This window comes from Cajanus cajan, chromosome 1, assembly GCF_000230855.2.
Source record: "Cajanus cajan strain Asha chromosome 1, NIPB_CcT2T_4, whole genome shotgun sequence".
NCBI classification, from domain to species: Eukaryota; Viridiplantae; Streptophyta; class Magnoliopsida; order Fabales; family Fabaceae; genus Cajanus; species Cajanus cajan.
In genome coordinates this window covers 78,581,031-78,649,284 of record NC_138517.1, presented here as the reverse complement: position 1 = coordinate 78,649,284, position 68,254 = coordinate 78,581,031, and the positions used below count along the sequence as shown (strand labels likewise).

Below are 68,254 nucleotides of genomic sequence, written 5' to 3'. Positions count from 1 at the left end.
TAATGTCATTGTCCTATATTTAATATCTACACTAGTGGCTACAACATTTTATTCTTTTACTTCTCTAAGAACTAAATTTCTTCAAACAAATGTATAATAGTCACATCTTGACTTTCAAATAGTAATGGATCTAGTTCAATATGCAATTGTGAACAATTCAACTTCTTATTGCCTAATTTTCTTAAAAAATAGTCATCTTTCCGAAGCACTTTTTGAATACCTAAAAATCTTATATATTGTCTCAAGGTGTTTTATGTGACACCCTCTACCCCAATATCATTAATAAACATAAACTATATTTATAAAAGATTTTCATAGAATGATATAAAACAATAAGTATCATAAGGTAGAAGATGCACATTCATAATACATACACATAAATATTACACTCAAGAAGTTATTATAAAACAAAGATTATAAATAAATCCCAGTAAAGGTGGCAGTGCCTCCTAGTTAGGAATCAATTTATAATTTATTAAATTACACAAGAAAAGAAAATATTTTTAGAACAATAAAGACATAAGAGAAATCCTAGCTAAACCCGATGTCACATCCTATCAGAGCATGCCCCAAGAAGCCTTTAGGCCTCATCACCAACATCCTCATGATGATGATCACCTGCAACATAAATTTAAACATATACAAAAAAAAAAATAACAAGGGAGTGAGAAACATCTCACTCAGTTGTAGATGAAGAAATAAAAGTTAAATAGCACACACACACAATCATTATCATATATAATAATTATTTATCATGCAATGATGTCATAGACTCAACTCATAAATATATGCATGTGGCGCCATACGGAAGTTCACATATCATCATTGGTGACCCTAAGGCACACCTAGTTAGCATATCGTGGGTGACCCAAAGGAACACCTGGTTACATCATTGGTGACCCAAAGGCACACCTTGTTAGTCGTGGGTATGCGGCCTCAGCGGCACACCTGGAGTATATATGCATATGATGCATGTCATACAATCATAAACTTAACATTTCACATATTACAGAATTTCCTATAATATACCATATCATAAGCATAATTCATACTTATATTATATTTTATTAATCCAATAGTCCAAAGGTCCAATAATTCAATAGTCCCATAGTCCAAAGGTTCAATAGTCCAATAGTCCATTGTCCAACAGTCCAACAGTTCAATAGTCCAAGGTCATTAAGTCAAGGGTCCAATAGTTCAAAGGTCTTTAGGGATCATATAATTTATATTTCCTGGTATAATTATATCCTTAAGTAAAATAGGAAGCTTAATGAAAATAAGGAGGCTCAGCCTTCCATTTAGATAATAAAGTCTAAATTTATAAGTTAATAGGAGACTTAGTCTTCCATTCAATGAATATTTTAGAATAGTAAAAGTGAAGTTATCCATTAATTATAATTATTAATTACCGCAACAAGAAAATCAAGTAGTACAAACAAAACACAGTAATAATATATATTCAAATAATCAAACAACAGACAAGGGATCGGGAGCCAATCCAACAAACAGACTATTTAACAATTATTTCTACACCCCCAAGCAAGGTTTCCCACTCCCCCCTTACCTGGATAAATAGGAATTTGGGCAGAATCTCCTCTCTTTCTCCTTAAACCGGAACCGGAACTAGAGCAGAACCTTCTCTATTCTCCTCCTCTTTTCACAACCTAGGCAGAACCTTCTCTCTTATTTTCTCTTTCTATCTCTCTAGAATTCCTTCTCTCTAAACTTTTCTTCTCTCTAGTTATGAATTTTCAAAATCCTTAGGTCCCTATTTATAGAAATTTTGAAGTTACTATGCACTATGCACTATTCATTAAAATAATATTATAAATTACTATGCACTATGCACTATTCATTAAAATAATAAAATTTATTAAAATTTATAAACTTCAGATCCGCAGCCCCCTCTGTAGCCGCCAGTTACTGTGCACATGCACAGTAAAATACTATTTACAAATACGTAAATACGTATTTATGAATAGTGAAAAATGTATACGTGAATAGTAAAATACATGAATAGTAAAATACGTAAATAGTAAAATACTTAAATAAAAATATGACAAACCTTCTAATAATCTCAATAAATATTTAAAATCAAAATAACTTGTTTTATTTATTAAAATTTGGGATATTACATTTCTCCCCTCCTTTTAGAAATTTCGTCCTCGAAATTTACCTGAAAATAGGAATGGATATGCTTCACGCATCTTGCTTTCTAATTCCCAAGTAGCACTTTCTTCAAAATGTCCTCCCCAAACGACCTTAACCAAAGGAATTTTCTTTCCTCTTAGTTGTTTCACCCTCGTATCATCAATTCTTAAAGGATCTGTTTCATAGGTGAGATTATCTTTCAATTGAACATTGTCAGACTCGATGATATGGGAAGGATCATGGATATATTTTCTGAGTTGGGAAACATGAAAGACATTGTGAAGATTTGAAAGAGATGGGGGTAAGGCAATTTGATAGGCTACTTCACCAATTCTTTTAAGGATTTGATAAGGACCAATGAAACGTGGAGTAAGCTTACGCGATTTTAGTGCTCTGCCTACTCCTGTCCAAGGAGTAACTTTAAGGAATACATGATCACCTTCATTAAACTCAAGGTCCTTTCTCCTCTTATCACTGTTGTAACAGCCCAAGCAACCCGCATGAGGATATTGTCCGCTTTGGCCCACGGCCGCACGGTTTTGCTCTTGGCGATGACACGCATGCCACCCCAAAAGGCCTCCTCACAAGGAAGGTATCCACACCCATATATATGGCATGCTTCGTTCGCCTTCCTAACCGATGTGGGACTATATCCACCCCCCCTCAAGGGAGTCCAGCGCCCTCGCTGGCACACCGATCCGGGCCCCGGCTCTGATACCAATGTAACAGCCCAAGCAACCCGCATGAGGATATTGTCCGCTTTGGCCCACGGCCGCACGGTTTTGCTCTTGGCGATGACACGCATGCCACCCCAAAAGGCCTCCTCACAAGGAAGGTATCCACACCCATATATATGGCATGCTTCGTTCCCCTTCCTAACCGATGTGGGACTATATCCACCCCCCCTCAAGGGAGTCCAGCGCCCTCGCTGGCACACCGATCCGGAACCTGGCTCTGATACCAATGTAACAGCCCAAGCAACCCGCATGAGGATATTGTCCGCTTTGGCCCACGGCCGCACGGTTTTGCTCTTGGCGATGACACGCATGCCACCCCAAAAGGCCTCCTCACAAGGAAGGTATCCACACCCATATATATGGCATGCTTCGTTCGCCTTCCTAACCGATGTGGGACTATATATCCCTAGACGCGTCCTCCAAGGTGTGGATACCTTCCTTGTGAGGAGGCCTTTTGGGGTGGCATGCGTGTCATCGCCAAGAGCAAAACCGTGCGGCCGTGGGCCAAAGCGGACAATATCCTCATGCGGGTTGCTTGGGCTGTTACATTGGTATCAGAGCCAGGTTCCGGATCGGTGTGCCAGCGAGGGCGCTGGACTCCCTTGAGGGGGGGTGGATATAGTCCCACATCGGTTAGGAAGGGGAACGAAGCATGCCATATATATGGGTGTGGATACCTTCCTTGTGAGGAGGCCTTTTGGGGTGGCATGCGTGTCATCGCCAAGAGCAAAACCGTGCGGCCGTGGGCCAAAGCGGACAATATCCTCATGCGGGTTGCTTGGGCTGTTACAACTGTAACTCTTCTGCCTACTCTGAGCTGCTTTCATTCTCTCCTGGATCATCTTAACTTGTTCAGTAGTTTGTTGAACTATCTCAGGTCCTAAGATAGCATTCTCTCCAGGTTCTACCCAACACAAAGGTGTTCTACATCTCCTACCATATAGAGCTTCATAAGGTGCCATCCCAATACTGGAATGGTAGCTATTGTTGTAGGTAAATTCTATCAAAGGTAGGAAACTATCCCAACTACCCCCATGTTCTAAGATGCAAGCTCTCAACAAGTCTTCCAAAGATTGAATAGTTCTTTCGGTTTGGCCATCTGTTTGGGGATGGTAGGCTGAACTCAATCTAAGTTTAGTGCCTAAAGCCTCATGCAAACTCTCCCAAAATCTAGAGGTAAACCTAGGATCTCTATCAGACACTATACTAGTAGGAACCCCATGTAATCTCACAATCTCACTTATGTACAACTTGGTTAATCTCTCCAAAGAGTATCTAATGTTAATGGGAATAAAATGGGCAGACTTAGTCAATCTATCTACTATAACCCATATAGCATCTAAGTTTTTCGTAGTTTTAGGTAATCCAACTATGAAATCCATAGAGATGCTATCCCATTTCCATACAGGCACATCCAAAGGTTGCATCAAACCTGAAGGTTTTTGGTGTTCTACCTTAGCTTTTTGACATACTAGGCAGGCATACACAAATTCCTCCACTTCCTTCTTCATCTTAGGCCACCAAAACATCTTCTTAAGGTCTTGGTACATCTTAGTGGATCCAGGATGAATACTAAGGCTACTCCTATGTCCTTCTTCAAGAATTGCTCTCTTAAGTTCAGGCACACTAGGAATACACAACCTATCTCTAAACCTCAATACTCCATCTATTCCAATTTTAAATTCACTTTCCACACCTTGATTTAACTTCTCAACTTGACTCAATAGGAAAGGATCTACCTTCTGACCTTTTCTAATTTCATCTATCAAGTTATTAGTCACCTTCAAGGTTCCCAACCTAATACTCTTAGAGGTTAGTTCACACCCTAAACTCATATCCCTAAATTCCTCAATCATGTGCAATTCCCTCATCATTAAAGAAGAAATTCTCAAGGATTTCCTACTCAAAGCGTCAGCTACCACATTAGCTTTGCCTGGGTGATAGTTCAACTGAAAGTCATAATCCTTAAGAAACTCTAACCATCTTCTCTGTCTCATATTTAATTCCTTTTGGTCAAACAAATACTTAAGGCTTTTATGATCACTAAACACCTCAAATCTAGATCCAAACAAGTAGTGTCTCCACAACTTAAGCACAAATACTATTGCAGCTAACTCAAGATCATGGGTAGGATAGTTTTGCTCATGGGTTTTAAGTTGTCTAGACGCATAGGCTACTACCCTTCTCTCCTGCATAAGTACTCCACCTAAACCTGATTTGGAAGCATCACAAAATACCTCAAAAGTCTTGCTAGGGTCAGGTAATACTAACACAGGGGCACTAGTTAGTCTTTTCTTAAGTTCTTGAAAACTCTCCTCACACTTAGAGTCCCACACAAAAGGTTGGTTTTTCCTAGTCAATTTGGTCAAAGGTAAAGCTAATTTAGAAAAACCCTCTATAAATCTCCTATAATACCCAGCTAGTCCTAGAAAACTCCTAATCTCAAAAACTGACTTAGGTGTTTTCCATTCAAGAACCGCCTCTACCTTAGAAGGATCTACAGCTATCCCATCCTTGGATATCACATGTCCTAAAAAATTTACACTCTCCAACCAAAATTCACATTTTGCCAATTTAGCATACAACTGTTTCTCCTTAAGGGTTTGAAGAACGATCCTAAGGTGCTCAGCATGCTCCTCCCTATCTTTAGAATACACTAGGATATCATCTATGAAGACCACTACAAATCTATCCAAGTAAGGGTGAAAGATCCTATTCATGTAGTCCATGAAAACACTAGGTGCATTAGTCACACCAAAAGGCATCACTAAATACTCATAGTGCCCATAGCGGGTCCTAAAAGCAGTCTTTGGGATATCCTCGGATTTCACTCGGATTTGGTGATAACCTGATCTCAAATCTATCTTACTAAACACACAAGCCCCAACTAGCTGGTCCATAAGGTCATCTATTCTAGGCAATGGATACTTATTCTTAATGGTTACCTTATTCAATTGTCTATAATCTATGCACAATCTCATGTTCCCATCTTTCTTCTTGACCAATAGAACAGGCGCTCCCCAAGGTGAAACACTAGGCCTAATGAATTGTTTCTCTTGTAGTTCCTCTATCTGTTTCTTAAGCTCAACTAACTCTTTAGGAGACATCCTATAGGGTGCTATAGATATGGGTGCGGTACCTGGCACTAAGTCTATACTGAACTCAATCTCTCTCTCAGGTGGTAAACTAGACACATCCTTAGGAAATACTTCTGGAAATTCTCTCACTAAGGGAATCTCATCTAGCTTATTCTCAGTCTCAACTGTTAATGAAGATAAGATCATGTATACCCTTTCATTTTCCTTTAAACAAGTTTTAATGTTAGAAGCACTAAGAAATTCCGTACTCTTACATTCACCAAATGAAATGGATTTATCAAAGCAATTTAAAAGAACATGGTGAGAAGATAGCCAATCCATACCAAGGATTACATCTAATTGACTAAGAGGCAGACAAATTAAGTCAACTAGAAACTGTTTATCAGAAATTGTCAAAGGGCATTTTAAACACACTAGGGATGTAGTTACTGAACCATTAGTAGGGGTTTCAACAACTAAATCAAAATTTAACAAAGACACAGGCAATTTCAGTTTTTGGACACAAGAGATGGAAATAAAGGAATGAGTTGCACCAGAATCAAATAGTACAACAAAAGGAGTCTCAGCTATGAAACAAGTACCTTGTATCAAATTTTCTGACTGAGCAGCTTCAACACCACTAAGAGCAAATACTCTTCCTACAGTCTTTGGTCGTTCGGTTTGCGATCCTGATCCAACGACACGTGTTCTTGGTGGTTCAGAACATTGAGTGCTAATATGTCCTTTACCACTACAGTTGAAACAGGTAATCTCCTTGTCACGACATTCTGACTTGTTATGACCAACACGTCCACACCTCCCACATCTCCCTGAAAAAGTAGATCCTCTAACACTTCCAGTAGTATTTACAGTGGTTCCTCTAGTAAAGGAATTACTTCTATTATTAGTAGTCATATTCCCTTGAAATCTTGTAGGGTTGGAATAAGGCTTACTTCTACCAGAAGTATTAGAATTCACTGAACGAGTAGGGCCTCCAGCTCCTTTATAGAAAGCAGCACGAGCACGGTTGTCACGATCATAAATACTGCACTTATTAACCAGAGTGGGAAAATGATATATCTCCTGATAGTTGATTGCTGTTTTCACTTCAGGACGCAGACCATTTACAAACTTTATGCATTTGGCCCTTTCCCCACCTTCACCATGATAGTGTGTACAGTAGCGGACCAAAGCATCAAACTTTGCAGCATATACCTCTACTGTATCGTTTCCTTGTTTTAGTTCAAGAAATTCCATTTCCTTCCTACTCCTTACATCATCTGGAAAATATTTTTCAAGAAAGACCCTCTTGAAGTTCTCCCAATTCAAATGTACGCCTCCATCAATTATCCTCCGAAGTGCTCCTTCCCACCAAAAGTAAGCATCAGCTGTCAGCATGAAGGTGGCTAGCTTCACTCTCTCTGTAAGGGGACAATCCATAACATTAAAGATTTTCTCGATCTCTGATAACCAATTCATGGCGGCATCTGGGTCATAACCTCCTTTGAAAGTGGGTGGATTATTCCTCTGAAATTGCTCCAACCAGTTAGGAGCAACTCCATTCATATTATTGTTGTTCATAGCTTGGGCTAATGCTTGGAGAGCATCAGCAATCGCACGATCATTTCTACCAGCCATATTCTAAAGAAATAATACAATTAATAGACATAGGCAAGCATCATATCAACATAATAGATCTCACAATCAATTCATTTATCAATAAATATAGTAGACACATAACTCACGGCCGATAAAATCGACCTGCTCTGATACCACTAAATGTGACACCCTCTACCCCAATATCATTAATAAACATAAACTATATTTATAAAAGATTTTCATAGAATGATATAAAACAATAAGTATCATAAGGTAGAAGATGCACATTCATAATACATACACATAAATATTACACTCAAGAAGTTATTATAAAACAAAGATTATAAATAAATCCCAGTAAAGGTGGCAGTGCCTCCTAGTTAGGAATCAATTTATAATTTATTAAATTACACAAGAAAAGAAAATATTTTTAGAACAATAAAGACATAAGAGAAATCCTAGCTAAACCCGATGTCACATCCTATCAGAGCATGCCCCAAGAAGCCTTTAGGCCTCATCACCAACATCCTCATGATGATGATCACCTGCAACATAAATTTAAACATATACAAAAAAAAAAAAATAACAAGGGAGTGAGAAACATCTCACTCAGTTGTAGATGAAGAAATAAAAGTTAAATAGCACACACACACAATCATTATCATATATAATAATTATTTATCATGCAATGATGTCATAGACTCAACTCATAAATATATGCATGTGGCGCCATACGGAAGTTCACATATCATCATTGGTGACCCTAAGGCACACCTAGTTAGCATATCGTGGGTGACCCAAAGGAACACCTGGTTACATCATTGGTGACCCAAAGGCACACCTTGTTAGTCGTGGGTATGCGGCCTCAGCGGCACACCTGGAGTATATATGCATATGATGCATGTCATACAATCATAAACTTAACATTTCACATATTACAGAATTTCCTATAATATACCATATCATAAGCATAATTCATACTTATATTATATTTTATTAATCCAATAGTCCAAAGGTCCAATAATTCAATAGTCCCATAGTCCAAAGGTTCAATAGTCCAATAGTCCATTGTCCAACAGTCCAACAGTTCAATAGTCCAAGGTCATTAAGTCAAGGGTCCAATAGTTCAAAGGTCTTTAGGGATCATATAATTTATATTTCCTGGTATAATTATATCCTTAAGTAAAATAGGAAGCTTAATGAAAATAAGGAGGCTCAGCCTTCCATTTAGATAATAAAGTCTAAATTTATAAGTTAATAGGAGACTTAGTCTTCCATTCAATGAATATTTTAGAATAGTAAAAGTGAAGTTATCCATTAATTATAATTATTAATTACCGCAACAAGAAAATCAAGTAGTACAAACAAAACACAGTAATAATATATATTCAAATAATCAAACAACAGACAAGGGATCGGGAGCCAATCCAACAAACAGACTATTTAACAATTATTTCTACACCCCCAAGCAAGGTTTCCCACTCCCCCCTTACCTGGATAAATAGGAATTTGGGCAGAATCTCCTCTCTTTCTCCTTAAACCGGAACCGGAACTAGAGCAGAACCTTCTCTATTCTCCTCCTCTTTTCACAACCTAGGCAGAACCTTCTCTCTTATTTTCTCTTTCTATCTCTCTAGAATTCCTTCTCTCTAAACTTTTCTTCTCTCTAGTTATGAATTTTCAAAATCCTTAGGTCCCTATTTATAGAAATTTTGAAGTTACTATGCACTATGCACTATTCATTAAAATAATATTATAAATTACTATGCACTATGCACTATTCATTAAAATAATAAAATTTATTAAAATTTATAAACTTCAGATCCGCAGCCCCCTCTGTAGCCGCCAGTTACTGTGCACATGCACAGTAAAATACTATTTACAAATACGTAAATACGTATTTATGAATAGTGAAAAACGTATACGTGAATAGTAAAATACATGAATAGTAAAATACGTAAATAGTAAAATACTTAAATAAAAATATGACAAACCTTCTAATAATCTCAATAAATATTTAAAATCAAAATAACTTGTTTTATTTATTAAAATTTGGGATATTACATTTTACATGTGATAAGTGCATGAATTGACTCACCAAATTTATTGCAAAGGCCATGTCTGACAAGGTATGAGATAAATAAACCAATCTTCTCACAAATCTTTAATACTTAGCTATATCTATCGGATTTCCTTTGATACTCAACTATCCTACAAACCACCATCCCAATATCTTTAAGAAGATTTATAATATATTATGCTGGAGGTCAACACATATAAATTAGAATTGTCCAATTCTAATTTATACATCCCATGATAGAATTTAATGTAAATAGGATCAACTTTGATTTCTTATTTACCCCTTATTTAGGTACACATTTATAGGAAGAATTTTGTCTGAATGTTAGGACTAGATTAACTTTTATTCCATTATATTCTCTTTACCTTTTTTGCACCTTTTTTCAAACAAGAGAAATATACAACATATCTCTACATACTATTATTAAGACACAACAATTTCTTTCTTTGATCTTGCTACCTCCTTCCCCATAAAAACATTTTAAGGATTTGAAGGCTTTAATTTCAAACTCAATTATAAAAGAAGCTTTCAACTTATTTTTCATTGAAATCATCTCCAGTAATCACAATGTCATCCATATAAACAATTAAAACAACCATTTTTCCTAGAAAAATATTTTACAAACATTGTATGGTTACTTTGATATTTAACATATCTTTTCTTCTTAACCAATTGGGAAAATCTATCAATGTAAATTTATTCCTCTAAATACTCATTTTAAAAGGCATTATTAATATCTAACTATTGCAACAACCAATATAAATTTGCAACTAATGATAAAAAACTTTGATGGTATTTAACTTTGTAACGATAACAATGACTATTGAGTAATCATTATCATAAGTTTGAGTAAATTTTTTAGCAACTTATTTAAATTTATATCTCTCAATAGATCAATCTAGCTTATACTTGATGGTAAATACTAGGACTGTCAAACTAGGTTAATCCAACCCGTTTGCCTTAACTCACCTCAATCCATTTTCTAAGTGAGTTGGCTCAATCTAACCCACCTGATGAAATGTTTAAACTTTTCAGTCTGACTCGACTCATCAAAAGTTGATGGACTAAACAAGTTGGTCTACCAACTCACCTATTTTTTTTTTAAACTTCAATTTAAAATAAAACCTTAATCCAAAATAAATAAATAAATTTGTCAAATTAAGTATCATGTATATGACATTAAATTTTGTTAAAAAAGCATATAATTTTAAATAATGAAAATAAAAAAGATAAAAAAATTCTTGTTATTAGAATGGTTGTCCATCAATGTTAAACTTCATTGGAAGTTTGAACAAATAAATCTATAGCAATTTCATATTGTTTAACATCAATTTTATTTTTACCTACAAAAAAATAATACTTTATTAAAATAATACAAATATAACAACAAATGGTTTAGTGGGTCGTTAGTGAGTTAGGCCGATGGGGGTGTAAGTAAGTTATGTGGACAATCTGACTCACCACAAGTTTAGTTCAGGTGAGTCATGTCAAAAGTGGGTTGGGTTGAGTTTTATGACCCATTATGAATTTCTTTATTTTTTTTTGCTGGCTCGTCCGTTTTCAAGGTAAGTCGGGTTGACTCATGAGTTGTAACCCACTTTGACAACTCTAATAAATACTTAACAATTGTCCTTTAGATAGGTCCATTTTTCAAGTTTTGATTCTTCTCTAGGAATTTCATCTCATATGGAATAATTCCCTTCCACTTTAGAACCTTAAAATAGTCTATAAATCTTTTGGAATTTTTATTTGTATTTGTAGTGAAGTAAAAACCTAAAATAAAGGAGATAAGTTTTCATATGACATAAATTTGAGATAAGCTGATTTGTGCATGATATAATCCCCTTTATAATAGCAAATAAGAAGGTTAGAATCATTAGTGATAAATTCAATTATAGTTCAAACAAGTTCAACCTAATTAGATTTTTTTTTACTCAATGAGTCTTTAGATTCATGTTAGTCTTGAGGAACATTTGGTTCTATTATGATTTTTTTTTTTTAATTTTAGGGGTCGATAAGATCAAAGATTTTATACTATGTTACTCATTGTAGTTGTCTCATTTTATTCAATTTCAAAAATTTTAGAACCTGACACAATTTGAAATTTCAGTTTCTAAAAAAGGTTTTAAAACTAAATCAAGGCTTATGTTTTTAGTCTTTTAAATTTAAAGTAAATTTGTTTTTAGTCCTTTAAACTTAAAATTGATATTTTTAGTCCTATAATTTCAAAAAAATATTATTTTAATTCTTATACTCAAATTTTGTTAAGAAATTTATATAATAGTGTGACATAAAATTTACTTACTAGTATCTTTATTAATGAAAATATCACATTAAACACAATTAATATTGTATAATTATTTCAATCTTTCATTTTTAGATGTTATTCGTGATCTGACAGATTAAAACGATATTTTTAAAAATTATAAGAATTAAAAATAATAGTTTAAATTTAAGAGACATAAATAAATTTATTCTAAATTTAAAAGACTAAAAACATATTTAAATCTTAATTCAATTTAAGTACGATGTCTTTATTATGTTGACTTGCTTCGGTGGCTAAAATTTCTTCTTTATGCATGAAATAAAAAGTTAATAAATTTAAATTTTTGTAAAATATGTAAGGCTAAAAAATGTTGAAGTTGGATATATTGGAAAACATCTTCCTTTCGTCTCCCCAGTGAAGACAATTTTTTAAAAAATGAGTCTTTACGAACAACGTAACATCTAAAAATTTGCATTTAGAAGACTTAAAAGTAACCAAATAATTTAGATCATGAGAAACGGAAATAATGGTTCGTTGAAATCATCTCTTGTCATCTACATAAATAATTAAACAACCATTTTTTTTTTTTGAAAAATGTTTTACAGACATTGTGCGGTTAATTTGGCACTGGACGTATTTTTTTTCTTCTTAACAAGCTAAGAAAATTTATAAAACTATGCTCTAACTGATTGTTTTGGTCCACAGAGAAACTTTTAAGACCTACATACTTTTTAATTAAATAAAAAATTTACCAATTGATTAATAGAGTAATTCCTCTTTGTGTTAACTCTCTTAATTTCAAATGTTCCTAAAAAGGTGTTTTTTTAGCCATGATGTTTGTAAAAAATAGGCTTCATAATAAAATGTAAGATGACTTTTTTATATATATACTCTGAATATGTATATTGGAAAGGATATTTCATAAACATTTACTATAAAAAAAAAATTATGAAAAAGTTTTATCAAATAAGAAAAAAGAATATGTTAATCTTGATTGTCGAAAGAAAATGCTCCTTGTATGTGTTTTTTTTTTTCGATAAAAGATTTATATTTTAATTTCAGGGATATATGATATTTTCTATTTCAAAGATTAAATTTTAAACAAATATTAATGGTAGGAATTTCTCATTAGTGATTTCACATATCATGTGGGAAAATTCTGCCTCCCCTAATAATTTTTTTCTAGTTCTGTCACTTGTTAGAATAGCTTACTAAAAGTCTAAAATTCCAACCAAACTTCTTGTCCTCAAGAATAAATGTCAATAACTATCGTGAAACTAGTAAATGGGAATCTTAAGAGTCCATTTTTTTTAGTTTACACCAAAAAATACTTTGAAATACCAGAAAAAGGTTCACAAATAAAATTTAAAACATGCATTTCAACTACATTTAGTAATTCAAAATCAATTGCTACCAACTTTAAAACAAACAAAAACATTATCGGGAAGTCAAGTCGTTTTCTTCGCAATCTTTATATCATATTTCTTAATTATGATAAATTTTTTTTAATAAAAATGAATTAACTTCTTGTTTAACAAATGTCAATGAAGTAGGGGCAAAAACATCGTTAGTTCCTTAAAATTTTAATTTTAATTCCTATACAAATTTAATGTTACTAAATATCTTAGTGCATAATTAATTTATAGCAAAAAGTGAATTTTACAAAAAATATATTTTAGGTATATTTACATTTGACAAACAAGATGAAAATGAATATATGATTATGTACATGACATTTGTATCCCCAGTTCTCATTCGTCCGATACTTTTGTTTGGTGTGCTGCCCTGACGTTTGTCTACCTATATGAGTAATCCTCTAGTGCTATGAAAATAAAACATGCGGTAAATAGCAGCGCCTCCTTTTAACTCAGATCAAACCCAGCATCAGCATTTATGGCATACAGTAATTTGGTTTCCAGTTGCTCTTTACTGCATTCAAGATCAGAACGTTTGTCACAAAAAATGGTTAAAATCAATAGATGAGTTCAAATAAAATCCAAACTACAGTATCAAGTTCAAGGCCATGTGAAGATGCATGAATACCACGACTTAAGACAAAATGGTGTGGCTCAAAAACTGTCGATATGGTTGTACAAACTTTTTCATAAACATTTTAAAAATTAAGGACATCAAACAGAAGTTAAAATTAACTTATATATAAATTAATCTAGTTTTCTTATTTTTTCTTTTCTATTTTTTTCTCCTAAAAGTGCGTTTTTGAAGAAATCTACCTAAAATGATCTTAACTAATGCATGAGTTAATTTTACCTTAAAATAAAATTTATTTCATTTTTTCCTTCTAATTTCTTTTCTTAAAAGTGTTTAGAAGTTTACCCAAACAAACTCCCAATTTTTTATAGACAAAAAATTCAAGGGAAAATAGTACTGCTGAAATCATTAACCAGAGATCCGTCCTCCCTTGAAAATTTGCGTGAGATATTAAAGAAGTTTTTCTATAATGAGTGATATAAGCAACAATATCCTCGAAGTCCATTTCTTAATGGTAAGAGTCTGTATCCATAAATTAAGCACATTCACGAAAAATTCTATCATAAATTCATATCCAAGAACCCCTATATAAGGTTTCGGATCAGCTAAGATCTGCTGAGATAACATTTCAACATTCCTAGGTGATATCCTGTAAACTAATCATACAACTTGCTCCTGTGCAACACGACAGACAGCGTAATGGCACATCTACATAATCTCAGCCTATGCCACGGTTCTTTTGATTAATTTTAGTTTTCAATGTATTGCAAATTATTTCATAGATATACGCTATTGATTGACAACAGGATTTCTCCGTACTCATGTCATTGTTATCAGTTCCAATATCTTTACTTCTAGACTTCTGACCACTCTTTAAGTTCTACAACAGTAGACAAACAAATTTCCATGTACTGCAAACTGCAAAGACAAGTTAGTACTATGACAAACCTTTTGTAAGGTGGAAGCTTTAGTAGATTCATACAAGTAGCTGATGTCGGTAATCGGTCAAGAGCTTCCTCCGAAGCATTACCACCAGCCCTACAAGAGGCATCAGACAGTTCCAATATGATCCTTATTGTCTATAATATATACAAGCATCAGTAGGAAAAGAAATCAATGAGCAAATATTTAACACAATCAAAGCATTTACCTTTGTATGCAAAACAAGGGTTCAAGGTATCGGAATCCAAGCAATGGTCCCCTAGAGCAACCTGTCACAAACCTGTAAAGATAATAAATTTTTAATTCATATTAACACATGTCATAAAAAGAGCAACCAAGTCCCATAGCGATTTATATCTTACTTCAAAAATTTCTTCTTGTTTTCTAATGAAAAGCCTTTGAGAACTTCCCAGAACATCTCAATAACATAATGCTCCTATCATAAGAGATCATAAGTCAGAATTCACATCAAATAAGAACAAAAAAAATTCCAAACCGAAAGGGTTGACCTTTCCACCATGACATTAAACTTTCAGACTCTGAAATGATATTTAGACTGATTAATGGAAAAAATAAAAAGCATAAGATACAAGATCAGAAAACACCTTTATTATAGAGAAGTTTCATTAAGAGAAAAGTAAAATTTGGGACAGCATAAGACATCCTCCAATGTGGAGGAAAAAAGAAACCAAGTTGGAGGCAGTTTCCTCTGAAACAGCAACCAGAACATATAAACACAACCAGAGCCTGTTAGCAAGAGGCCCTCATAAGAACGTGAAAACTATTCCCCCAACCAAATTCTATGCTTTAAAGCCTAAAGGGTTAAAGAGACTACACACTTCCACGAAAAATTGTCTCCATATTTTTACAAAGAACCTTAGAATGAGACATCAAAATTGATTCAATGTTGAATGGCAAACATAGTGCTCATTGGGGTTGTTTATGAATTGGATTTTTGAAAAATCCAAACTGAACAGATCCATTTTATAGAAGTGGATTAGTTAACCGATTTGTTTTGTAAAAGTGAATCAGTTCGGTTTTTTAAAAGTATGGATCAAATTTTTTAAAATTGGATTTGTTCAATGCAGTTATCCACTTTATATTCATATATGAATCGATTTTTTTAAAAAACTAAACTGAATTGATTCACTTTGTAAAAGTGGATCGGGTAATCAAACCAGTTTTGCAAAATGGATCGGTTCAAATTTTTTCTTAAAAATAGATCAGATATTTTAATATGAATTAGATCAGTTTAGATTTTTTGCATACTCCTAGTACTCATCAAGAACTCTAGAAATATTGTTCCAAAGGAAAGTGCACCTTATACTTGATGCTCCACTGTTTACAAGATTGTTGAATTTAGAGGGGGTAATTTAAGATGGAGTTACTTTAGTGAAGAAGGGAACAAATTAGCAATAATCATGTCTGTTCACTTTATACATCAAGTACTATTGCCTACGCTAAAAGTAACTTCATTGATTGATTTAGAAATCAATAAAAGACAATTTACGTTTCTCTCAAAGTTTCTCTAATTTTTCTCTTTCTGAACTCAGATCCTCATCCTCTCTTATCTCTCTTCAAAATTTAATAATTAATTAGATTAAAAAAAAAATACACTAAGCAAAAAGTCAATCTCCAAAAATTATTTATTTAGGGGATGTTTAGTGCACAAAATATTTTTTTAACCCTGGGATTTATATTTTATAGGAATCTCAAAAAAAGTCAATCTCCCATAGGAAAGGTTTAGTAAAAAACTTAATTAAAAAAGGATTATTGGAAAAGTTAGATTTCCAGGAATAATTTTTAAAATTCTCTTACCAAACATAAGAATTTAGTATTCCCAACCTAGGATTCCTGGGAAACTTAAAAGAATCCCCCTACCAGACACACCATTAGAGTATCATTTGAAAGTTTCTTGCTTAGGCATTACTGACTGAATTCCCACATTAATACCAGAAAACTTACACTATGATAGTCTCCTGCATAGTTTGTATGCAGCCGCAAATCATCAACATCCAAGCTGTCAAGTGAACCTGATATCAAAAGCTGTGGAAAACAATAATGTATAGCAGGTTGAGTACTAAATCACATTGAGTTTGAGACACAAATTACAGATTCTAAAAAAATGGAGAACTAGTTGTAGATTGAATCCAAGAAAATTGCATAAAAAATAGTGAGCATACTAATGAAATTCATCAACAAATAAGATCATATTAAAAAAAAACTAAGCCCTTCAGCTACCATGTGTTCACAAAAAATAACTATGGCTATTGCTACAATACAATGATATTATTTGGAATGCACACCTAATTCAAAAGAAATTGCATAGCCATTGCCTTTCAGTTATATTCCTCATCTCATTCAAATGCTTACAAAAAACACATACTATCATTTAATTAATGATTTCAGAAACTTGGTCAGTAATAACTGCATCACTATTGTAAAAGAAGGAATGAAGATAGAAGCTAGACAAAGGTTTTTTTTTTTATATATTTTAAATAAATTAATTTAACTGATTAGTAGGTATTGTGCCAAAATAACTAGATAGAATAAACAAAATATTATCTCTTATTCCTCCAAAGTTGATTTAGATAAATCACCATAAAGACACCATGAATTGATACCTAAAGATTGCATGAAATTAACATCACATGAAAGATTCCACTAAAAAAATAAAAATCATTTGCAAAAAGTTATAAAAAAAAAAAAAACAAAGAAAGACAACTGAATAATATTCTACTACGAAGCTTAACTATACAGTCTTTATTTGAAAAAATAGTATTTTGAGCCCTCACTCCCCCCTCTCATTTCTTATCAAACATTCTTTGATCCATTTTTTCTGCACTGGCAAATAATGTCAATCTAGAATGCAACCTAAATGGTTCTTAGAGACATAAATAAAATTAACAAATGTTCTGTGTCCTCTCTGTTCAGCTTGATAGATTTTATAATAGAGGTATAATGAGGTGGAATTAGTTGAAAATAGTCAAGTAAAAGAAGAAAAAATATTTGAAGGTAAACTTTCTAGATAGATAATTCTAGAGTTATCACGTCTAATGCTATCTAATCTTTTCTAGATTTTTCTGCAACTATACACTTGCATAATGTTTCGAAAAATTTGCAGCATATTCATCACAGCTCATAGTTGTTTCAAGAGGGTATTGTTCCCCTTCTCATTTTGAGATTGGGCATCCTACTCTTGATTCTTTAAATGTTTTCTTGTATCTATTTTTTCTGTTTTGAAAACATCATATCCTTACCCTAGTTGTATTTCTTTTCAGGTATCTAATACAACTCTTAATAATAATAATAACAGCAACAACAGCAGCAGCAAAAGATCAATTTTAACCCAGTGCTGCTCTTGTATCTAAGGTTTTCATGATAGTCATACTCTATTGTTTCACACATTCTTTTAAGACCAAAATTTACATAAAATTTTATTAAAATTACACAACAATAAACAATATGATGAATGTCACAACAAAATTGAGTTTGCACCAAGAAGTTCAAAATTATTTCTAAATTTCTCAACAAAAATGAGCATAAACTAGGGTAGTTCTGCTTCTTTTGCACATTGCAAATCATTCATTGTCACAGATAAACTATTAAAAAGATATGGCAGGGAGGGGGCAGTGTCGTCCAAAATAAACCATGCAACAAGAGAATAAAACAAACAGGAAAAGGCCCTAGCATCAGATCAAGAGAGGTCAAAAGCATAGAAGCAAAGACAAGCAAGTGATGATGTACTTTTCACTTCATAACAATGGATCATTAGGAACATAATTTGCAACTATAGAAAAAGATAGTCAAGTACACAGCCCTCTAGCAGTGGCAAGGATATATTGGGACATGTAGGAGAAAATGATAAGCATCCAGTTGTTGAACAGACCCTTAAGACCACCATGCAAGAATTCAAATGAAAAAAAAAAGCTTTAGAGGCCTAAAAGTGGGTCAAGTTTGAAGAAAACCTGAAGTTCATGCTCATTAAACATATCAATCCAATCCTTCTGAATAAGTTGCTGAAATCCTCTTAGGAAATGAGAACTTTGTTGCCGGATCTAAAAAAAATATATTTATTTTTAATATAATGGAAGCATAAATGCATTCACACTGAGATGAGATGAAATTCAAAATTAAAACAAATTTAAGCCTAGTTTGGATAAACTTTTCTGCAAAAACTTAAAAAGAAGAAATAACGAGGTAAAATGAAACAATTTTCCCATAATTAAAATTAAATTATGCACATCAACTTTCAGAAAGTTAGACAAGAAAGCTTCTTAAAAAGTTAATGTGCATAAATTTATTTTAGTTTAAGAGAGAAGTTTGACCCATTTTACCTCTATTTTTTTCTCCTATATATGTATTTATTGAGAAATTTATCCAAACTAGGCCTTACTTTACCTGAAAATTCAAGCGGTGATTGGCTACAAGATGGATAAAAGTAATGACATTCTCATTAGTGACACGAAGGTTCTTTCCCCCTGGAAGCAGCTCCTCTTCTGTTTGCTCTCCATATTCGTTATTTACTATAACAAAATATAGTTCCAACTCCGAAATGTCACCCTTATAATGCTGTTAGTCAAAACAGAATTAGTGGGAAAAAAATGAAACACTCACTGAGAAAATAAAGACTTTACTACAAGTAATCTATCACTAATTCCCAAAGTGATTGCGTTACAAACCCCTCACCCCAATTCTAATTTGAGAACAACATAGTGTTAGCTCCTCTTCTGTGTTCACTCTCTCTTTTCTAGTTCTGAGGTTTGCTGCATGGCTCAATTTGGCATTTTGCCACATGCTATTATGAGTTGTACACGAGCTTATAATTTTCAATTTTAGTTATACATCTGCTGTAATTTAGAGATTAGTTATCATTTGTTTGTTCATACATATGTACGTATGACTGCATGCATGTATGTATGAATCACAACTTGTGTTAAAATTTAACGATCCTGTACCCCCTTTCCATTCCTTCCTTCGATTTTAGCATTGAAAAATTTAGTGCATATCAATTCAAGAACCTATGGCATGACAATTCAACATGGTGCCATCATAGCTGCACCGTGTATTAAAAAATTATAAAATTATGTTGAGCTATATAGTTATAATAGTTTTTTATAGCTTATACATATGCAAATATGATCTTTAGCCATTATTTTATTTGCCAGAAACCTTTTCCAGTCAAGTAGTAACTAGTCCTTCAAGAGCCAACAATCATTCTTAGGAGGAGAAAAGTGATGGCACTAACTGATATTGAAGTACCAAATTGACATTGCCAATAAATAGAGGACAAATGTGATTACACTAAAATATTTGAAGGATCAAAAAGGACATTTTTAGAGTTTTCTCAAGAATGAAATAGATGGCAGGAAACAAAAGCCAAAGTGACATTACCTTTAGAAAGATAAGATGACGATATAATTCTGGATCAAGGGAAGGCAAGTCATTCAAATAGTTGTGCCTGATACAACGGAAAATAAAGGCATAAGAGAGCAGGAAGTGCCTATCTTCCTCTTATAACATTAGCACACTAATCCCTAATCAAACTAATGCATCTCAAATGAATCATAATTTCTCATTCTTTTTCTATGGATTCCCTCTGTACATTTAGGCATGTTTCTTTAGTAATTTGCATAGTTTTATATTCTTGGTTCATGTTACTGCTCTTTTGTTTATTTTCTATAAAGGAAAGAAAAATCTCAACCTTTGAAAAGGATGGGAACTAACTTGTACTGAATGGAGGGAAAGATGTAGGAAGTCTGAGACCACCACACCTCTCCATGGAGTGCACGACACTTGTGAAACATCTAAAAATTAATTAGGACATGTCAATTGCTATTTTTTTTGGGTCTCACTTAGGAACCCTTATTGCTTATAATATTTTTGGGCTTTCTTTTGGACCTTTGGTTTTATATCTTAGTCTTAAGAAAGTGGATTATGAATCTAACTCAGCCCTACAAAATTGATTTGTAAGATGAAGATTGTTCCTTACTTATATGCATTATTATGTTCATCTCACTAGTTAATGTGAGATCTCTAACACTCCTTTAACATTGAGGACTAGACATATTAAGCATAAAGTTTGCAAAGCTGAATATTTGTGGGTGGTTTGATTACACCCGATAACGAATTGCCTAATAACAATCAATGACTGTTAGAATAAACTCTAATATTATCTTAAGAAAGTGAATAATGAGCTTAACTCAACTCTAAAAAATTGACTTATAAGATAAAAATTATTCTTCACTTATATACATTATTGTGGTCATCTCACAAATCGATTTGGGATTCCAACACTTAGGCCTGCTTTAGAAACCCTATATATAAAAAGGTATTAGAAACATGTAGAGGAGAACTTTGTCTATCTTGACGGCTAGGTTTTCTATTCTATTTCACTTTTCTCTTTGTTCTTGTGTTCTTATGGTTCCATGAGGAACTAAACTCTTTATCAAGGTTGTTAAACCGGAGAGTTTATGTAAACTCGTCAAGGTTCCATAAATTCAACTCGTAAACTTGTAAAAGCTTACTTAATATTAAAAAAAGATTAAAATACTTATAAATAAATATCTTAATAACTCAATATTTCAACTCCATATTAAAACAAAATAGCAAACTACAACAATAAAGTAGAAAAGCTTAATAGTATACATTACTACTTAATAATATCAAACTACACCAAATCAGTTAATAATATCAAAAAGACAGACAATCAATTAACATATTATCACTTATACTATAAATGTTAATAAATAGTAACAATAAACATTTTGACTAAAGATAAATAAAATAGAGAACGAAACAGTAGGTCGTGGGTCACTGGTCTGCATTTTGAATTTTGACTGTTCAGTAAAAAAATGGTTCACTAAAGCAAAATAGGGATCTTGCAAACTGGTCTGATTATTAGAGAGAAAAATAGAAGGTGAACAACAGACCTTCAATGCTGATGGGTCTGGCCAACAGCAGAGAACAACGGAGGAGATGAGAAACAGAAGACTGAGCAAACAAGATATTGTACCCAAGTAGCAACAAAGGAGAGATGAGAAGCACAACGGAGAAGAGACAAGATGCACTGCAGAGAAGGGATGAAGAAATTGCAACGGAATAAATAGAAGAGAGTTAGGGCCATGTGTGAATCAAAATGGGACGCAAAAACGTGAACGCACAATGTCGTTTTTGGGCAATTTCTTTTAGCGAAAACAGAATTGCCCAATCAATATGGAACTCACAATCCTACGCGATTCTATCCGATTTTGCTTGAGTTAACACAAGCCATCCAAAAATGATTCTGCAATCTAGTTAGCTCATTTCAGTGGAGTAGAAACATGTACTTTTATGGTTTTACGAGTGCAATCGTGATTTTGATAACCATGCTCTTTAGAGTTCAAGGTTAATCAAGGCTAAATTCTTAAAAGATGATGATGCCTAATTGTTCTCTATCTCTTCCTTTTTTGTGCATTTATATTTCTATTGCACCTATTAACAAATTATTGATTTTTTGGTTGTGCAGAAGGGCCCTTTGTCCAATTAATAACATAGTATAAAACAATTACAACGGTAATCTATAATTGTCTATTAGTCTTAATAATTAGTGGTAAAATGACGTCACTCATTTAGAAATATAATCTAGTCTAAATGAACCAAGCTTGCATGTTTGTTGACAAAAATTGGGTCTCTTTGGAACTTAATGCTATTGATAAGCTAAATCTTATGAGTTTATTTAAGGCTGTCTATTGGTAAGGGAAGTAATCAACAAACTTCTCTTGGTTATTGAGAAAGTAGGGAGAGATTGGTTATAAAGCTATGTAATAACTATAACCAATTTGTTTTGAAGGAAAAGGTACATCCTTGAATCAATGATCAATCCTAAGAACTTAAGATAACATTTTACCATGGGCTAGAGTTTTCTTAATAATCTTTTTGTTTTGCCTATTGCTTTAGTTATTGTTTTCTTTAAACTCAAATCAATTTGTATTAAAAGAAACAACCTATCTTTATCGTTACTTTCAATTTCATAAAAGAAATAAGATTCACCAGTTCCTATGGATATAACCCTACTCACTGTTCTAAATTAATTATTTTCTAAGAGTAGTAATAAAACTTATTGGATTGACAGCCATCACAAAAACAGGAAAGGACTAAAAAAAACAGAGACAACTCATTTACTACAGTCTATGGAAACAGAGACATCTATAGAAGTGCACACAGCTCATTCATTTCAAGAAATATAATATATTCACCACAAGCAAAATCATCAAATGAGTGCTACCAACTGTCATTTGTGAATCTCAAACGTCAACATAAAGCAACTGCAAGCCAGTAAACGAATTCATGGAAACTCAAGATTTGAGCATTGAACAATCTAAATTTAAATAGGGAAAAAAACTAACTAAAGAAAACAAACCACAGGGCAGCTAAGTCTTACTTTTGTTTCAATTTGCTCAAAAAGAATGTAGCAAAAGGTAAATCAACCAGAATCCCTTCAAACATAGCCTGCAAAAGTAATTTGTAAGAAAAATCACTAAAGGAAAATAACTCATACACACAAATATGGCATAAAGACCAATGACCCATGTGACAGAAGATAGAAGAGCATCAGGTGGCAGATTCAACAACTACGCTAGGTCCCACCTTATTACCCATGCATAAAACAACCCCGAAAAATTAACTCAAAGGAGGAGGATGTTAGCCCTATTTCTAGCCACTATGGGACACCATAACACACACCTCTTGCACACAGGACAAGAAATCTGCAGTGAGAAGTTTGAAGTTTGCAGGGCTTCATTGCAGGTAGCCCAATATTAAGGCTATAGGCTCTGATTTCATATCTCAAGTGGGCCCAACTTACCCCAAGAGCTAGTCCAATGGAGGAGGATTGCCTAGATATTATAAGGATTATTTAACCATATTTTTAACCAATATGGGACATCTTAACACTTCGTACTAAAGAGACAGGGAGGAAAAGGGACAGAAACATACCTTTGCTAGAAGGGTACCAAGAAAGTGAAAAAACTGGAGATGTTGTTCATGTATCATTCCTGATCCAGGATTAGGATAAAGCAGGTGATCTGCTGTTTCCTGTATGTAATAATGTTCAGAACTTCAGCTTGCCGTAAACCAATAAATCACAAGGTATAAATATAAGGACTATCAAGGAAGGAGTATTAGCTGAAGCAATGTCCATTCAGACATTTCAAAACTTAAAAGCTTATTTATTCTGTAATATTTTCAGTGACACAATATAGACAATTGGTTGTTGTTATCTAGCATAGTAGCATAGTTATATTTTCGACCTTTAGCAAACAACTGCAATGTTTACTCATTAGAACTCTTAGCTTTCACACTTCACCCTTTTTAAAGTTATACCAAACCAACCACCCAACTGCAACCATATTTTCACCCATGGATACATCAAAAAACTTTTTTCTGCTTGGTATGTTGAAATGAAAGTACCAAGTACCAATACATTATCAAAGACCAACTCTCCTTAAAGCTTAGGCTATATAGTAGACATGAATAGTTTTGAAAAGAAACCAACTTAACCCAAAAAGTTTGTTAGGCAAAAGTACATGAAAAGTTTTATAATTAACATGCCCTTCCACACAAGAACCCTTTGGACTTGAACCAAGGATAAATATAATGTACAAGTCTACCTTTTGCTCAAATTTAACTTTTACTTAAAAAAATGGGAGTAATAAAATTCAAACTCTAGACCACGTGATCATAGAGGCCATGACAATACATCATGAACCTACTCTCCCAAAAGCTTAAGTTATTAGGTGAAAGCAAGTGAATGGTTTTATATCTAACAGTCATTATATCTTTAACAAACATGAAACATAAACAATAGACAATATTCATATGACCTTAAATAGTCCATACTGCACATCAAAGGCAGCACGTGTGATGTTCTCCATGAAATCTTTGAATATTCCACCTCCATCTATTCCAGCCTCTTCAACTCCAAATTCATTGACAAAAGCCACACGAATCTGAAAATTGCATTAAAGGATGATTTAGAAGTTCCTGCCTGAAGACCAGGGAGAGGAAAATGGTTAATAAACATGAGGACAGGCTGTAAAAAAGGACATTACCAATCCTCGAAGATCATCTTCTGACAACTGACTCATCTGATTATAAGCATCTTCCAAAATATGATTCCTCCGTATTCTGAACCGGTTTCTAGTATAAATAGCTTGAGATCCATGTCTTTGCCTAGCAGCTGCCAGTTGAGACTGATGAAACAATATATAGACAACAGTTAGTTCATGAAACACACCAGTGACATTTTATGATATGCACAAAGTCCAAAGTCACTCATTCCCATTCATTGTAATCTGTAATAAAAAAAAAAATATCTCATGTGAATCAAATCAAAATTTAGTGAGTTTCTTACAGTAAAAATTTTAACCCTGCTAGTAAATGGTATCAAGAAAGCAGCCTGCTTCAAAATTTCATTTGCTCGTGTATTTTCCATGACAGCCTGCAGAAAAAATTGCACAGCTAACAAATTAAGTTTCTGTTCATATTAGACTAAATATCAATAGTATAGGAAATACCTGAGAGATAAAGAAGTCATTCACCCCATCAGCATGGAAGTCACTGGGGGATGTAAACTCTCGTCTGTTGTTCCAATCTTGCAGCTATAGAAAGAAATATAAAAGGAAAATTAGGAAGAAGATAAAAGAAAACTGAAAACTGAAAACCAATTCAGATGCATATGGTTACTGGTCACAATTCACAAATGCATACAGGTGCATTTTCAAGAAAGAAATACCACAAACTTGTAATTTGAATATATATTAGAAGAGTAAGGAAAACCTCAAAATATTCTTTTTACTTAATAGAAAAATAAATATTCTTTATTAGTGATAAAAGAGTGAAAGCACAACTACAGAAAGGATAAGATTTCCTTCAATTCAAAGTGGAATTAAAAAATCAAATAATAAGGGAAAAAAAATGCAGTAATGATATCCAGTCTCCCTGAAACTCCCCTGAAATAGTTATAGCATAGCACTATAGAATCTATAGACATAAACCCATCCCAAAGCACAGCATTAAGACATGCCCTTGAGGATACACAAAAAAATACAATATCAAGACATCTTCCAAGTTCAATGGAGAGGAAACATGAAACTAGATATACAATACAACTATAATTGTTTCTACTGTTCTACCTGGGACAGGAGCTCAGAGACTACAATGCTAACCCTCTGTTGAATGGCTTCAGACTGTTTTTTACTAGCTGTGCTAACTGGAACAGATTTTACCGAATTAGAAGATGTGGTATGATTCACCCACAATAGCTGCCACAGAGCCTGCAGAAACAACAAACTTCAAAAACTAAATGCAACTGCAAAGCAGGTTACTTACAGTAGTGATGGGCATTTCGCTAAAACCTGGTAAGGTTTGTGATATTATTGGTCAAGACCACCAATTTTCCAAAATGTAACTATGTCTAATTCTCTGTACTCTTATATGCACATGGATATACATCCTTGCAAAAAATTGACGCACCTTATTTAAAACTTGTTTAAAGGGCAATGAAGATTTTTTTTTTTTTTTTCATTTTAGTGATCTGTGAATGAACTTTTTCCACTCAGGACTACAGATTTCAATCTCTGAACTCTCAACAACTTGTCTGACTAAAATTGATATTCCATTCCAAAACATTACCTGCCTTAACAAAATGATAAGGCTTCTAATATCCTTCAGTGATAGTGGTTTCTCCTGCTCATAATATTCCTCATTATCAACTATCATGAGCATGTGCCTGATAAAAGAAAAACTGGTTAGGATATACTTCAATCATCAATACAAGCATTTATTATTAAAATTTAAAGAAAAAATCTAACAGTGTATTAGTAAGATAGAAATCACAGAGAGAGCTAGTGGAAAGAGAAAGATAGTGAGGACAGGAAAAGTGATTCATTGATTAATCTGAATACAAGAGAACCAGCTATATATAGCTGTTGGGATGACTTAGAGCTGGCTGAATCGTCAAAAGTAACTAACCTATAATTAATCTAACAGAACAACTTTAATGTAAATTACACAGAAATGAAATTAAACAAGCATAAAATGTGAAATTAGCTATATCTCTAATACAGTACACAGAGGCGCTACTTCAAGCATCAATACAAGCATTTATTAAACAACTCAATAGTATAAAAGATTCTTACTTGTAGACAGGACAGAATACAGCAAGAGGCAACAGCCAACCAGGAGCATCACCTGAGAGGTATGATAACCGTTCAGACAAAGATGACCATTTTTTATTTTCGTGGCACCGTTTCATAAATTTCCAAAGTATAGGAACAAGTTCAGTTCTGTAGGCAAGCACAGTCATAATCTTTTCAAGTGGCAATGTGTTGAAGACAACATATAAAAATCCACAAACTGCACCAACAGCTGCAACCTCCCTATCATTTGGTTCATGATCTGAACCATTGACAGATGAAAAATCTCTAAACAATATATTTGTCTGCATGTGCCAAGAACCACAATTCCCCATCAATTTTTAGAAACAAATGCAAAAGAAAATTTTCAATGACACGAAATTAAAATCATATGTAAGATGGTATACCAGTTGCAAAAGGAAGCGAGTATCTATGGCGTTACAAATTTGTTGATTCAATTTCCTATCCAAAGCTACTTTCATGACTTCATCTTCACCGGTCATTTCATCATCAGCATTTTTAGAATCTGAAATTAACACTTCCCAGCTTAAAAACAAATGGTAAAGAGAGAGAACCATCTCACATTTACTAAAAAAAATGGTAAATTTAATAATTATGATTAACTGATCAGGCTACGAAGTTATGTTCCAAGTCTAATATAGAAAGAAGAAACAATAACACTTATTTTTGCATTTAAAGTTGACTTCTCTATGGTAGATTAATTTGTTTGGGGTTGTATGAGAAGAATGGGTATGTCATTTTCGAGCAGTTTCTAATTAAACACTTTAAAAGTGTTGGCAGGTAAAACTAGACTGTGATGTTATGTTGTTAGAAGTAATATAAAATCATTCATGTCCCTTCCCTTCACCTAATAATAACTTAAGCTTTCGGGATTGTTGATTCATATGGCAATGTGCAGCCACCAGAAATTTTCTTATGGGGTAGAACTGTATTCTTGGCTTCTATTATTTCTCTGCTTATGGTTTGTTACTTGTTTTCATTTTCTATACCTAATATGCAAACAGATTACGGGTGTGTTTGAATACTCATCCACACACATTCCCATGCACTCAAACGGAAAAGTATGAGTGTGGGTGGATTGAGTTGAACGTACGTTTGGCTTTTCCAAATGATAAAACAAACATGCACTACACTAATTCATTTCATTTTTTAGACATTTAGCGTTGCCTCTTTATTCTCTCTTTTGCTCTTCTTGAGGATTGCCATTGTTGCCTTAAATGTAATTGCATTCTTCCTTCCTAACAATACATTCTTCCTTCTTTTATCCAAAAAACAATACGAAGAGAAAAAATAAAAGAGGTGAAAGCTGATGTTCAATAAAAGTTAAAAAGAAAAGGAATATCTTCAATAAGAAAAACATAAGTTTGTGATTAGAAAACATACTCTCACTATCATCAGATCTTGTCAGAGATGGGTGTGACTCCAGCAAAAATGTAGTAACAGCAGCAATGTCTATGGCCTAAATAAAAACCAAACACAAACTTCAAAACTTAGATGAGACTTTAAGCATAATTCCGAGCTTCAATCACATCAAAGACAGAAAACTTAGACCATCAATACTAAACACCCCCCCACCCAAAAAAAAAAATACAGAAAAAAAAATAAAGAAAGAAAAGATACACTTTCAGTGTCATATCTAAAGACAGCTTTATGTAGAATGATCTAAAGATGTTTAAAATATTAAGCATAATAATAGATGAAACTTCTATAATTTGTTTAATATGGCCGTAATCCACCTAGCCCGTAAAGTTTCTTCAATCTGTTTGTGCTTCCTCCTTCCCTAAACAACGACCAAGCTTAGCAAGAAAAATATTCTGTTTCTGTTTAATTACCAAAATTTGTATTACACAGAAGTTATACAGTTATATGTATTGTCAGTTGTTCATGTATAGAAACGGCATAAATAAAGCAAAATAAAATTACTGAGACTCAAGGAATATAATAATACTTGTGTTATGTGTTCATTACAATTGTTTTCTAGATGTCATGGAAAAGTGAATGCAGTACATGAGCTCCTACTGGCTGCAAACAACAAGTACTTCACCATTTACAAATACAATCAAATTTTTGAAAATTTAGTGAAAAAGTATATATCTATCAAGACACCAATCTTTGACCAAGTCCAAGATAAGTCATGAATACGAAGCAAGTTAAACTTAGAATAACAATAAGTCAATAACAAATGCCATATAGTAGAATAACCTCCTTACCATATAAAAGGAACAGTCAGGTCGAGACAAAGCAATTCCACCAGTTTCTAATATATTTCCAAGAAGACAGGCATATGTAGGAAATTCATCTGATATATCCTTAGGTAGAGAATTAATCAGATTTGGCACACATGTTGCCATTTGATGAATGTAATGTTGGCTCAGGCCCTGTTCTGCAAATACCTGGGTACCAAATAAATAATCCAACTTTTCACAAGACTTGTCAAGGTTGAAACAAAATAGAAAAGAAATAGTTCTAGAACATTAGCAAGCGCACAGAGGAAAATCCAATGTGAAGCTTGAAGATAAGAAAAGACTAACAATATTGGGGACATAACTAATAAAAAGACGGATAATTTCATTTTTAATCACTTGAATCATCCCCCAATCCCGTAGATTCTAATTAACATGCAGAGGTCCCTAAGCACATAATAAAGTTTCTTTTTTCCATATTGTCCAGTTGCTTGAGTTATGCATGGCATATTGAACTTTTCCTTCAGCTGAGGTTTACTGGGTTATATTCTATATCAGTAGATTTCACATTGAACTGATTGAAGTGATATGCTATCCATCAGTTCAAAGAGAGTTTATAATGTCTGGTCGTATACACAAAGTTATTAAATTTTATGTACTTCAACAGGGAGAAATGGAAGGCATTTTAAAGGAGTTTAAAATTCACCAAGTAAATTTGCTTATGTGGTGCCTCCAAGCTTTCTTTCAGTAGTTTCTAATGAATTTCATCATAAAAGGTTTCAAAGTTAAATGTGTAAATCCTTTGAACTGTATGCCATCTTTCCTGATTTTAGTCCCCCCTTAATATTTACAAAACAGATACAGATCTTTGATGATTAATACCTCTCTTTAAAATCTACTTGTCACAAAGAAAAGGATGTCATTGAATAGGATTACTACAAATATATACCTGTTTTAAGTTTGGAAAAACATGCCACAGGAAAGGAATTGTAAGGATCTGTGATGAGAAGCTATATACTGGATCAGTATGTGAACAAATGCATGGCTTCTGACCAATGTGACATATTACAACGCTAAGCACATGCTCCAATGATGATCCTTTTTCACTGTAAATACAATTTTCAGCATTATCCTGCAGCAGATCATATAGGTAGCTTATGTGTTCAAGTAAGGTCCAGTATAATAGATAAAACAAATATCATATGAAATAACAAAACTAGAAGCAGTCTGATTATCATTATGAAAAGGATGGAATATAAGATTCAATTGTATATTTGATCCACTGGCTCAGAATCCCTCAATTAAATTAATTATTAAATATTACATACAGAAGGATAACAAAAATGACTATAACACATTGAATGAAAGTTTCTTCAAACACATTAATAACTTTCAGTAATCAATACAAAGTAAGTTTTGATTTAGATTGAAGCAAATTATGAGTTTAAGGGTCTGTGAAGGAGATATTCTCCTGTGACCCTGTAAGAGGAATGGCTGAGGGAAAAATGACTGTCCAGCTAACCCTCTCCAGCACAAGTTGTTTAAAACAAAGAAGGAAATGAAACCAAAAATGAACTATATCACTATTGCCCTTACTCGATTACTCCCATATTTCTCAAAAATGTGGACGAGCTGAGAAATTATTTATAAATAAAAAAAAAAGCAAACAATGAATTAGGAAATTTGTTTACAAATTAAAAAATGTACCATAAATTCAAACATTTCACACATTCACATAGAATCAATTTTGAAAATCAATAATATGTATTTTGGTTCAATTGAAGTTTCATCAGTTTGGAAAAAAATCAATCCAAGAAGTTCCAAACCAACCATAATTGGGTTGGGCAAATTGAAAATGAACTGAGCCAATGATCTAATCCAAAGCAGAGAAATGCAATTTGGTTTGGTCAACTGGGTTCACGGGCCAACACGTACTTGGTTACACCTCTAAATAATACATTAAAATTCACCAATGCCCATTGGTGCAAGAGGCAAGGAGCTTGGTTCCCCTTATACATGGTTTTGGGTTGAGTCATGTGAATGGAAAAATAGGCATTGGAAGAACTTTGCCCCCTTAAATAGATCTACTAGACTAAACACGGATTAGTCAAGGTCCAATGTGGCTTCCAGATATTGAGGGTACCAAGACCAAATTACATGATACAATTAAATATCATCGATAATCATCATTGGGGTTACAAATGCACTTTCCTGTTGTAACTGATTGTGGAAAAAGAAAATTGGAAGAAGAAAAACTTGCAGAATTTTGATCATCAAACTAAGGGCTTATGTCCATGGGCCAAACACAATATTCACTTTGACGAACAAAGATTACGAGTGGCCATTCAATACTCAAACCCTATTCTCAATAAACCCAAGTCCCGACTCTTTTTAAGATTTTATATTTCCAGAGACTCAAACCCTCTGTTTGTACCAGAAATTCTAGAAACATCATTTTTGGAAACACCGGGCCTTTTGAGTAAAGTCATATCACATGTTAGGCCAAGCCCAAAATAAATACTGCAGTATAACATTTATATCGAAGGAACACATCTTCAAATTCAATCTTGTGATATTGGTTGCTTATTAAAAAAAAAAAAAAAAAAAAAAACTTGAGAAAGTCTTCCTTTGTCATCAAGAAACTCCAGATGAGACTAGTATCCAGAATAACAAAATGCTCCCGAACACAAGAAAAAATATTGAAGCATTACAATATACACTAACTGGTGAAAATGTTTGCATTTTAGGATAATTATTGATTAAAAATAATAAAAAACCATGAAAAAAGGTAGTTAATAGTTTGCATCATTAACTATTATAGTACTTAATTTATCCTACCTAAAATATAAATACGCTAACCAAGATAACCTAACTTGTACCCTGCCCTTACATATCATTAGATGGAGATTAATTTTTTAGGGTGCCAAGCAATAAAAAAAACGAATTGCAATGTTACCTTTCCTGTAAGAATAATCTCTCTAAGTAGGCCAAATGCATTGTTTTGAGACACAGATCCTACTATCCTACAGCTCCATGGCAGTTTGGGATCTATCAACAATACTAAGACTTCCAATAAAGGAATGGCTGATGCATTAGATTCCTTCGTAGTCAATAAAAGCTGATCCTTCAACTGATTTCTGTCCAGTAAAATACCATATAAGCAAGATAACACAAAACCAATTGTCTATCTATCAATGTCATAAATATGAATATTTTATACCTAAGAAAAAGAAAAGAACAAATAGTAGAAATACAAAGATTTTATGTATTCAAGAAAAAACCCTAAGGTTTTAAAGTATTCTTCAAAATAAATAATAAAGTAACATCAAAACCTGTGACAAGGTATGTCTTCACTGAAGAAGGTCAATGACAATACAAACTTCCAGGTTAGGTCATGACATACAAACAAATCACTGAACATTCAACCCCATTATACAGATCATTTTTGGTCACTCCATATATCACATTATTATAGAACTAGAAGTGGAACAAGCCAAACCCAAACCAGAGCCCCAGTCTAAATAATTATCCACTATAGCTTTTGTGTTGAAAATATATAATTAAAACATTGTTGAGATAGCTTTTCAAAACAGAAAGCAAACTTAAGTAAAAAATTAAGCATTACCAAACATGCACTTAATTCATATTTACTTAAAAATTAGAAATAAAACATAGAAAAGAGAAGAATCAAGAAAACAGGTATTAGAGTCTGTTACAGCAAATAAAAAACAGCCAATGTTATATGAAAAGTTTTACTTATTGCTAACTAGTGTTGTAAGGAATTCATAAGAACAAAAAAGGTATCAAGATTTTGGCAAGAATAAGCAGGCTATGATTTAATGGCAGTGTGCTATTTTTGCAATTTTGTGGTGCCTGATGCATCCAGTAGGAGAGTAAGCCCCTCCCTTTTTCCAACTTGTGTTACAATTTTATAGCTTCTCTTTGGTGAATCAAGTTCTGTTAAAGAGAATTTCTACTCTACTGATAGTCTTGCTGCAGTTTTTTCGCTTCTTTTTATAAAAGAAAAGGTATTTTTTATTTTAAGAGAATTTTATGCTTTCCCAAAGTGTGCTTCTCTCGTTATTCTTTGTCAGTATAAAATCATTCATATGCTTTTACCTCACAGTTTAAGCTTTTAGGATATTAGATCATCATATGATATAAGAGCTCCCATGATCATGTCGTCTAGAGTTCAATTTATTGTTGTTCCCGCTTTTCTAAATAAAATTTAGGTTTAAATATGGTTTTAAGTCCCTCAAATGAGGTATATTTGTTTTTGGTCCCTCAAATTTATTAAATTTTGTAGTATTGTAACTTAATTTGGAAAGAAAAAAATATATTCCTGCCTCTCTGTCCTAACACTGTTAGTGAATCAGCTACACAAAACTCATTACTGAAGAGACAACTGGACACATTCATTGGTCTATTAATTAAATGTCACATTCATTGGTAAAAAAACCATTCCTTGAATTATGTGTGGTGTAATTAAATATAACCACTATTAAAAACCCTTTAATTTTAAGGGTATTTGTGGATTAATTAAAGTTAACTAGCTTAACTATTTTCATTGGTGTTAATGAATCAGTTATTTGTTTCTTAAAAGGGATAGAGGTAGAGCTTATTTGGATACAAGTTTAGAAACGTTTTTGAGAGTTTATTTACTGAAAAATACTCTTATTTTCAATAGAGAAGCTCTCAAAAACGTTTCTAACTTGTATCCAAACAGACTCGTAGTATTATTTAACAGTAACATGCAACTTAGTATCTAATGCCAAACAATAATAAATAAAAGACAAAAGTAGCAGCCAGTAAGAAAATTCAGAAAAGCCAAAGGCCCAGAAAATAATGAATTTAAAACATATGAAACCAACCTATTCTGATGTACAGCACGAATACAAGTATATACAAACTGCTTCACTCGGTAGTTCACCAAAGCACATGTGGATGAGTAATCCATACCAGCAAAAAGTCTCACAACATCCCCTGTTGCATATATTATAATCCTACACATTAAGTTCCATTCACAACAGTAAAACTTGCAGAAACAGCAAGAATGCAGTCAGATATCTACTAAATTTCAAACTGCTTTTCTTCTACAAGAACCAGAGATAGATTCAAATATATTATAGCATCAGTAGCATGCTGCAAAAAATAAAGAAATACATATTTGGTTCTCTATGTTTACATACTTGTTAAACGATCATGAATTATGATAAGGCTTACGAAAGACATGTAAGAACAAACAAAACAACAAAAAAAAGACCCAGGACTGAGTCACCAATTGTATTATCCTCACTATGCTGTAAGAAATATACCCATGTTTTCATATAAAACCAGACTTTATTAGGAAAAAGAAAAGAAAATTACGGACAATGAGAACAGAAAAAAAAAGTTAAATACATAAATGCATCCTTTAACATCTTTAGCAAAAGTCATTTCGACAATATTTAAAGTCTTATATGCAAGTGCTTCGAGAACAGGAAGTACAGTTCATGGAACTAATACTATTCTTATTCTTATATTAATTTCCATTAGCACCCTTTTATCATGAAATAATTCATTAAGAGTGCTGAATTTCACACTGGCCCAAAGTGAGGAGTGCAGACTTAGTGGACTTGTATACAAGTGTGAGAGTTGATCCAAAAAGGTCTGGACATTTTTAGACACAACCACCCAACTTATATACCCTTTTTTTTTTCTCTTCATCCCATCTTTTGTGGGACTTTATTTTCCAACAGAGAAACAAAGAACTCCTTGATCATCCAGATAATCGCTTGGAGCTAAAATATACAATCTAAGGTAAATGATTGAAAGCTTGTAAAAGTGCTCAAATAAATTGGGGAAAATAATCAAATAACCAAAAAAAGATACTGCAAGATCAGTTAGCCAGGCAAAAGCTAAGGATTTATGGGATTATAACATCTTCATTCACCAAAAATGGGGAAAGATATATACAAAAAAATGCCAAGGGGGGGAAAGGAAGGCAATAGATTTCAATCATGTGCATGCATTAAGAATGAAGATGGAAAATGATAACTAAGCAAGATATCTAGGAAAGATAAAGGAGTTATTTATTTTTACAACCTATCCATTTAAGGGCATGCAACAAATAAAAATAAAATAAAATAAAATAAGACCGAGTTTAACTGCAAGAGAGAATGATCAAATTATAATTTTACCATATTAGAGATCAAGGAAACACCAAAAAGACAAGCAGTTGGGAAGGATCATATATCTATTTAAGTTAGAAAATACTCATGGCAAAGAATATGGCATAGTTGGCTAAGTTGAATAATTAGATAGTAGGTCTAAGAAAAGTCTGAATAACAGATGGAACATTTTGATACCTATATATACATTAATAAAGCTGCATTACACAAATATGGGTGTGATACCGGTACCAATACAGATACAGGTAAAGAGTATAAGAATTTCATGGATATGCATCAAGGGTTGAGAGAAGGAACCACCCCATCCTCCAGTAGAAGAATTATTGGGCCAAAAATTAGGCCAGGACCAAGGTGATTGGGGAACAACAGCAAGACAATGAAAACAGATACTCAAATCATGCCCATACTTATGGCAAATTTGAGCTTGAACTTGACATTGAGATTGTCCAGAATGATGGCCACCTCTGCCTCTGGAATGTCCAAAACGGTTTCCATGTCCACCTCTTGAACCATGCCACTGATTAAATTCATACAATTTATTGTACGCAGATGAATCTTGTGTGAGTTAGGAGTCTGAGTCAGTGTAACATTGACTGCAGGTGGTTTGGCAATTGTAACTTTCTTGCTTTTCTCAGGCTTGGTTTCCATTGTTTGGTTAAGCAAATCTTTTCTAGTGGGTGGAAGAATTAAATGTAAAAGAAATATACATTCCAATTTGCAAAATCTTGCTAAAAAACTAATAACATAAGTACATTATGAAATGAACAACAAAAACCATGGCAAAAGGAATGCTAATTAAAAATTACCACTCTCTTGAACAAACTGTTGAAGCAATCGGCAAATTTGCACAAGAATTAAAAAATCATCAATATTTTCTGCATTAAAGAAATAGAGGAACTGACGGAGGAAATCAGAATCTGGACCAAAAGCATTCCTGAATGCAAATAAAATGGTGTTAACTCAAGTTATATCAGTGCAATGTTCAGGTAAGACCCTACTAAAAATACATCCATATTTTTTTGGAGAAACTGACTGAGTAAATAGCTTTCATGCAACGATGCAGATATAACGATCAAATTTCACCTGTCTAAATTCTGGCAGTTCTTCCCATAGACTCTAAGGAATTTCTCTCGCAGTTTAGACTGTTCTGTTCTTACTACTTTTCTCCCTCTGAAGCATTTCTGTAGCAAGAATCAGTCAACAATTTGCAAGAAGCTCATGAAATATAGATTACCAGTCATCATAAATGTACCTTCCCAGTAATACGCATGTATAGCACATATTAAACCATAATATAGGTAGCTAAACTTTTAAAATTAGGAAATTTCAAATGCTGATTTCCATGTGAACATTTAAAATTTATAATTTTATAAAACAAAATTCGTGGAACCATAAAAAGGGGCACTGACCAAAACATAAAAGTAAAATAGATAGTGTATCTTGGATTACACATACTTTTTTTAGTCCAGAGAATTGTTGTGAATGACTTTGGAGAAGAAAGGTGTTTTCATGGCTCATATATGGGCTATACAAGTAATGTATGAAGGGTAACTGCTAGTGCCAGAACTCCAAGAGCCAAGACCATGGACTTTCCTATTGGGATAGGATTATATCAAGGCTCAGCCTTAAGACCTTGTTTAATCAAGTGTTGGACATGCTTACAAGGGACATGCAAAAGATTATCCCTAATTGCATGCTTTTTGCAAATGATATAGTTTTGATGAAAGAATCAAGGAAAGCAATTAACTTTAAACTTGAACTTTAACGACAAACTTTGGAAACAAAGTGTTTTTGCTCAAGTAGGAATAAAAGAAAGTCTATGCATTGCAATTTTAGTAAGAGACAAGAGCTATATGACTTGGATGTAAAAATGGGAGATGTCATACTGCAGGTTTCTAAGCTTAAATATCTCATATTAATATATAATATTAATAACTTGAATTAATAATACAAAATGATGGAAAAATTAATAAGGATGTCAAACACAAGATGCAAGATGGATGGCTAAAATGGAGAAAGGCTTCAGGTGTTATTTGTGATTGCATAAACCTACTAAACTCAGAGGAAATTTTTTTCATACTGTTATATGATTGGCTATATTAAATCATATGGACATGAATGTTGGACGATAACAAGGCAATGTGATAAAAAAAAATAAATAAATAAAAATAAAGGTGGGAGTAACAGGTATGAGAATTTTAAGATGGATGTGAGGCCACGGCCAGAAAAGAAAGGCCAAAATATGGAATGATTATATATAAGAAGAAATTAGTTCACCAATTGAGAAAAAATTAAAGAAGATCAGTTAAGGTGGTTTGGACATGTACAAAGAAAACCACAAGAAGCAACAATGAAAAGGAGATTACATGATCTTTATTCCTATGAAAAGGAAGAGAGAGATCAAGAAGGGCATTGGAGGAAATTGTCAAGAAAGATTTCATAATAAATAATATCATTAGAGCTATGGTTTTTAACCAAGCCAAATGGTGTAAACCATGTAGCCAACCTCACCAAGTGAAAAAAACTTTGTTCTTCTCGTTGTCATGCAGACTTCCTTAGCATGAGCACATTCCTCGGGCGAATTATACTCTCCTCATGCCCCAAGCATCTAACACAGAATTAGTAGCAATGCCCCTCCGGAGTGTGTAGCTTCTAGATCCAATGTCACAATTCTCAGCGAGAAGTATTCTAAGTGCATTTCATCGATCAAATGTACTCAATGGCTACTTATTACAAACAATTAAACAAATTAAACTTATTTGACATCTTAGTTGTTTATGCATTTACTCATTTAATGAAGAAAGAGAACATTTTTTTTAACGTAGGGCAAGAAAGTGACTTTATTAATAACTATGTTTATTATTGATTTTTAATTATTGAATCTATATTAAAATCATGCAATAAAAATATATATAAAATTTATTCTATAAATTTAAAACAAAAAAAGAAACATAAAATAATAAAAATATTTTAAAAAACAATTGGCAATGTTGTCAAACTCGAGGATCGGAAGGGGAGTAAAAGATTGGAACTCAAGGCTTGTAACTTGGATAGTAAGAGTTAAGTGTATATGCAAAATTATATTTATACACATTCATATGCATAAAAATAATATAGAAAAGAAAAATAACTCATAACTCAATAAATTATAGAGTTATTAAGTTCAAATACATAACTCAAAATAGGTTCCTCTATAAATATATAGAGAGAGAATATAGTTTTAGTGTACACATTTTTTTTAATCTTATTTTACCCTCATAACTATCCAAAATCACTGACCCTAAAGTAGCCCACTAGTATTTAACTTCTATTTAATAAATATAGAGAAATAAGTAATAAACCCATTCTGCAGAGAACAATCTAAGAGCACCCAAACATGCACCAACAGTCCAACCCAAGCAAAAACCCAATATCCACAACCAAGAACCCAACATGAAACTCTCAGCCAAGCAAGAAGTGTCACACAACAAAACAGAGAGGGTCTCACACAGTAGAAGATGGTGTTGGCGCTGACGGTGATAGGGTGGAGAGGTTGACTCTAATCGCATTTCCCAGCTCAAGGTTGATAGGGTCGCACAACAAGTATGAGCTGTGCTTTGTGATTGCGAAAGGGGAATCATAGCGGTTAGTATGACAGATCTAAGAAAGCCCAAACAACTTCGTTTTGGCATTTTTAAAACTAGGTCAGTGAAAAAATATCCAGAAAAAAAAACACTCATTGACTCGTAAAAACTCAACGATCTACACGATTCAAGAGTAAGATCACAATCTGCTAGTGATACGCACCCTTTGCGATCCCAGGTCTGAGTTTGCTCACCGACCTATGCAAAACTCGTATGATCATTTGAGAGTATGCAAGTTAACTCACGATTTTGGCAACATTGACAATTGGCATGTAAAAATAATTAATAACAAACTGCTAAATTAATTAAGTTGAGACATAATAAAACAATATACTTTTGATTGATATGGAAATAATTAGTTTTTATTAAAAATTTAGCACTTTTACTATTTTTTTATTTAATGAATAAATCTTATATATTAATTATTAGTTTATTACTGAGTATTTTTGCTATAACATTTTATAAAAACTAAATAATGATGATAAAAGTTAGTAATAAAATCATATTTTTCCTCTATTTAACCATTTGTTTATGCATTGGAAGGCAGATTTTCTTTTAGAACAATTTGGACCAACTTTCCATGATAGGTCTCAAGTTTTGGGAAAAACAAGAATGCTATGATTTTATGACAGTGTGATGCTTTTGTACCTCTGGTCAACGTAGTTGGAGTGTGTTAAGTTGTTAGGTGGAGGCTCATGAATAGTTTTATAACTCTAACAAAGAAGAACGTCCAAACTGTAGTCTATTCCCAATAGCATTACAATAGAATGGGATTATGATTGTGTTAATGGATTTTTCCTGCTCTCCGCTCAGTCATTTCAAGGGAATATTTATGTCACCCATTGCAAGGAGTTTGAAGAACCTAGATGCATTTGTTAGCCATTTTAGCTTGCTTTTTTCTTTCATGTTGTTTTAGGAGGACTTCCTATCCTTCTCCTGCTGTAATTTATCTCATTTCTTCGTAACAATAATTCAATCAGCAGTTAGCTAGGTATGACCACTCAACACCTCAAGTCCCTATTTATTTGCTTCCTAAGGTTGATGATGCTATGATATTTTATACACCTAAACTGCTGAGAGCCAGAACACCCACATAACATCTCAAATTCACCGCCCATTATTCGGAAACACTGAAACAGCATACACCTAAGACTTCAAAACAGCGATTAAAATTTCCAGAGCCAGATAACACAACATTTCAACGACAATTTCACACTAGCAAAGTCAAGGCATTAAAATGCAACCACAGATGCAAAACGAACACCAAGCATAGAAACACAGTTCAATCGTTCGTAAAAATAGATCCACTTGAGGTTTACACTTAACAGCACATTTAACTATTGAACTAGAGTTGTTTCACATTCACAACCAATGGAATCAAATTCATTCAGAAGCAGAGAAACCAAACCTGAATCCTGAGTGCAGCAGAGTTCTGCTGGCGCAACCACAAGCGCCGGTTCCGCTCCAATCGCGTCTGTTCTAGAAGCTTGTTTCTGTCCCTTTCCTTCGAGCTTCGACCTCCTAAATCAACGCGCTTACGAGTAGAGGAATCGCCGCTGAAGAACATGTTTATTCGATTTCAGCGCCCTAATTTTGACAAACAAGAGAGGAAAAAGATAAATAGCAATCGCAGCACGTGAAGCGGAGTTGAATCTGCAATGAGAGGGGTTCGATGAGAAGATAACCCTAGAATCCGAGAAAATTCGAGACAACGGCGAAGGTAGTAGGTAGAAAGAGAATTGTGAATGGCAGATTTCGATTGTGGGGAAGTAAAAATAATGTGATTAATTAATATGTATTTATAGGCAGTAAGGAAACGGGAATCTTCCTTAACTTTCTGGGTGAAGTATGTATGTTAATTGTTACCTTCGGGGGGAAGGTTCTGATGGCAAAGAACAAGCAGCCAACACTTAAAGTCGCAAAGTATGGTATTCGTAGCAAAAAAAGCACTTGCAAGTTGCGACAAATAAAAATTAGTGTATATTCAATTTTCATTTATGAGTAGTAAGTAATAAGTAGTAGTAAAAAATAGTAAGTATAATATTATTCTAATATAATTACTTAAAATATAATTATTTTAAATTTATTATCATTTATATCATAAATTTAAGAATAAACAAATTATTCTAAAAGTAACGGTAAAAAATTATATAATTCTTTAATGTTTATCTTTTGCTTTCTTTTGATTAAATAGTCAAATATAAATTTTCACTAAAAAAAAATTTATTATTTAAGTAAATAAAAATTATCTTTTGGGAAAAATTAAAGACTAATCACTTGAAGGATTGATCTCTCATAACAAATATTTCTCATTTGTATAAATTAGAGATCAAACTTTAATCACATGTTTAAGATGCATGTGTGAGCTATATTACATTTTGTTTATAAATTGATCTTGTAAAAGGTTGAGAGAAATATTTTTATATTCCTAATTATCTAAAAAAGAAACATGTTACTAGTTAAGTTGTGCGAAATGGCAAATGAAATAGGGCTCCCATAGGGCATTCTAGCTAATTGAATTCTACATGTAAATGTCGACAATGGCATAAGCACAAACAACAAAAAAGGCATTTGAGTTGGCATTTGTGTTAGAACAGTGAGGATTTAGGTGATTTAACAAAATTATAATGCATAAATCTAACATAATTTTTTTAAATGAACTTGAAGGTGGTCCCTTGTGCATAAGGATTTTTAGCCTTTGGATTAATTTCATCATTATATCATTATCATGCACCTGCTTTGTGATAGCAAAATTTTTGTTAATCTAAGGGAGTAACTTTACCATTGACCACTATATGTTGTTGTTAGAGGGGGTGGTAGTTTTTTATTTCTCTTTTCTCCTTTCATCTCAAAGTGAAAAGATATGGTTATCTAGTTGCCTCAAAACTTTAAATCAAAGAAACTGATTATTTTTCTATTCTTTCCATCAAGGAACACAACTTCCCCTTTTTGTGTTTTAAATCCAAAATTGAAAAGAAAAACATGGAGAAGGCTTCATGATAGATTTGGTGGTGACCAAGTTAAAAAGTTCTCCTATAACTCATGTATAGCACTACCAATCTTGTGTTTGAGGTTAATGAGACAAAGTTTCTGGCCTACATCACACCCGACACCATAAAGTTATGCCCAACATAATCGCGATTTCTACACTTGGCAGCATCACGAATTGGCTTAAAACCTGAAAATCAACCAACCAAAACAACATGCAACTACTAACAACATATGTATACACTTCAAAACACTCAATTCCAGCAACAAATTCAATATGCAATCATCAATCACCAACTATCCTCAATTTACTTCTCATAATAGCCAAAGCAATAAAGCTCAAGACTTAACTTCAATTCACACAACTCAGCCAATTCAATAGTGATTTAAGAAGTAATCAACATGAGCAACACAAAATGAACAAGCTACAAGCTTCCTTTACTTTTGAATTAACCATACTAGAGGTAGAAGAGAAGATAGGGATCCTTCAGGGAAACTCTACACCACTACACCACAGTCTTAGATTCTTAACTCCAAGGGCCTTGAATCTTCTCTCAGCTACTTACTAAATCTAGGGAAAGATCCTAGCAATCTCTAAAAGACTCAAAAGAAAGGAGAATTTTTGGCTTTAGAGTTCCTTTCTTTAACTTCTCTCTAGGTTTCTTGAGAAATGAACTTATGAAGTTCAATTCTTAAGGAAAACTTTATACACCTTATTGTTAGGTCAAAAGACGATCTTAGGTCCCTTACGTCGTAAGTTTTAATGATAAAAAAATATAGACATTTTTCTAGAGAAATTTTTTCAGATCAATCATTAAGACAAATTTATCATAAAATGATAGATTATGTTGACATTAAGTCTCATAAACAAAACAATTCATTTGTAAGACAAAACACTCATAAATTGTATCATTTATGATGTTTGATAACATAATCATTTTTGTTCACGTGAAAAATCCATTTGCTCTGTCCCAGACTCCTCCCCTTGCAATCGAGGTTGACTAGAACAACCTTTTATTAGTCTCTTTAAAGCTCTTTGATATTCTTACCAAAGGCAAAACCATTTTGAAAGAAAATTCCACAAGTTATTTAGTCATTTGAACATCAAGTTGAACTCTAATGAGGAGGAAGATTAATCTCATAGGGGGTTGCACTTATAAGAAGTACGACCAATCTTTTTGCTAATGCCAAAAAAAAAAAGTAGAATTTATGTTTTTGAACATTTTTTTATATAATTTGTTTTATTTTATTGTTGTTGTTTCTACTCTAACTCTAACAATATGCTATAATATAATGCTTTTTAGATTAGGCTAAATACCTATTTTGGTCCCTTATAATCTTTTTTTGTTTCAATGTAGTCCCGCTTTTATTTTTGGTCTCAATTTGGTCTCAAACTAATTAACTGGTTTCAATTTGGTCCCTAATAAATTAATTGGTTTCAATGTGGGACTTCCGTCCAAATTTCTTTAACGGAGTTAACTAATGGCCACATGGATGCCACCTAGATGCATAGGTGGATGCCACGTGGATGAAATTTTTTTTGAAAACACCTGGAACCAGAACGGCCCGTTCTGAAACCAGAACGACCCGTTCTGAAACCAGAACGACCCGTTCTGAAACCAGAACGACCCGTTCTGAAACCAGAACGGGCCGTTCTGGATGCGTTTTGTAACATTGTTAAAAAAAAAAAAAAAGGCTGATTCAGTAACCCAGAACGGGCCGTTCCCAAACTGGAACGGGCCGTTCCAAGCTACTGAATTGAACTACATATTGTAGTTGAGAACGGGCCGTTATGGGAAGGAGAACGGACTGTTCTGGAGGGAGAACGGACCGTTCTGGAGGGAGAACGGGCCGTTCCGGAGGGAGAACGGGCCGTTCCGGATGAGTCCCGGAACGGGCCGTTCTGATTTCAGAACCGGCCGTTCTGGGCGTTAATTTTGTGCGTGATTTGGGAGTTCGGAACGGGCCGTTCTGGGCCAATCCGAAAGTCTATAAATAGGGGGTTGGGGGCCTTCAGGAGTTTTGGAGTTTTTAGAGAGAAGTTTTAGAGAGAAGGTCTCTGGGTCAGTGAGCTCATTTCTCTCCCAAATTTCTCTGTTTGACTCCTTTTCTCCTCTAGATCACTAACTCCTTCTGACTTTTCTTGAAATTCAGATTAGAAAGCTTGTTTTGGGAGGACTGAAGTTCCGAGTTGAGCCTCGAGGGGAAATTCTACTTTTGTTCAGTCTTTGACTATCTGAGCCAATCTTCAAGTAAGGGAAGCTAGAATGTTTGTTATTTAAGTTGCATGTGAGTTTAGAAACTCAATTGATGCATGAAAGTTGAGGATCCATGGCTGGATCGGAGAATTCGCTAATTGTTCAAAGTCTTGGAAAAAATGGGGTTTCTGGTGAATTTGATGCATCAGATGGGTGCATGTTGATTCTAGGTTTATTTAAGTTGTATGGAGCCTATGCATTGTATTTTTGTGTTTGCATGTGGCTGGATTTGTTGGTGTGGATGAGAGTTTGTGAACTCTGTTATTGGAATTTAGGCTGGGCGCAGGTTGAATGTGCTAGGCGTGGATGAGTCTTGGGACTCTCAGGCTGGGATTAGGCTGGGCGAGCTCAGGCTACGCTGAGCGTGAATAAGTTTATGAATGAATTGATGCTTATGCATGTTTAAAGTTGAAGTTTTAGATCATGTATGTATGATATATGATGTATGGTGAGGTGTGATTCATATGTATGCTTTGTGATGATACGTATGTCATATGTATGCTTTGTGATGATACGTATGAATGTTTGAATATGATATGACATGCGTATATGTAACGACCCACCCTAGGCCGTCACATCAATAACCAACCAAAATAAAAGAATATAAAATAAAGAAAATAGAGCAAAAGCCAGCTACGATAGAGTGAAAAAAAATTATTTCATAATATCAAACATAATTATATCAGAGTCATTCTTGGTAAAATTATACAGTAATCCAATAGTAACATCATGAAATATAAGTTAGACACCCTAGGTGCTGGTCAAGCTCTACGTCTAGCCACTTCTCAAAGCAGCTACCCCAAAAGACTCCTTGCTATCCCAAGGCCTCACACCTGATCTGCTCCCCCACATAGTGAGATCATCACAGTCCAAACCACATGGAAACACAAGGGTTAGCACATATAAAACCAACCATAGTATATCATAATAAAATATCATTAAACAAATATTTATCCACAGTATTTATCCAGACCAACAAGTCATTTTCCATTCTAAATATAGACCAACCCAAAATATAATGTATACACGTCCATGCCAATATATACATATTTTATGATAATAAAATAATCCATAACCAATGTATACAATCCATACCATATGTATACAGATTCCATATCCAAAACAAAGTCACACCACTGTATAATCCATGATGTAACCAACACATCCAAACCAAATGTTGGCCTCAACACCATCCAAACCAAGTGTTGATACGGTGAAACATGTCAGCAACCCATGTCCCACACCTAACCTCTCATGGAAAATATACAGTTGGATTACGTCGTCACGTAACCCTGGTGATCATGGCCACTTCATCCATCGGTATGACTCGGCCTTGCCCCCATACCGGTAGCAAATAGAATACTTAGAGGAGTACTTCAGAATCCACCTAACATCTGAAGTGGTTTATCATATAACCTTTGGAAAAGTTCCACATTGGAATCCTCACCATGGGATTCCCAAATTTCATATTTTTCCAAAGATTATATCCTGATCTCACCAAGAGATCTAATCCATACCATAACCTTACTCCTTTAAGTCCTATTTACTTTTCCAAACCACATACATAGCATATTCCATAATTAAACATAACCATAACCATGCCAATTTGTCAATATAATAATAATATAAATATCCAAAACAACCATCAATTGATCCAAATTATACTATATGAAATGAAAATCTCCACATAAAATAGCATATTAAAATTATACTATTCCTATCATGCTCATATATACTAGATTAATTTTATAAGCACTACCCTTACTTGGATAAACCTGAACTAAAACTCGGGCAGAACCTCCACCTCTCTCCTTAAGCAAGGGCCGAAACTCGGGCAGAATCTCCTCTTCTCTCCTCTTTTCTCTCCCCTAGCAGAACCTCCTCTACTGGATTCCTCTTTCTCTCTCCTCTTTTCTTTTCTCCTCCCCTCTTTTTCTTTCTCTCTCTCTCCTCTTTTTCTTTCTCAGTATATTTTTTTTCACCCCCCCTGGCCCCTATTTATAGGCAACCAGAGTCACCCGGAACGGCCCGTATTGAATTCGGAACGGCCCGTTCCGAATCTTTCAAATGTACGCAAATTTTTAAACTGGAACGGCCCGTTCCAAAATCGGAACGGCCGTTCCCAAAAAGCAGAACGGCCCGTTCTAAAATCAGAACGGCCCGTTCCGAGACTCATCCAGAACGGCCCGTTCTCCTTCCGGAACGACCCGTTCTCCCTCCAGAATGGCCCGTTCCAAAGTCAGAACGGCCCGTTCTCCTAGTTGGAACGGCCCGTTCTGGGCCCGTTCTCACTAAAAAAATTTAGTATAATTTTTAAGCTTGGAACGGCCCGTTTTGCTTTTGGAACGGCCCGTTCCAAGTTACCAAAACACCCCTTAAATTTTTTTAAAATTGCGAAAATGCCATCAGTAATAAAATTACAAGAATACCCCTATACCTTTATAAAATTTACGAAAATGCCATTGATAATTAATAATAATAAAAAAAATGGGTATTACAGTATATGTTCATATGAGTATGATTGTTGATCATAATGGTGGACAGACCATTATGATGTATGATGCATTATTGCATGTGATGTCTTATGACATGTGTATGATTGTTGATCATGATGGTGGGCAGACCATTATGATGTATGATGCATTATTGCATGTGATGTCTTATGACATGTGTATGATTGTTGATCATGATGGTGGGCAGACCATTATGATGTATGATGCATGATTGCATGTGATGCCTATGGCATGAGTCTAGCCTAGGACTTGAGGAGAGAAAAAATATTTTCGAACTGGAAGAGCTCACATAGAGTCTCTTGAGAGTGGTGCTGAGAGTGGTGCTCTGGGAGGCCACTAGATTTGGGAGAGTGGTGCTCAGATAGGCCACTGGGTTGGGTGAGTCTCCTCTAAGTCCTTAGCTAGTGTTGGAGTGGGGTATGAGGTCGAGGGTTATTCCCTTAACCAAGTACTCGGGAAGGTGCGTGGATCCTTGCGGATAGTCGGTGGGTGAACTCCACAATTGACTTGGTTAATGCATGCCAAGGTCGTGGTAAGCCCGTACCCAGCTGTGCTATACCTGACGGTGGATCTGGACTTCCAAGTGTGTAAGTGACATCATCCGAGTAAACCCGAGGGAGGATTATATCCTGTTTAGCTGTGACCGAGCGGGCGCTTTGGGCGTGAAAACGGTTGGGGTGGTTTCGGTAGGATGGAATGTCACTTATACAGCTCTATTGTTATGGAGATCTCCTAGGTGTATACGTGACGACGCATTAGATGATTGATATGCATTGATATCTGTCATGAGATGCATTTATTGCATGATTATTAATATGATGAAGTGTGGTGTTTGACTTCATGATTGGTGGATTGTATTTTATGCATGAGTAGTATTGGATAGAGTGTATGGTGTGACTCTATGAATACGATTGTGTAGTATAGATTATTATGATTCATTTGTGAATTCTAGCTTACCCTTCTGTTTTCATGTGGTGGAACTGCGATGATCATACTTGGTATGAGAGCAGGCCAAGGCTAGCTTGGAGTCGAGGTGACCGCTGCGAGACGGGGAGTTTGATCCTCGTGTTAGGGTTACCATTTTGGGTAGCGATTTTTGTCTGTTTGACCGGCACTAGGAAATATTATTTTTGGGATGACTGTACATATATGGCATTTTATTTTGTATTTAAAGAATTTGGTTATTTTTATTCTTATCTATACCTGTATGTATGAGTTATCCAATTTAATATTTTTCTTAGTTCACTAGTAGTAGTGCGATTCCACTAAGTGTAGAGACCATGACGGGTCGTTACACGTTTTTGGTGTGTTAATTTTGCATTTGGAACGGCCCGTTTTCGATACAAAATTTACACACCAAGAGTACACTAGAACGGTCCGTTCTGAAATCAGAACGGCCCGTTCCAAAACTGAGAATAGAATATTATTTATTAACTTTATTAAAAAATGTAATAATTTTGAAAAATATTTTTTTATCGTAAAAATTTTAAAATTACTTATTTTTATAAAATATAATTGCCTTATAAATAGAGTAATAACTTTTTCTTTTTCTCTTTCTATCTGAAGAAATATTTAAGTGTCACTTTATAATTTTTTGTAACTTACTTAAAATTAGATGAATAAAATGATAAAAATTAATAGGATAAACATAATAAAATTATTAATTTATTTTCTTTTAGTGTCCTCTAAATTTTTACTTCATTTAAAATAAAAATATTTTATATGTTAATTTGAATTAATTTAACGAAGTATTATATGATTTTAAATTTTTTAAATTTTTTTATAAATTTGATCTATACATGAAAAACATTTTAATTTAACAACTAAATTCTTAAAAATTTGATATAAAACATTAATTATTAAATAGAATAAATTTATCAAGACTTCCTATTGAAGTAAGTAAATTTTTTCTTCATTAAAAATGAAAATAATTTTACCACAAAATAAAAAACAATTAAACAATAAAATAAAATATAAAAAAAATATTTATATTTATTATATTAGATATAACAGCATAATTAAAATATAATTAACAATGTCATTTCATCATTTACTGTATAGTGTCATTTCATTGACAATATAGTATCATTTCATCCTTTACTGTATAGTGTCAATTTGGTAGTAAGTGGTTCATCCTTTAGTGATACATTGCATTGTCCTTAATAATACATTGTATAACCTAACTGTTTAAAAATTGAAGTTATCAATTTTCATTGACAATATTACAAAATTCAGTGTTTGAAATGCTTTGTACCTTGGGTCTTTTTCCTTCCATGATTCACAACCGTAAACTATAATTATTAATCACTTATGTTTAGCAGTCTGGAACCAGAACGGGCCGTTCTGGTTCCAGGTGTTTTCAAAAAATTGGCATCCACGTCGCATCTACGTGGCATCCACCTATGCATCCACGTGACATCCACCCGTGCACCAGTTAACTCCGTTAAAGAAATTTGGACGGAAGTCCCACATTGAAACCAATTAATTTATTAGGGACTAAATTGAAACCAATTAATTAGTTTGAGACCAAATTGAGATCAAAAATAAAAGTGGGACTACATTGAAACAAAAAAAAGATTATAAGGGACCAAAATATGTATTTAGCCTTTAGATTATGCATGTTTACAAGGGGAGTCCCCTATGCATCTTATCTTGTGCATCTAGATGTTCTAGCATGAATGTCATGTATATGTATATGCTCTAAAAAAAATAGGCTCTAATATGCATGATAGATAACATGCTATGAAAATACGCTATAATAAATACAATAGGCTTTGATATGTACAATATATAAAATATGCTTTGATAGATATTTGAGGCTCTAATGTATAACATATGCTTCTTTATGCGAAAATGATATGATATGTTTACACTAATAGGATCTAAAATGATTGAGTATGCTAATACATAGTTGCTCAGTTATTAATAATGCTTTAATGAAAAGAATATGATTAATAAGATCAAAAGAATACACCAATATACATGTCTTAAACGAACGTATGTGTAAAATCAAATTGCTCGTATGATCTTATACACAACGTCTGAGAGATACATTATTATACCACTCTAATGATATTCTTAACACTTCCACATCTTAAAGAAAATTACTTTTTGAATAAAGAAGATTTTCTTGAATCAGTATCCTTTTGTCAAAATAAGAAAATATTCATTTCATCTTAATCAACAAAAATATTTTCTAACAGTTAAGAAAAACTTTAGTTTCAAAAACATGTATGTCACCATCAAAAAGAGGCATATTGTTAAGTCAAAAGATGATATTGGATCCCTCAAGCTTTCAAGTTTTAATGTTAACAAACATAACATTTTTCTAAAAGAAAATATTTTTGCAAAATACAAATCAGATAAAGCATAAGACACAAAGTGTTAGATAAGCAATGTGTCATTAGACAAAACATAAAGTTTGACTTTATAAAGTCTTAAATGCATGACATTTATAATGAATAACAACTACTTGTTGCATATGTAATTGATTCTTTAATAGATCAAACTAAGAAAGCTCTTAAGAACTCATAAATTTGTTAAAATTAATATAATCATGTTTTGCACGAGAAACAAGGACAAGCAAATCCTTGAAATCACAAAGAAAGTCAACAAAAGTTGATGCATAGCCCACTCCTCGCTAACACAGCTATATATAGTCCATTTGATATCCCAAAAGTTGATAAATAGCTTTATTGATCAGATAAGAAGTGACAATTTGGTGAAACGCATTTAATGCATTAACAAACCCTTCTCACCTTAAGGAACCTGTGACAAAGATAGATAAAGCAAGCTTCTGAGAGACCCTTAAGCTTTTGCAATGATTATCTTCATTCGAGCAACTATATAAGAAGCCTCACGAACATAAAGAAAAAACTTCCTCAAAGAAATATTTCTAGAAGAACTTTTGTACAAATTATTCATTCTTTTTTGTAAAGACTTATGTTCTTAAATTGGTTATACCACGTCTTGGTTGTAAGACGAAACAACATTTATAAAAACTTTTACCCAGATATAACTATTGTTATGGGGTTGAGCTTGTAGAGACTTTGAGTGAAAAGAATACTTGGATATATTGCTTAAAAAGGCAATACAAAGAATATTTAGATTTGAGCTAGAAGTGACTTGTTAAAAAAATATTTGTATCTTATTTAAGACAGTGAAACTCAATCTGGTTGGATTGAGAATTGAACGTAATCTCGGTGGTTGAGACGAATTGGTTTAAAAATACTGTGTGTTTCATCTACCTCTTCTCCAACACTTTTTACTATTAGTGTTACTAGTTCACTACTTGAAGAAGTGCGAGTTTTGATTGACACTATTCAACCCTCATTATAATATCTATCTTTTCTTCATATAAACACAACCCATCTTTAGTGAATATGTGTCCTCCAAACTCCACATTTATACCAAAATGTATCCATATTTGAAACATAAAATACAACTTAAATTGTGAGAGTGATGAGTAATTTGCATCTTCTTTACCTTCATAACTATTTCCTTTCTTATTCGCATGGAAATAAAACCCATAAATTACAATACCTTTTTAATTTATATCTTTCCATTTCAATTGTAACAAAGAAATCAACTCATTTCTCCTATATTTATTTCCACCCCCTCTCATATTTCATGGGCATTTCCACTATACCAAATCAATTGTTAATTTTTTCTTCCAATAAGGAAACAACTTGCCTATCATTTTCATTATTTATTTAAACCCTATTTTTGTACTATCATCTTTATCTTTTTTTTTGTTGATCAGGACCACCCAAGATAGCAAAAAAAAAAACAAAACTATAGAATCAAAATTGCATTTTGCTAAAAAGGATGCAAGAAGTCCATTAAGGGCTCATCAAAAAGGAAAAAGATCCAATGAGCATTTAGGAGCAAAGTTAGCAAATCAATTAGCCAAGGAATTTGCTTCCTACACCACGTGTGATATCTTGATCTGCCAAATATGGTCTATCAAACTTCAACCCTGCTAAAGAAGATTAAAGGATGGGTGATCAGCCATAAGATCCTAATTAAAAAACATAAGAAGTATCTTATGAGTCAGTTTCAATCTATACTCACTTAAAACTCATCCTTTAAGCATCTTCCAATGCAATTACACTGCCTACATCTCAGTGTCAAAAGTGAAGCAGGAATCCAAAACTCTACCAAAGCCATGCACCCAAGGCCCCTAGTTATCTTGGAGATCTCCCTCACAAGACATTTAAGAGCCACTCATTCAAACATAAACATTAACATTATACTTGACCCATCCTAATTCAGGTGCCTTCCATTTAACAAAACGTTTTTCTCCTTGATTTAGCATGTACAAGCCCATCCTCCACTACTAGGAAACCTCCATATTCATGAACTTAGCCCTCTTGATGGTCTCCTCAAAATTCCATTCACAACCTAAGAAAAATACAACATTTATGGCCTTCCAAATAAACCATAAGGTAATACCAAATAAGGAGTTCCAAGTATCTAAGTGAGAGAGGATATTCCCCCAACTCAAGCCTTGACATTCCTACTAAAGAAATCACTTTCCACATATACCCCATGCTTTATTCCAAGTAAATAGGTCAAATCATAAGACAGTCACAAAGAAGGAGACCATTATCCTCAACATAGTGCCCACAAATGACACAAAGATTATAGATTGATAACCCATAATGCACTCGCTTGACATTTGTTTTAAGACCCTTTTGAAGGATCATCCAAGTGAAAATTTCAACATGTTGGAAAACCTTCCAATCCCATAGCTTCTTCTAGCTTAGATTGTTGCTTTTATGGTGGCTAACTTGTAAAGTGTTATATGCAAACTTGATAGAGAAAATAACATTTCTTGGAGGGCCCTAAACTGGCTTGTCATAACCAAAATTAGGATGATGATTTAAAATGAGGGTAATGATATTTAAAGGGAGATTGTTTTAAAAGACCAATATCACAATTCCCTTCCAAGGTAACATAATTGCACACCTGCTAAAATGCTTCAAGTGTAGGAGCCTATGTGTGAGCAATAGAAAAGAGGTTATCAACCAAGGGAAGCCCAACATCATTCCAAAAGCTAACACTACTCCCATTTCCCATTATCCATCTATCATTTTAGATAACCACTTGCCACACTCCAATGATACCTTATCAAGTTTGCGAGTTGGTGGCCTTATTATGGACGATTGGCATGATATCACCTCTGCATATATACTTAGTGTAAAGAACTTGAACCCACAAAATAATCTGATTAACAATCAAGTCCCACATTATCTTTATTTTAAACGCTTTATTTAATTGACGAATGTTGTGAAACCCAAGACCTTAATTATCCTATTATGACTACAAATGGTCTCCCAAAAATAGTGTGTCACCCTTTGCCACCGTGCTTACCATTCCAAATAAACGTTGAATCCCCTCCAACTCCTAACAAATACCTTTTGGGATTAGTGTGGACTACATTGTGTAAGTTACCATTGCTTGGATCACACTTTGGGCAAGCAAAATCCTACCTACAAAAGACAATTGATTGGTTTCTCAAACAAAGAGCCTTTGGTTAGCCTTATAGATAACATGATGGTACAAAGATATCATTTTTCTCATAAGAAGGAGAAGGATCCCTAGATACGTCCTTAACATAGTTGTAACATTGAAATCAACCATATTGAGCAACTTAGATTTCCTATTATGATTAGCCCTTTTGAAGAAGAAAACTCTAGTCTTAGAGCCACCAACCCTAGTACTAGCTGCTTGGCTAAATAAACCAAAACACCTTGAAATAACTTCCATATGAGCTCCAAAAGCTTCCCTAAAGAGGAGGATATCACATGCCAAAAATAAATGAAAGATAGTGAGCCCCCCTTTTGTCAAAATGAGAGGTTTCTAGTTGCCCTCCTTCAACTTATTCTCAATTAAATGAGATAGGCGCTCCATGCATATAAAACAAACATGTAAGGAGATGAAATTTCCTTATTCGAGGCCTCTACGGGCCTTCAACTTTTTTTGTTTTTCCCCATTAACACACTTAAACGAAATAGATGACAAACATTACTAAGGGAAATAAAAGTCTCACCGAACTAAAGGTCTTTAAGCATGTCGATCACAAAGTCCTACTTGACACTGTCATAGTCCTTTTACATATTGAATTTTATTGCCATAAACCTCCATTTCCTCTTAGTAAGATGCATGCTATGACAAGTCTCTTAAGCAATGAGAACATTATCCCACCCTTACCTCCTTAGAATGAAGTTGGTTTGTTTGAGTGAGATAAGTCTGTTTATATAAATCTTTATCATTTTTTAAACTATATATATATATATATATATATATTCCTTACTTGTGATTTATTTTATAAAACTTTTACGTAAAAATATCATTCCAGAAAGTATTTGTTGAAATAAACATATTATTATGAAAATTACTTTTGATAATAATACATGTTTATCTTAGAAAATAATTTCTAAAAAAACGAAGATGCAAAATAATAAAGATATAGAGGATTATTTGAAAACAAAATTAGAGATATAAGATATTAGTGTTTCTAGGGTTGACAATATAGACTTGTCTAAATTGATTTCTCATTTTGAGTAAATTCATATTTTTAGTTTTATTTTTTTTCCTCTCTTTCTTTCATATGAATCATGTTTTCGAACAAAATTAAAAGAAAAAAATTGTTTGATGGAAGATGTAAATAACAAAAGTTGAAGATTTATAATAAGGACTACCTTAGTCCCGAAAGCCAGAAAATAAACGTGTGCATTCAGTTTTTGTTGGAAAACACCTATGCCTTCAAAATGATGCTGGTTTATTTTAAAAAAAATAAATGGGCCAAAAACTAATTTAGGCCTTTAGTTTTGAATAATATACACCCAGCAGTTTCTTCTATGTGATCCAGCCCAATTCTTGTTATGCATAGGCTGGCCTTTTATGCAAGAGACTGGCCATACCAACTTAACCATTAAAAAAAAAAGAGAGAGACTAAAAAAGTAAAAACCTAACAAAAGAAATCCTAGAAATATACAATTCATAACATTTTGTACCCGTTGACCAAAAAATAAAAAGTCAATAACAATTTCTTTTTAATTGAACATGATAACTATACATCGAGAAGTGATCATAGCAGTTGACCTGATTCCCAAAAATTGAATCTGGGTTGTTGTTTTTATAATGTCAAATGGTATTAGGTGTTGCTGCAAAATAACAGTTGCAAATCAATTAAGGCTTGAGTGCTTCATTCTAATTCAATGACCAAGACCACATTAACAGAAAATTTAGTTTAGCTACAATGCTTACCTAGCTGACTCACTAACTCACGCACTTAATTAGGAGTATTCCTTAAACAATATGTAAGAAGATATTTTGGTTGTTGACCTTGAGTTTCAACTTTGACCCTTATTTTTTATCTCCTCTTTTTTGGGTAGGTACTTAACATTGTTTTTGACTTGCCAAGCTTGCTGATTTTTTAGGGGAGGCAAAGTTGAATGTGAATCAAGTGGCAGGTTTAAGATACCTTCCAGAGGGTGACCTATAAAATCAAATCATTGCATTTAACTCTGCCCAAGAGATCAAAATAAATCCAAATTTTCTTTATAAGCAATTATTTAATGTGTAGTTGTGTTTACCATCATTTTAATCTACAATACTATCACAATAAAATACAGGTTCTTACTTTGACCGGTATCTTCCTTTGAAATATTATAACAAAGATATTTTTTATTTTGTAACTGTAATATTAGAATAAAATATTATTATTGAAAGTAATAATGAATCTCTATTAGAAATTGTAAACGTATACAATATGAATATTTTTTATTTAACATAGTTTATTTTATCCCTAAAATCAATATTTAAATTCTGAATAATTTAGTTAAATTAAATAACACAAAATGTTATCACCTATTTCAACTTCTGTTGGTATAATAATAATATCTTACTATGATAATTGGTATGCTTTCCTTTTGTAGTCAAGCACTAAAGCAAGTGCACGAATGGTGTGCTTTGGCTTCATGGACTTTGCTACATTGGTGTGAAAGCTAGCTATAAGAGATGGCTTCATATTAGTATATAAAGTATTTGTCCTCTTCGTGACTTAAACTTTAATTATTAAAGAATCAAAACAAACAAACAGACAAAGCATGAATGCATGATCCATAATTGCTAATTAGAGACTTCTTTTTTACTTTATTTTAAAAAAAACGGTCCTTGAATAGTTTAAAGGTTAAAAAGAAAACAAGAATTATGCGTTTTCAAAACTTGCTGCATGGGTTTGAAGTTATAATATTAATATTGAAGCCAAGTTTGATTCGACTACATGAATAATGATGTTGGGCTTTAACCAAACCGTATGTTCCCTATACCTAGGGTTTCCACAAGAAAGAAAGTTTTTTCTAGTGCTTGGTTTTGCTTTTCACTTTGAAGGGACATTGCTGCTTAGTACAAACTCCAAGGCTTTACGTTGTGAGGGTGGTTCTCAGTTCATGAAATGATTAATATCCAAACATAGTGAACAAAGTGCTTTTTGGTTTTGCCTTCCACTTGGGAGGAAATGTTGCTGAATCGAACTCCAAAGCTAGGTTCCATGTTCCTACATTGGTAATTAATTAAAGTGAACATTTTGGTTCATATATAGTGCACCTCCCAAACATTTTGGTCCATGTTACGCGTTATGTGCTGTGTCTTTTCAGATCATATAGACCAAAAAGCCAAAATTTTCACCGTGCGTTATAGTGTTACATATGGGATATGTGATAATGTTTCTTAGAAAGGTGACTGAAAGGATGTCTACAGCAACATACACATGGTGTTCATTATGATAAGGAAAGTTGATTAAGCTCAAAAGAGAGATAAAGTTGACGTGCCAAGAAAACAACACAAAATAATTAAGCTCAGTAGATTGCATTATTTGGGGGACGAAATTCCAAAAGTAATGACATTGTGTTTGGAATTCAATTTAATCAAAATTTATGTGATAAATTTAAATCATTATTGAGTTTCTACTTTCTACCAAATGAGTTTAATTAGCTTCATTTATGTATGTTATTTTATGAAATGATCACTTCTTATTTTTATTTATCAAAATTATGATAATGATATCAAAGTTAGAATCTGAAATCCTGTAATTTATAACATAATCATTTCAAATACAATTTAAGATGCAACAGTTACTGATTATAACTCATACTTGATGGGCCTTATAAAGAGGCTTAAAAACTAGACATGCTATATATACTAAAAGATTAATATTCCTCTTTAAAATTAATGAACCAAAAAGTATAATGAAAAAAGATACCGAAGAATTGAAATAGATGTCTTCAGCCACAAGTCAGATTCACATAGGATTTCACATAAATTTTTTTTTTCGGATACATAGATATCACATAAATTCTGACAGGAGCAATGAGAGGTTAACTTTATATATTAATAGGCTACAATGTAGTCATATAGATAAGTTTTGTTTGACACCCATGTTTAACTTAATTATTATAATGTCTAATTTTGACAATACATATACAATTCACTATACAAATGCATGTTGGTGTATTTTCTATGTATCTGTATTTTTTTATGAGCGTAGTATTTAAGATTCAGAGTCTCCTTTTAGTAAATAAATTACTTATTGAGTATAAACAATATTATAATTTATAAATCAATCATATATTTAAAGCGAGTGTAACCCGGAGTAGGTTAGGCCATTTGATAATTGAGATTTATGGCCAAATTACATCACGCTCAAGTTAAGTTAAACTTTTCATATATTGCCATGGTACCCAAATTTAAAAACTTAAACTTTTCATATGGAATAAATTAGGTTGATTTATATATATATATATATATATATATAAAGATTTCATGTCATTTAAAAAACCTTTTAAATCAAACAAGTTGACTTGTTTAAAAAATATAAATATGGTGTAAAAAAAAGATTTTTTTTTGTTAATTAGTATTATTATTACATTAATTTTTTGTATAATATATTAATTTATTTATCTATATAAAAATCAAACATGTGTAAACTTATTGAAGAATGGATTTATGTTAAAGATCTAACTACAAAATAGACAAAGTTGAGACAAAAGTTATATTATATCTTAAAAATAAATTTATATGATACAAACAAGTTAGAGTGTTAGACTAGAATATTGTAATGTCTATCTAGCCTAGCTATATATCTTTACCTTTATCTTTATACTTTGGGTACAAGTAATTTTTATTTTCATAGTTGATAGTTTATTTTCCGTATATAAAATTTATTAACTGATTAATCTATTTATAGATAGGTTACATCTATCTAAAAACAGTAATATGAAACAAATCATTAAATAGACTAATAGTAATTAAGTTAAGTCAGACATTTAAAAAAGTAATGCAATTAATCTTTAAAAAAATATAATGATATACACGTTTTTTTTTATAAGCAAAATAAAATTATTTTACAAAAATAATGATATACAAGTAATAAACCAAATAGTTATCAAATCTTTTAAATAAGTAAGATTTATTTAAATAGAACCTGGTTACTTAATCTATTTTCAGCCTAAAAGTGACCCAATAATTAAAACTTAAATAATTTACATCAAATTCTGAGTTAAATTTTTTTCCTTTTTGGTATATGTCTCATTCATTTGAAAATACGACCAAGCTATTCGTTAATATAAATATATACAGAACTCGATAATCCTCTCTTTTCGCAAACTAATATATATTTTTTTTATTTGGTTATTGTCATGTTACAGTGATTAATTTATATTGAAATAGGGTAAATATTTTCCTCTCATCATAATCCATTCTATATTCAATACTAAAATTTAAATTTTAAACATTTTGATTAAGAGACACTAGTCACTATCACTTATATTAATCATTATTGATTGTCTCAAACTAAAATGAGATCGAGTAAAAATGTATTTATATCATCATCTAATTTCGTTGAACGACAAAGCTACAAGAAAAGAAAATTAAATTTAACATAACTTAAAAATTCGATAATAGAATAAAACAAATAAACACTAAACATAATTCATTTTTATAACTAAAAGTAATTACTATCTAACGAAGAGGAGCATTGATAATGAAAATAATTAGCTACATAAGAATTATTTATTGTTTTTATAGTAGTAGTTGCATATTTTTTTTTATTTAGAGGGTATTTTCCATTGAACATGAGAACGATCTTTTTCAATTGTTACATATTATTATTATTAGTCGGAGAAAAAACACATAGTACTGTATAACTATCCATATAATAAAATAGTATGTTGTTATTATACACTAAAAGTTTTTTTTTTTTAAACTTTCATAATTTTTATTTAACAGAATATGCACGAAAAAAGGAGATCTCTACTTTATATACAAGTGTAAATTATTATTATTTAGTTTGACCTCTAATATTGATCACATTTTAATGTTATCTAATAAACCCTTGAAAGGTCGTGGTGGCAGAGAGTAGGCAGCGAGGGTGGCGAAGGAAGAGTTGTGGACTGTTGGAGAGAGAGATCTAGAGTATCAACGGTACTAGAAGCTGGTAGATGTTCTTTAAAACAAAAATTTATCATCACATTTTTCTATATAAAAAAAAAAAAAAAAGTTGATATAATTTTTTTAATTTGAATTAAAATATTTTAACTTCATTTTGTCGATCACGTTTCATTCTAACAATTATATTTAAAAATAAAAATAAATAAAAAAATACCTCCCTGGCCTAATGGTTTCTTTCTTTTCTTATTGTTTTCTTTCCTAATTAGCTGCTAATTATTAAGTAGTTAGTGGCCACCAAAATCTTCGTTCGACAATGATATAAACAATATTACAATAACTAAGTGTATGGGTAATTAGCCTCCATTTTATAATTTAACCCTAGTTAATTACAACTAGATTACAGTCCACTTGCAAATTAGACAAATTGATCGAAAATGTTAAATGTACGGATTTATTTTTTTTAAAGACGACACAAATGTAACAGCATGCAACAAGACAAGTTTTTTTTTCTTTGTGTGTGTGAAGGGTACCATTCCCTTTAATATAAAAGAAGACCTGGTCTGATGACAAAAGTAAATTGAATTAATTCTTCATAGAGCCAAGAAATTAGAGAAAACAAAACGTGGTTGGTCATGATGGGATAATGGAGGAATATTTAACATTACAAGAAAGCAAAGTGAATTGAATAAATCCGTAATAATGTGGTCTAAAAAATTAAAAGAAAATAGAAAAGTTTGCAACTGTCGTTTTTAAATGTAGACTTTATTCAGTTGGAGCCATTGTATCTAGACTAAGTGACTTATCTTTCTTCAAATCTCACTCATATTTCTCTTCATAAATTTGAAGTCTCACACATCACTTTCTCATATCTCTACCTGTTTTGTTATATATCCTGCTCGTCATCATCTTCATTTTTTTATCGTCATCTTTATAATAGTCTTATCGATATGCATTTGTTTCCATATATATCTTGTTATTACTCCTTAATTTAGATAGATCAACAAATGATACGATTAAAGTGAATATATCTCTAAATCTCTCTCTCTATATATTTTTTACTCTCAACTTATAAAATATATAGAGTATTAAATATACTTTTATAAGTAAACCTCAATTTAATCCTTATTTTTTTTAATCATCAATTACTTTAATATATCTTTGAAGAAAAATATTAAACAATCCTCCGTAATTACAAACATGAAACACTTTAGTTACTCTATCAATTTAAGCTAACATTTTTAGGCATCAATATAGGTCACATGATTTTATTAGAGATTAATTTAATTCACAATCTATCTATTTTGGGGTTAATTATATACTAAAAGTGAAAGGAAAATAATTGAAAGGCGTATTTAAGTAAAACCTTGTTTGACTTCGTCTATTTTTCATGAAAAAGTGAGTTAATTAAAATTTGTTTGGATAAATTTTTTTAGAAGCATTTTTAAGAGAAAAAAAGAGGAAAAATAAATAAATTTTTTCATAAATTAAAATTAACTTATATATAAATTAATTTGTAGAAGTCCTTTCTTATTAATTTTTTATAAACTTATTCATAAATTAGTTTTAACTTATGAAAAAAATTATTTTGATTTTATTATTTATCTTTTTCATTTAAAAAAATTTTTTATAGAAAAAATTGTCTAAACAAATCTCTAATAATTAATTAATTTAGATCAATTCTAATTAATTTCAATTTTATCATTTTTGGTAAATTTTTCATCCATTGAAAATTTGACCAAAGCCATTCATCAATATAAATATAAGAGCCCGATAATCCTCCTCGACCCAACTAATATGACATTGAGTATTACTCAATTGAAATATACCACAAAAAAAAAGAGATAAAAAAGAATCATGATTATTAACTAATTAATAAGAAAGAGGGAGGGGAAAATGACTAAGAGCATCTTTTGAATGATCATAAATTCGTCGCATTGTAAAAACATATTAGGTAGGTAGCACAAAAGGAAGAGGATAACTAAGATAAGGACGAAATTAAAATGAAAAAGATAAAAAATATGAACTTTTATAGATATTAAAATGGTGAGTTATATATTTAATTCAATCATACAAAATCAATTTATAAAATAAGAATTGTTTATTATTTATATATTTTTTAATTAAATTTGATATATTGATAAATGATAAGTAATTATTTTTAATGAGAATAGGTGAGATTTTGATTTTTTTCAACAATATGAGATAAATTTTTTCTAGAAATGACCAAAACCTATTATTTCATAATTAATGTACCACATTTTCTGATCATCATGCATTATATATAGAGTTAATTACCTATACACTGTCAGTGTAAAGTTTTTTTACATTGACAACCAATTATATATTTTATTTGTGCCATTTCACTGTAAACACATTTACTTTTAACAGTGACATGACACAATTAAAAGATATAACTGGTTGTTAGTGTAAAAAAACTTTACACTGGCAGTGTATAGGTAATTCACTCTTATATATATCTGGTTATGTACAACTTTTTAAAAGTTTCCTTAATTAATTTCTAAATGATGTATAAATTTCCTTTCTCTACTTCAATTATTAGCAATGTAAATGATCTCTCTCTCTCTCACTTAAGGGAGAGCATTTTTGTGTGATAAACGACTAGACCCCTCGCACCACTAGAGCTAGCTAGCCATGTCATTCATCATAGAACATATATTCATTTTCATTATATATTAGCTCCATTATGAAAAGCACAGCCCATTTTTTCTTCCATTTCCTTTACCTACTAACTATATTATATTTAATCCATAGAAAATGGCCATCACAAGCACGGGAATAGGAATTAATCGTATAAGATCCTTGAATAATGGCTTTTAAGCCTCTATGTGGACTTTGGTGACCTGGCCATGCATCGGATTCAAGTAAAATGACAAATATGATAGTTACTACTACAGCTGGTGGTCAAATTCCCACACGAGAACGTAACCATGGACGGTTTATCCAATTAATTAACCAAGAACCTTCTCAATCCTTCATCCAACCTACGAATCCAAAACAAAAAAATAATATGAATGTAGTACCTACTCTCACATGTTCCAAGTCATGTTGTTCTAGGGTTTTAAGCATAAGATCTTCGACTTTTACTTTATGAAAAACCATATCCAATTATATATCTATATAGTTCATAACCAACTTTTTCATGATAACCACCATGACCCAATTCCTCTATGAAACGGTACCAACATAAAAGTTGAAAATGGTCCCCCACATAGCCCCCAGATGCACCATAGACATGTGTCACCGGATAGAATATATAGCACCCAACATGTGCCACATTAACCTCTTCAATGGCCACCAATCACAACACCATATAGTGTGAAGTGTGAACCCTAACTCGAAAAAGGTAAATGGATAATGGCAAAGCCTCCAATTTTGAGGCGTTTGAAAAATCAAAGAGATTATTAATACGTATGAGATAGGCGTATACATACATTAAATTAAATTGACCAAGACTACAAAGCTTGTTATTATTATTATGATTGTGGTGGACATTTTGATTTATTGTGTGTGGTGGATGCAATGAAACGAAAGAACAGGGTGTGGTGGTAGACCACACGAGGAGGGTGTTTGTAAATGACAGAGGAAGCACTAATTATTTTATTTAGGATTGGATACAAATGTGGAGTTCGAGACAAACATAGTTACGTATGCTTTATAAAAATGGTGAAGACTATACATGGGTAACATAGATTCACGCTTAACCTTATAATATTGATTTCTTAATCTTATGATTAAGTTCCAAAGCTCAGGCGTGCGTCCAAGGGACCGGACATTGGTGCTCGTCGTTTTCTGATCTTCTGCTTTGTTTTGGCGGCTTCTGCTCCTTCTTTTACCACCTTTTCAACCCATAATTGGATTTCGACTTAGTTTATGCAACTTAATTCATTTTAAAGCTGGATTAATTTAAGGTGCATTTTACACAACTCATAGAATTTTTTTATTATCATATGAATTACCGTATAAAGTACTTATTAACTTTATTGATAATTAATTTTTATTAAAAAAATATGTTATTAAAGTATTAATAACTATTTTTGCAATATATATATATATATATATATTAAAGTTTATTATTTCATAATTTAATGTGCAAATTTGCTATGATAAACATTTAAACATTGAAATTGGTTAAAGTGACCAACCAAAAATGAGTTTTGTAGACGAAACTACTCCTTCGAACCACCGCCGAAAAAGATGTCCTTATTTATTAGTGTTTAACTTTGTCTCAAATATGATTCCACTAGTACATCTATATCGGTTATTTTAGGGGTTTTATGTTGGAAAAACCTCCGACATCGAAGCGGGAGACGTAAAAACCGATGTAAATTTACGTCGGACATACCAAGGTCTAACATAAAAAGTTGTAAAAAAATTAAAAAAAAAAAAGAAAGAAAAATGACTGCAAACAGAACGGACTGTTCTGGTTGGAGAACGGATCGTTGTCCAAGCAGAACGACCCGTTTTGCATGGAGAACGGCCCGTTCTGCATGGAGAACGGCCCGTTCTCCAAGAAGATAGAACCAGGAGTGGGTTCTCCAAACCTGAACTTGGTCACTTCCTTCTCTAGCTTCAAAAACTCGGAATGCAACGCAAACATTACCTTCCTATTTCCGTGAACACACTAAGCAGAAGACGCCACCTCATAGAACCTCCCAGAAAAACCCATGACCAACGCAACCGTCTGAAGAAGAAGAACATCATCATGCGAATCAACCTCTTCCCCAACCTTCCTAAGCTCTAGAGGAGGTAGAACTTGTCGAGGCGGAGGGCGTTGATGTCGGACCACTCGCGGTGCATGGTGTGGAGGAAGGTGGACGAGGTTGTTGGGGGAGTGGCTCCGACTGCGAGGGCAGCCACGATTTGAGGAGGAGGCGGAGGGATTTCTCGCGTGTGGCCTCCATTGCACAACGCGCGGGAGAAGGAAACCCTAGATGAAGTTTTTGAAATCTCCTGCTAGTGTAAACCTTCTTTTAACGGGCGGTCCTGTGGGTTATTTACGTCGGCCCTAGTAGGGTTCGACGTAAATTTTAACATCTAAGTCGGACACAATGCATAGCCGACGTAGATGTTAAAATTTACGTCGGCCCTAGAAGGTCTGATGTAAATAATTTAACTAAAATTACGAAACATGCCACCACGTTTTTATTGTGTTGGGTGTTTGTATGTCCGATGTAAAATAGGTGACGTGATATACTAATTTTCCACTAGTGTTCCCTCTAATAAAAGACGCATGAAGGAAATAAAAGAAGAAAAAAAAAATGAAACTACACATGCTTAACTTTATTGATTATACATGGTAAATTTTATTTTTTTTACTGACTATTACATGGTCAAAAATTTTATATTAAAAATAAATTTTATTGTTTTAATCATTAAATTATACTTTCTTCGATCATTTATATAAGAAATAAATTAATAAGTATATTTTTTTATAATAATTATAAGAAATAAGTATTTACTTTAAGATGAATTAATTACTAATTTCTTTTTATATCCTCATGGAAGTAGATGCACTTATTGATGCATTAGTAATACAAGTTACACTCAGTGAAAAAAGTTTATCTTAAGTAAGGTATACATAATGTCATTTAATATTATCACTATTTAAATTAATCAACTTAAAGGGCATTTTTGTAATTAAATTTCATTCTATGACATTATTAATGAAAACTAATCATCTTAATTAATTTTATTAATTTTTATATATTAGTTATTTGTTTTCTTATCTAAATGACAAATGGAGTAACTTTGTATTAACTTCTAGGGATGTAAATAAGTCGAATGAAACACTTAAAATTTGGACTTGGTTTGCAAAAAAAATTTAATTGTTTAAACTTGACACACTTATTTAATCTAATCTAATTTGAAGTTTGAGTTTATTTATTTAATTAAATGAATGAACTTAAACAAGTAATTGACGAGTTGAACTTGAATAATTTATAAATAGTTTGACTCATTTATATCCCTATTATCTGATATGTTTATATATATCAAATTTTATCAAAGTTAAATAATAATAAAAAGGTAATCAAAATATTCATATTTTAATATATTTTAATGTATCAAATAGTTTTGGGTAATATAAAATTTTGTATATATGACATAAGTTAAGAACCTCTTTAGATACAAACTTAGAATCATTTTTTTTAGAGTTTTTCTACAAAAAAATACTTTATTATTTTCAATAAAAAAAATTCAAAAGTGCTTTTACTTTGTACCTAAACAGGTTCTAAATGAAATTTATATCTAATGGTGGGTTTTAAAAAATAATCATTCAATTTAAATTTATTGAACGATGTAATAATTGGTAAAAATTATACATTTGTTATAGTTAAACTCAACTAGTATCCACTCATTAATCATTTAAATATGTATACACAAGCATAAAAAAATACAAGTACTAATTAATCTCAATGGTGATGGGGACAATGTTGATGGCAACAGAGATTATAGTGGTGGTGGTAATAGTAATTATAGAGACAACAGTAATGATCTCATAAGAGAAATATATACAATAGAATTTTAATTTAACCATTAATTATTTTTTATCTATAAACTAAAAACTATTATTAATAGTTCTTATTTCTTATTTTAAGAAGTTTATAATTTGAAATATTCCTTATATTATAACTCTATAAGGGAGAGATCAAATTAAACTATTGTAACTTTAACTAACTATTCCATCATCTAATAACTTTTAATTGGATGATATTTTCTGAAAACTCATTGTTAGATTGAAAACTCTTTTTTACTTGGATCATATATACAAAACTTTATGTTCATACAAAATAATCACATGCCACATTTATGTAAATCAAGATTGATGTAATATATACTTTTGAAAATATGGTACAATTTGAATAATTTGATTACTTATTATTATTATTATTATTTAATTTTAACAAAATTTGACATATACATTTGAGATAATATAAAGTTATAATTCAATAATTAGATTGACAAAATTCACCTTTAATATAAAACTTATTGACAATGTAATTATTGGTAAAAATTACACCAATTTAATTTAGTCTCTCCCCTATAAAGTTATAATTTAGTGGTGCAATGCATAAAGTGATTCAAGTGAGAACACTTACTTGAAAGTTCAATCATGTTCTAAACATGTGCAGTAGAAATATAAGATCTATTTTATGCTAAAATCACACATGATAATTGATAAGATATTTAAGAAAGCAATAAAGTTTACCCAGTTGAAGTCTAAATTTTAAAATTTTTCCTTCAAAATTGTGAAGGTCCCACGTGTATCCACACCGAGACTAATCTTTGCTTATTAACCTATTGACCGAACAATTTTTCAACAGAGAATATAAGAGAGAAAAGAACTAATTTTCTTATATTTTTTTTGTGTGTTTTCTCTACAGTGAAACTGTATATTTATAAATATGTAAACATATCTATTCTCTTAGCAACAACATCCATATCCTATCTTCTAAAAAATAGGAATTATCAAATATCCAACAAAATTATGTTTTATCTTTTCTTATCAAAATCACTTTTGACTAGGTCAAAATTCAAATTAAATCTTTCAATTTGAAATTGAAAAACTGACGTGTTTTTCTATCTTAATAGAAACAAATATTATTCATATTTTGATGCTAGTAAAAAATAAATAAATAATATTTTATTTATAAGAAAAATAATTATTTGATAAAATCAAATTCTTTAATTTAATTATCAAATAATAATTTTTCTTGAGCAAAGACTATAACACTCGTTAGTGTGTGACCCTGTAGGTTCAAAACTAAACTGGTAGTAAATTAACTACATTAATTTACTAATCAAGGTTGGTATCTAGCAATACTCCTTAATGTCCAGATAGTATGAAATAATATTTTCAAGAACCTTTAGAAGATTAACATAAATTTTTTTTGCATCATTTTACAGCTCTAAATTAACTTTAATTAGAATATGGTTTAATTGTCAAATTCTAATAAGTTAACATATAATGAAAAATATTAGAAAACCCCCTTTTTTATTATTATTTAAATTACCTTGGCAAATGTCCTTATTTTCATTATAGAGCTCAAACTCATTACCAAGAGCCGATCGATCCCTTTTTGGTTAATCATTTGATTCTACAAGAATTTAATTACACCCAATAATCATTCAACTAACACCTTTAGGTGTTAGGTGTCCGAAATCAAAGTATAATAAATATCTTATTAATTATCATGATAATCTCAAGTCTAAGAAATTTATATATTTCTTTTTAAGAATTTTCTATTGACGAAATTTTAAGATAATACATAACCATTAGGAATTTTCCTTTATAGAATCTGTTCAATAGTCATATCCGTATATACACTATTTATATGAGTAATTTAATAAATGAGATCTATTAATCTCTATCCAATAAATACTATTACACATATATTGATCTATGTGAATTAACGATGTCCTATCCTTAATAATCCTACGATCAAGAACAATTTAGATAAAATTAAAAAAAAAAACTTATTTTTCTCATTATTATAATCTCTATTATAAAAAGGAAGTCTTTAATTTTAATTAAGGACTTTATCATATCAATTATTTCTCATATTCAATAAATATGATAATAAAGTACAATCTTATTAATGCATATAAGATAGATTGGATCTTGAGCATACATCTTATTCCTAACATTACTTGTATGAAAACATAAGAAAACCCAATAACAACCCTATTAAGATAAACAACTTAGAATATAAGATTACAAAAAAAGTTATCAATACCACCATTATTATGGTTCCATCTATCATATTGTTATCATTATCGTCATTGCAACCACTTTGTCACTATTATCACTGTTGTCATCAACAATAGTGCAAACAATGACGACGATGATGGTGTTGGCAATAATGGTGGTGTTGCAATCATGTAGTTATGACAATAATAGTGATGATGGTGATGATGATAGTGGTGGTGATAATAACAGTAATAGAGACAACAATAGTGGTGGTGCTAGTGACGGTGATGGAAATGGTGCTAATGTGTGATAACA

General features: G+C 32.3%; 1 protein-coding gene across 4 annotated transcripts; it reads right to left on the bottom strand.

The window, feature by feature from the left end:
• Window positions 1-13,515: 13,515 nt before the first annotated feature.
• Window positions 13,516-40,898, bottom strand: UPL6 (ubiquitin protein ligase 6). Of its 4 annotated transcripts, none has more exons than XM_029269741.2 (27): window positions 40,881-40,898; window positions 40,423-40,601; window positions 36,475-36,572; window positions 36,198-36,325; window positions 34,093-34,204; window positions 32,178-32,358; window positions 30,171-30,353; window positions 29,249-29,431; window positions 28,422-28,497; window positions 27,425-27,543; window positions 27,021-27,322; window positions 26,515-26,611; window positions 26,016-26,156; window positions 25,398-25,481; window positions 25,235-25,321; window positions 24,933-25,073; window positions 24,705-24,830; window positions 23,818-23,916; window positions 23,264-23,331; window positions 20,236-20,302; window positions 19,243-19,413; window positions 18,810-18,899; window positions 16,807-16,887; window positions 15,204-15,277; window positions 15,050-15,121; window positions 14,848-14,937; window positions 13,516-13,839 (listed from the first exon to the last, which is right to left on the bottom strand). In XM_029269741.2, exons 2-27 carry the CDS (start codon window positions 40,579-40,581, stop codon window positions 13,773-13,775), a joined length of 3,096 nt encoding a protein of 1,031 aa, XP_029125574.1. In that variant the 5' UTR covers window positions 40,582-40,601; window positions 40,881-40,898; the 3' UTR covers window positions 13,516-13,772. The 4 variants fall into 4 exon arrangements, 3 of the variants coding, with proteins under 3 accessions (XP_029125574.1, XP_020205693.1, XP_082919646.1); XM_020350104.3 differs by lacking the exon at window positions 40,881-40,898 and adding an exon at window positions 40,700-40,874; XM_083063520.1 differs by lacking the exon at window positions 40,881-40,898 and having other exon boundaries at window positions 40,423-40,874.
• Between the last annotated feature and the right edge of the window lie 27,356 nt (window positions 40,899-68,254).

Excerpts from the sequence above, each read along its gene's own strand:
- UPL6 (XM_029269741.2), bottom strand. The coding sequence starts at position 40,581 with ATGTTCTTCAGCGGCGATTCCTCTACTCGTAAGCGCGTTGATTTAGGA. Across the intron at positions 23,917-24,704 it reads TGCAGTATGGACTATTTAAG|GAAACAGCAGATCACCTGCT; the intron begins GTCATATGAATA and ends TATTACATACAG. Across the intron at positions 14,938-15,049 it reads CCCTTGTTTTGCATACAAAG|GGCTGGTGGTAATGCTTCGG; the intron begins GTAAATGCTTTG and ends TGCCTCTTGTAG.